Source organism: Diachasmimorpha longicaudata, chromosome 7 (assembly GCF_034640455.1).
Source record: "Diachasmimorpha longicaudata isolate KC_UGA_2023 chromosome 7, iyDiaLong2, whole genome shotgun sequence".
NCBI classification, from domain to species: domain Eukaryota; kingdom Metazoa; phylum Arthropoda; class Insecta; order Hymenoptera; family Braconidae; genus Diachasmimorpha; species Diachasmimorpha longicaudata.
Window position 1 is genome coordinate 879,997 of NC_087231.1, and position 71,320 is coordinate 951,316.

Genomic DNA, 71,320 nt, shown 5'->3' on the forward strand with positions numbered 1-71,320 from the left:
GGAAACCATTTTTTTTTGTATCCATCGGCTGTGCGACAATATGAAAGCCTTGACTGTGGAAATTACACCGGATTGGTGCCCACTCGGCAAATAAACCAATCTAAATTTGAAAATCCAGACGGATTTGAAGTTCTGCGTGATCTTCAAATTTTCAATGAAGGCTCACGCTTTGCATGTCGTAATTCCTCCTGTAGGAAGGAGTGCAAAGTCATCACACAATATTCAAATCAGATATTTGTAGAATTGGAGGTACGTCCAAACCTCACTTACACTTCTGGAAAACCGGGGAAATTGAAAGAATTTCCTACAACATCAATATCAAATAACAATTGCTACAGACTTGCAGAAGTTATTGCTCATCATCCTGGATATTTTCAAGCTTATTGTCTGAGGAATATGGTCCATTGGCAGCTACATGATGATCTGGAGCCAAGAATCATTCCTTGTACTTCATCAACTGTGGTAGCCCCTGAAGCAGTGATTTATGTGCAATGTCTCCACAAAAACGACATCAATGCACATCCTGACTCGACAGATAGTCTAAAGCATTCTGGACATCCAAATGACGTGAAAGAACACCAATTCCCACAGAACGAACTTCAGATGAGACACACATCCAATGATTGCTACGAGAAGCGTAGTGATATCTCACCAATGAATAATCCATCAGAATTTCCAAGAAGAGAACTTACTTGTACAATTCCAATCGAAGACGCTGACACCATTTCTCGTGATAATTGGAGATATAAAGAAAAACGATCTTCCCTGGATACTGATCTGAAAGAGTTTTTTACTACCAACAATTCTGAAGATGACAAATCCAATATCGAATTGGTGAAGTTGCTTCAAAGTGGTGAGTTACTACCTGGCGTCATAATTGAGGAGTTGCTCCACGTTTCCCAAACATCTAGCTTCGATTCAATTCTGGATATTCTGTGGTGCAATGCAATCAATGATGATAGCTATAGATTATTCATTAAATGCCCTACTACTGATAATCGAACGTTGGACTTGATTGTAAAATTAATTAATGAGGAGAATCCTGAATTTGTTTATGAGAACAGAGCACTGATTCTGCGGCCCCGCAGTGAAGTAGGGGTCTGTGGGAGTAAGACCGAAGTCGATTTCGGTGTACAATCAATCCATTTGACAGTATGTGGTACGCCCGTTGATATCTGGAAAACGTGTCTTGATAATGAGCCTACTGAAGAGAGATTATACGAATGTGATGCCTGTGGTAAATATATCAGAAGAATTCCAGCTTTGTCCCCTGATTATAAGAGACCACCACGAAGCTATGATGAGTTGCAAAACGCCCTTCCCTTCTGCAAGAGCCTCAGAAAAGTTTCCTGTCCCAGGAAATCGTGTTGAGGTTCATGTGTGGTGACTACAACAACCAATTTTCATCTGTTCATTGATCTTCCCCAAGGACCTCCACAATCTTCTACTGATGCCAGTCCCAAATCTATCCAACGAGAATTCGATTATCGGTAAGTTGCAATGCTCTTATTGAGGACACAGTGAGAAATGATCGATTTTTAAAAAATTGTCGAAAAATATTAGTTGCTGATCGAAATGATTAATTATGAAAAACTTTAAAGTCATTTATTTCAGCGTATGTTGATCACCCTCAATATACAATAATACTAATAATAATTGGTGGTCTTTATTGAATGATTAATGAACTTTTTTTTATCAATGAAATGTCAACAGATTAGCGGGAATAATTGTGTGACGGAATTTTAAGTCATCCCGTCACCTCCAACTCCGAATAACAACAGGGTATTTATCAGACTAAGAGGGAGAGAGAGAAACTAATAGAGACCACCGAGCTACTTTCAAAATCTGGGAAAAATCCTAATCCAAGCGACTTTAGTATTTCGCGATAAAAATCCATGAAAGCTACCTTTTCGCAATAGAAATGGATTAGAGTTACCTGCTACCTAAATCCGGCGGAATAAACCTCGCAGAAAACCGGAATTAGATCTAACGGGTGATACCTAATGAGTATTATGTTTTAGGGACTTTTGGGCAGGAAGAAAGGCCGCTTCACGGCAAATAAAATGCTGAAAAATAAGAGGATAAACATTAAGATCACGAATTGGTGTAACGTTTGAGATAATAAGTATAAAGTTTTGAGTTAGAGTCAGTATTACTAAGCTGGTACCTGGAGGTCTCTTCACGAAAAATTCGGTTGAGGGCCAGGATAATACCGTGGAATACTCATGGCCAAGATAATGTGCTACCCGGTGTTACCTGCAACCTTTTTTTGGGTTTATCGGTCATGTGAGTACAGAGGTCGAGTTGAAATACTTGCGCTCCCTTGCGCGAGAGTGTTAGGGCTTTCAATTGGAAGGCCGTGGAGACAATCACCCAATTGTTGAAGCGGATCGCCATGTGGGTAAAATTTTTTTGGATTAATTTAGTTACGGTTTGCGTTGCGAAAGTCCTAATTCCTCACCGGAGAGTACCTTTGACAGAAAACACCGCGATTCGAGGCGCGAATAGAGCCAAAAACCACTCGAAAACCCCAGGTAACTAGCGAATTACCGTAAAATTTGAATTAGAGATAATAAAGTAAGAAAAATAATAATAAAGAAAGGAACATACAGTATTTAGGAATTTTGAATATGTCGCGCCCTAGTCCCGCGAAAGATAGTACGCATTGCCACCACCGTGCCAGCGCCGCATGGGCGAATCCGCAAAATTCCCCACCGTGACGCAACAGGTACGAGCGGGGACACGAGGTTCCGCCATTAGAGTCCCTGTTGCACCGTGACACGCTCAACATCGTCTCCGGAAGAACTTCCAAGGAAAATCGTCCTGGAGAATCCCACGTCACCTCAATCAGTGGACTAATCGACCCAACGCGACCCTCCAGAGATGGTAAGTACTAGTGTATATATTACAGTGGTGTTACCGCGGGAAATGAGGGCTGAATCCTCAAGTTAACCTGCGTGGCTCGAAATTGTGTCGCTACCTCACAACAAGGACGCCAACGACAGGACCAGCGATTTGGAGGATCGAGAACCTTCCAAACGTCTGAGAACGCTACCTTAGTTTGTAAGAACCAATGTGTTACTTCAAGACTTGGAAAAATAAAAAGATTTGGTTAAAGGAGGACGAATAAGGTGTCTCGCCAATGCGATTGACGCAGCTACCCTACCTTTTTCTGCTACCTCATCGTGATCGAGCTACCTACTTCCGCCGGTCAGCTATGCTATCTATACTATCTGACATTTTTCCAAACCCCGGCGGTTTTAGGAGAAAATCGCGCTATCTTTTTGTTTCTATTAAGCTCTCTGATAATTTTTAAAAGTGTGGAATTCCAGTTGGGCATGGGAACGCTGTCTTTTTGCTACGCTGATTAAAAATTATGGTTGGAATTCCGACAAGAAAATCAAATAACGATTTAAAATTGGAAAAGCATAAATTGACGAATCCGAAGATTTTCGTTAATTAAAAAACAAGCTACCTAGAATCGGAAATCGTCGCTGTCGAATTTGGGCAGGAAAGCGAGCGATACCGGTGAGTGATACCAATGGCGGTACAAATGGTGCAGTTAATTAATTATCGGCGACTTGAATCAATCGCGCACGTTGAACGTGACCAATTCGTTATTTGAAGTACCAAAATTAGTCTCGAATCCACGAAGAGGTATCGTTATTCGCTCATTCCCATAGTTCATCGTAATTAATCAAATTACTCGACAGCTATTGTAATTCGTTAATAGTTCTCGTTACGGATCAGCTCCGTTCCGAGGGAAATATTAGGATTTAAATTAAGAAATCGTTGCTTTAATGGTTAGCTCTCTTTAACAATATTGCGCTCTCTTCCCGTAATTTCCACAGTCGTATCTAAAAATCTCGAGCACGCGAAATTATGAGATGAATTCGCAAAAATTAGTTAACCCCAAACGGCGCTAGTAATAGGCTCTCGACTAACTCGTAATTACGGAAAATATTCGGAAGCTACCTATCGTTCCGAGGGAATTGATTATTAATATCGCGAGCTACCTATTGTTAAAATGCTTTGATAACTGCCTTCGCCCTGAAAAATCCGGTTAGCTACCTAGCTGGTTCTCTCTCGGTTTCATGCTACCTATACTTCTTCTCTCTCTCTCAGATTCGTGTCTAATCCCAGACTCCTCACCCATGCGACCCGACTAAAGGGGAATATGTTGAGTAAATGCCATAGTTGAATAAATCTGCAAGAGATCCCTTTGGTTATTTAATTCTAAGAAGCCCGGATCTCCTGGACTGGATTGTTGTCATTTTATAGATTAAATTATGAGAATTAAAAATAAATTACTGGTGATTAATCAAGTTCGAATTGACCATTTATCATCCATTATTAGCCTACGCCTGTTCCTTTTCTACAATTAAAGATGAGATCAGCGATTTCGATTCCGATCATGGGTTTTCATTGTTCTTGTTTTTCTCGTCCACGAATCCACCCCTCTCTCCACGACCCACACACTCAGCAACCGCGCAGTTCCGTACCCTCGTAATCCAAATTCCCGAGTATTGTTTTCGAAGTCCGTTTTGTCGGTAGTGGATCTCGAGAAATAATTAGTAATTGTTTGGATTAAAGTCTGGTCTATCTGCGGTTCGTCGATTGCGCGTAGTCAACAATCGGCTGGCGCCTGAAATTATTTAAGAGAGGACTATTGAGCTGCTAATTTTCCCCGAGGTTCCGTTTATGCATTGAGTTTTTGGCGATATGGGTTTGTCGGATTGCGAGAACGAAAGTAATGGTTTGGCCAGGTTTATGGAGAATCGAGTTATTTGGACGTTAGGGTATTGAGTTTTCGCTGAGGCCAAAGAAAAACCGTTACAATTGCTTACACTAAAGGCAGATACGTTGGATATTGTTGGACTCTAGCAAATTGGCGATTATATGATGGCCAATCTACTGCGGTTCAGAATGTATCCGGGGCTGTGCAGATTCAATCAAAAGGTTTTATTTACGATGTCAGGGAATCGCAGCCTGCGAAATCACTTCAATGTATGATTACGCATTAAGCTGTCCAGTGCGTTCGCTGAAGGCAAATAATGGATATTTAAGCTTGAAATTGTAAAAGATCTGTTATGATAAACTACCAAAAAGTTTGCGATGAATCATGAAGAATGTTGAAATCTTACGATTATTTATGAATGTCTCCATCATTATTGAATCACAGAGAATGTTGAGGACTTCTTATTCTTAAGGACAAAATAAAGGACATAGTTCTAACTAATAGACCATGAACCATCAATGACCTGTCTGTCCGCTATTTACTAGATATCACCTTTTTTAACTGAACAGCTGTTTTTATAAAAAATTCGGGATGACCCTCCTTGAATTGAAAATTCATGAGTAGGATAGAACTTCTTTTGGCAAACGAATTCAAATAATGATTGAAGATAAAAATGATTGGCAATAGATGAAAATTAACGTAGTATGAATAACGCAGCACGTGCAGCGTATGTGTTCATGCGCACTCGTCCGTCAGAATAATATTCTTTAATTAAGACCTGATGGAGGGAATTTTTTCACAATTGGCGACTTTACGCCCTGCCACTCCGTGGTCGAACCCAGAAGGTTAATCTCACGCGATGCCCTGTAGGTAACTACGGCAATCGCTGTAAATCAGGGCGACACCAAAGAAGGGGTTTTGGAGGGCCCCTGAACATTTTTTAACTTCCCGATAGGAAGTTATTGGTTTCACCCGGAAAATAAAAAATCGTAATTTTATGAAATGTCGACGTTTCATGACCAGGAGAACACCCCCCGATGATTTTTAGCGTGACGTCTGTGTGTGTGTGTGTGTGCTCACTTTTTTTCGTTCACGCTCCCAGGCGAACGGTAAGCGCGATCGGAATGGGGGTGGTCGCGATCGATAGATGTCATCGAGTACAAGATCGGATGAGTTTGGGAGCGAAATCCCCCCACCCGTTTTTGAGTTTTTCCTAAAATAAGGATTATTTTGATCTTTCAATTTCTTTCGTTCACGCTCCCGTCCAAGCGCGTGATGCGATCGAGGCGGTTATGGTCGCAGTCGATGGCCATTGACTTGGTCAAGATCCCATCAGCACAGGAGTGAAATGCACCCACCCCTTTTCGGGATTTTTGTTGAAAACAATGGAAAGATTGACAACTGACATTATTCGATATATGAAGCCTATATTGAGCTGTCATTCATGCTCCCGCGAAAACGCATAATGCGATCGGAATTGGTTTTGATCATCATCGATAGGTTTTGACTTGGTTCGGATCTGATTAGGTTGGGAGCGAATTCCCTCCACCTCATTTTGAGTTTTTTTTAGAAAAGAAGGGTTAATTTTGGATTTCTTTCGTTCACGCTCCCGCGCAGAGGCGTCCCCCGATTGAATTGATATTTTAAAGTGAAATCCTCTCACCCTTCATAAAACTTATGAACGAGGGTGTCCAAATGTCCAAGTTAATATTTCAGCCTATCGGGGAGTTGGTTACGAGGCTCGTCAAGGACCGAATAAAATAAAAAATCGGGTTACGAATCGTGTTGAGAATTGGTCGGGAAGTTAGTCGTTCGACCCGTAATGGGTTACACCGACTCCAACACAACGCAACAATATTGGGAGCGAGCATAGCGAGCGACCAACAACTCAGACAGATTTTTCATTTTCTTTTTCACTTGAAAATTCCATGGGGTATGGGTTCCGCGGAGGTTGAATGGGGGTTTATAGCCAGACCACAGGCGGTAGTGCGGCGGGGGGCGGGGGGGATGGACGCAAAACTGCAATCTACTTTTCCCACCCTTACCAACTCTTTCCAAAATGATGTCATGCCGTCATAAAATAAAAAATTCGACCCCCATATACACATTTAAATTTCTACCCAATTTTCCCACCCTCATCACATAATTTCCAAGTCGACCGACGGGGTAAATAAAAATGTCTCCACAGGGGCGGCTAAATTGCCTCAGGGGGTGATTCTGAGTCGATCTGAACTATAAAAATCCACCCCATTTTTTCACCCTCAATACCCCATTTCATAGATTGCCGACGGGGTAACAAAAAATGTCTCCATAGGTATATGTGGATCGATTCAGGGGATAATTAGAGGGAGTTGTCAGGTTCAATGAGGGCATTACATCAAAAAATGAAGATGGGAGGGTGAACTGAGTGCACTGGAGAAAAGAAGGAGGGGTTGAGGTTGGGATGAATGTGCCAGGGTGAGAAGGGGGTTGATGGTAGGATTAATTCGTGGAAGAATGTGTGCCCACACGAGCGCATTGCGAGTGCTGCCACATGAGTGCCTGCCTATGGCCGAATAACGATCGGCATTTTTTGTCGCTGACGTATAAAAAACTTCGTTTTACGGACTGTTTTCGAGGCGTTCAGTGGCGTCCATGAAACCTACCCCTTTGGCTTAAAACAGTCCATACGATCGGATATTTGGTACGACTGTGATAACAAGACGGCTTGTTGCTGGCGCGGCGCGTTTCTGAAAAAAAGGATTAATTCGTGCTGGATTTTGTTTTCAATGAGTACGAGTATAGATCTAGTCTTCGGCTAGTCCTGTCAACTTCGTATCCATTGAACGCGAACTATTTCATGCAAAACTCCATTGGATTACTACTATTATCACTTCAGGAGGCAAGGAGTCGGTTTACTGATGAACGCACTGTAGATTATTGCAGTGACCTGATTGAGATCCCTCTTGTATGCTTATAATTTTGCAATGCAATGAGCTATTTGTTTACTGTAATTCAAGTTCATTTTTCACTGCATTGTGTAGTATCGCGAATAGTTATGGGGAAATCCCCATTGTAGAAATAATATTTTAGACAGATGTTTTAAGTATTTTTTTAAGATAGTCTACAGCCATAAGTTTATATGATAGTTTTACCGTAGGTGCTATTTGTAAGGAAACCCCGCAAATAGACATAGATTGGCACAGGAATGCAAGCCCAAAATGACTTAGACGGTCTGTGGGTTTATGAGGCCCACAGATGTGCAGGGGGAGACCGGTGCTGCCAGCGCGGTCCAGAGATGCTGGGACCACGTGACGTGATTAGGCCCCAGTCCAGGGTTGCGAAGAGGGACAGGGTCAGAGTCGTTTTTTGGCGGCGTGCGACGATAGACGCTTTTTTAGACATTAGACGTATGTTCTTAGATAGACGTAGAGTTAGACGTTTTTGTATAAGTGTATATTAAAGAGTGTTTAACAGCGAACATTGAATTAAGAATATAAAATATTATGTTGAGATCATTTGTACCTTTTTACTGAAAATCAACTGAATTATCCGTTAAACAGTAACCCTACATATTTTTGGGGGCTCAACGGGGATACAACGAAAAAGATACAGTCCTTTTAGTGAAAAAGTGCAGCAAGATGTCTGGATCTGCACGTGATCAAAAAAAGAAGCAGCAAGAGGGGTCCCAGCGACAACAAGAAGCTGTCATTTGTGATAAGTTGGAGAAGACGAAGCTTCCTCAACTTGAAGAAGCATTGAGCGATGGGAGGTTGAAAACAACTGGCAACAAGAGCGAGTTGCAGTTGCGATTGAGGACTGCACTGTTGCTTGAACAACAACATGGTGCTTCGAATCGTAAAATCGCCAAGGGTCTTCTAAACGATAGACGAGCCGAATCAGACGTTGATGAGGACGACGAAGACGATGGACCCAGTAGCGAGAGCAGTGACGATGAGTATGAGGAACCACCTACACGAGTTAGACGCAACAGAAGGCAGGAATCCAACCGACGACCTCACAATCACATGCTCACCTTCAGAGACGTAGAAGAGTCAATAGACTCATTCAGTGGAGACGATTGCATCAGTGTTACCCGATGGATCAGTGACTTCAAGGTATTGGCTGAGATGTGCGAATGGAGTGACGTCCAAAAAGTGACATACGCTAAGCGGATGTTGAAAGGTCCAGCGAAGCTGTTTGTCAATTATGAAAAGTTCAGGAAGTGGTCGACGTTAAAAAACGGCTTGAAGGAAGAGTTTGCAGAGATCGTCGACAGTTATAAAACTCACCACGAGCTGTCGAAACACAAAAAGAAGCCAGATGAGTCCTTTCAAGCCGACATTTATAAAATGATGGATATAGCAGCCCAAGGTGACGTGGATGTGCGTTCAGTCAGCCAGTATATCGTGATCGGAATTCCAGATGATCCAGTGAATAAAACTCGTGGCACTCCGGGAGTGCAGGCAGAAGTGAAAACTTGAACTGATGGCGCGTTGGGCACTTTTTTGGGTGAGCATTTTTAGGTGCGCTCGCGACATGCGAAATTGTACATAAAAAATCAAGTTTATCAAAGCAATGTGGGCACTTTTTGAATGGACATGAAGTAGAATAATATAAAAACTATATTCGAAGGAAGTGGTTTTATTTAAATGAGTAAATATTGTAACAGACATGTGGGGATGTCTGTTAGGAACCATCAAAGGCGGGAGGAATACCACCAAATAGAGAAAAGCGTGAGTGAGAGAGAAAAGGGAGAGAATATTTTTATATTAACCGCGTAATATTCCACCCCGGTGGCTAAACCCGATTCGCGTAATTTTCCACCCCGGGGTGGCTATAACCAGAAAATAGGCATTGGTATACCTTATCCTCCACCCTCAGGTGGTTAATTAGTGAGTTGCTCGCTCCTTACCGACCCAAGCACGAGTTTTGTGGGCCCACTAAAGACTATTGTGAAGAAGGGCCAAAATTCGAGCCATCCGATAGTTTTTTTTGGGATTCTCCCTCAGTTAATCCTGCGGGCATTTGACTAAGCCCGGCTGAAATACCGGCGCTCCAATACGCGGATTTTAAGGGGATTAATTAGTTACGTTTTTGATTTTGGGTGGAAGGTCGTGCAAAGCAGGTACAGCCCCTGCCTTTGACGAATTGCCAGGCTGTTTAAGATTTGTATTATCATTTTCAGGTTTCGAATATATATTTTATTAACCCCCTAGATCCCGGAGAATCACCCCGTAGGAAGCGCCAAAACCCTAGAATTACCCGTGAGCAATCACCCGATTAGAACCCGGTCGGTAAAGGGGAGAGCAAGGACCACGGTTAGGCTAGAGAGGGTTAGGCTAGAGAGGGTGACACTACCCGGTGCCCTCGGAAAATTTCGGGAGGACCTCGGGAAATAGGGCGGAGCCTCCCAGTCCTTCCCCCATTCGATCACATCGACGTGATCCATCAGTCAGTCGCGATCTGTGAATCGAAAGGATAGGTCAATAATTAGTGAAAGATAGTTTTGACGAGTGACAATGAAAGGGAAAGGCAGGCGAAGACGCTTGGATTGCATGGTGAGTTAAGGGTTTAATTGTTTAAATTATTCGCTTGGGGCTAACCCCAAAGCGCCTTTCTCCACTTCCGGGTGGTTAATAATAATAAAATAGTGACCATTTTCCCGATGTGTTATACGTCTCCCGTTACTGAATAACGGGTGTTCTCCAGGTTTTACCTGGCCGAAATTCCCTTCATCGGGCCCTTTGACATATTTTGATATATTGTGATATATTTTATGGGGGTGTGGCAAATAAAACGAAGGGTTAAAATGGTTGTTGTGATGCTGCGTGATAATGTGAAGGACAGGGAGAGGTGATTACATCATCCACCCGTTCGATGTCCGGATCGAAATTCCGCCGGAACTTCTAATGGTTCCCGGTCGGCCAGTAATGATGCGAAATCTCTCACATTTTGTGGGAATGTTCGGAGAAGTATTCTCTTAAAATAGGCTGTTGGATTTCGGAAATCCACTCAGCCGTTTTCGAGATATGTTAAAACACCGGTTTACCGGTTAATTCCCCCCTTGGTGTAGTACCATGGGTGGACTCATTGTGTGTTCACGCTTCCGGCGGGATTACGGTGATCCTGTGACGGGTGGAAATGATTAGAAAATTCTGAATTTTTGTGGGAGGACTCTACAAGGGTGTCCCCATTCAATGCATTAAAAATTTCGAGTTTCGCCTCTGCGGATTAGGCGTTTTTCGCAGATTTCCGGAAACGTGATTTCCGGCCTTTGAAAATCTCCCCCACGCGTGGTGGGTTTCGCGTCCGTCTCTCTCGCTCTCTATCTCTCTCTCTCTCGCACACGTTCGGTTACACGATCTTCAGCAATTTCTGGTCCTTTTACGTTATCGGAACTGAGATTTTTTTTTTTGGGAATGTATATTCAGGGAATTATGCCGAGTTAATTGGGAATATGCCCCGAGGTTTTGGTAATAACTTGGGGGTTTGTTAAGAAATATTCAGGGTTATTTCCCTGGTGAAAAATAAAGGGAATTCAAAGGGAATGTTGAGGAAAAGATAGAGTCTGGTAGGTTTTGTAGAATGTTTAGAGATCATTAGGACGACGGAGAATTTGGAAAAATATAAATAATTAAACCATTATTTATGACTTCTTTTTTTAATTATTTTTCTCTCCTTGAACCTTTTATTTTCGTGGCCAATGCCTCTAGTTCCACCTGAAACCCACCCCTCTCTCCATAACCTAGCACACTGAGCGACCCGAGGACCGTTACCTTTCCCCCGAATTTGATTGACTCTTTTTTTTGTTTTTACTATAAGTTTCGATTACGTTTTTCGTTTTCTGGTTAATTTTAGGATTTGATGGCTGAGGGTTTGTACAGCTTCCGGTTTGATACTTCCGGCTCAAAAAGTATCTGGCGCCCATTGATTTGAATTTTTGAGTTGAATTAGATAAAGGGGAAGTAGGGCGAAGGTAATGGGCATTTTCCGACCCCCATAGAAAATGTCACGTTACAAATGGCGCCCAACGTGGGGCACTCACGAGATTATTGGCGCGAAAATTTAAATTTAAATTTAAAAATTGTGTTTTGTTTTGCGTTGAGATAGAATCTCTCCGATTTATTAAAATATATTCATTGAATTAAATCTGCTCAGCAATTATTCCCTTTGATTTTCCTTGCCCGATTTTCGATTTAAGACATTAATTTACCACGTTTTGCGATCACGCGAGGATGTCATCGCGTTGGAATTTTGTTTTTGGGAAAGTATTGTTATTCTACCGCTTTTGTCCTGTGGACAATGATAGTCAATCTGGTTATTTGGGAGAGAGAGAGAACAATAGGCGGATTAACGCGAAGCCAACAATAATATCATCGGTTAGAAGTAATCCGAGACAAATAACATTCCAATTGAGTTAACTCGACTTTTCCCTTAGTGACGACTAAGCGGCTAATTTTTGAATCCTGTAGCTACGATGGCTTGTTACTAGGCGCGACTCACGTGACTTTCCACGTGATTCCCCCCACCTTGACTAATACTCCCACTCTAACAGAGAGGATATTTACCAGTCCCCGACTGGGATCGCCGTTCAGTTCATTTTTCAACTTTGTAATGAGCAGTTCAGTCTCCAACTCAGTGACCAACCCTTTTCGTTTGACTCTAATGACAAACATTTACATTTTTGGGTTATGTTAAATAATAATCCGTATTCGCTGTATGGTTTCGCAAAATTTACCCTGCATCATCAAAGTGCTCTTAATCCACCAATCAAAATTGCCGACTAAAGGAGAACCCAGCGAATTCTCACCCTCCAGATAAGAATAATAATCTATATTATTTTATTTATTAATTTTTTTTCTTTCTCTTCCTTTCTCCGATCTTCGATCGGTTACCTGAATTCTCCAGTTCTTGGACCGGCTGTTGTATTTTTCCGATTTTTGAGTCGGTCAACTAACCTCTCCGATTTTTAATCGGCCAACTAATACATCCGAATTTTAATCGGCTAACTAATCCATCCGATTTCCAATCGGTTAATTAATTCCCCCGATTTTTAATCGGCTAGGCTACCTCTCCGATCGACGGTCGGTCAACTTTAATTTAATTTAACTCTTCCGGTTTAATTGTTTCTTTGGAATTTTCCGATTACCAACGGTCATCCTTATTTTCCGATTTTACCCGGTTATTCCTTTTTATGTCCGATTTCGATCGGTTATTTCCTTTTCCTGATTTTTGGATAAGTTATCCCTCCGATTTACCATCGGTTTAGAGTATAATGGAAGACCAAGGGTCTGATGACCCAACACCCCCTCATGACGAGGATATATCTCCTCTGGGGTGCAAACCCCCATTGGCTCCCAACACCCTCCCAGGTGTTGAGGCTTCCACTTCTGGGTTTCCCAGATCTGGTGTCTCCGGAGTACGAGCTTCAGGAGTAGTGACGGGTGATCAATCCGTCCAAACCGACACCCTTGTTCCCCCCAAGAGAAAATACACCAAGAGGGTTACGGTATCCACCGTGAAACCAAAGGTCAAGGTAACACGATGTGGTTCTTCCCGGAGTAGGACTCAGTCCGGTAGTGAGGACGATGCCAATTCCGGTTCCTCGGTTTCCAGCCGAGGCTCCAGCCAACTGGTACCTCCGGAACACCCGGCAAGGAATGATCCCAGAGAGCATCCCGACGATGAGGCCCTCACTCAGGCTTACGACCGCGTCCGTTTGGGTAACCTTCCCCCTGAAGAAGGTGCCCAACCAGGAATATACTCGGGAGCCTACCAGAGATTCTCGTCCCAACCACCCTGGTGGCCAGGCCAATTCCCAGAGCCCCAAGGCCCCTGTCACCCACCTGGTCCACTCAGGTACCCAGGGTGGTCTCAGCAACGGACCCCCTTTCCGGAGGAACATCACCAATCACAGGGACCATACGGACGTGGACCTGTGTCTACACTCCCAGTCCCTAGGGGACCGAATTCCCCGCAGGGAAACCAAATTCCAGTATCGCGGGATGAAAGCGTCTACCCAACGCGACGTGTCATTCCCGTGGAACAGAGTTTCCACCTCTCAGAAGAAGAGGGTGGCACACACCGTAGAGGAAGGCAAACCTTGAACGCAGCCGCCCTGTTAAACTCCATGAAGAAATGGGGTGCGAGTTTTTCCGGTCTTCCCCAAGAAGATGTGGAACTTTTTCTGTCCAGGGTTGAGGAGGGCCGGCTGTTCCTTCCTATATCAGACGAACTCCTGATAAAGGGAATCCCCTTTCTCCTTTCCGGGTCAGCCTTAACTTGGTACAGAGGTCATCTCCCAGAATTTCGCACCTGGGATCAAGTCCGTGAAACTTTCCGTACTACATTTACGGACCCTGACTATCAGACGGCTATCCGCGAGGAATTAGCCCTCCGTACTCAGGCGGAAGATGAGTCGGTCAACAATTATTTCGCGTGTATCCGAGGATACTATACTCGTATAGTGCCCTCGGTGAGTGAACTGGACCAAGTGGTGCAAACCCACCGAAAACTACTTCCCAATCTACAGGTCGGAGTTACCCTCCGAGACCACATGACGATGGACGAATTAGAGAGGGCCGCCAAACGCCTTGAAAAGATTTACGAGAAGGCAGCTGACAGGCGTCCTCCCCCTAAGCCAGAGCATTCGATTTGCCCTAGTCTAGCTTATCGGCCCTCACGCTCGACACGTCCGTTTACACGCCCCTTTGCACGCCGATCAGGGGTATCTTTCCAACAGACCTCCGCTAGATCGGTTTCCTTCAACGATGAAGATCAAGGGGATTTCGATGAAGAACCCCCAAGGCCTTACGAGGAGGAATATTTTGTCGCTGATGCCGCTCGGGAGTCCGAGCCACTTCCTCCTCGGATTCGAAATAAAAACCCTGCTAAACCCTTAGCTTGGCAATCCACCCTTCCGGCTCGACCACGCTCTCACGACAGGCGTCCTCGTAGTCCGGCTCCTCCCGAGAGGAGGCAATCCGGTTTACCTACTAGTCGTCCGTCCGACCCCCCAGAGGTTCGTTCAGTAGGTAACCCCGATGAGGGTCGTCCACTGCAACAACCCAGCAGGACCAATGTAACCTGCTGGAATTGTAGTGGTATCGGTCATCGACACCGAGAATGTCCGGAACCGAGACGGATTTTCTGTTACGGTTGTCGAAAATCTGGGGTCACCCTCCAGACCTGTCCATTCTGCAACAGTGGTTCGCCGGGAAACGAGCGCCGAGGCGCGTAAAACCGGCTTCCGCTCCTCCCCATTCAGATACTCATAAGCCGGCTTCTCAATCGTGCACCGATCACAGTCTCTCCTCACAACAAGGGTTGAGTGAACAGCCAGCCCTTGTACCTGGACCTTCCCCGGTAGATCTGTCCCACGTAAACTCCGATCCACTTTCCTTAGTGGAACCGGAACCTATGCCTCCGAACGACGTCTATGCATGCTCGACTTCAGACAATACCCCACTAGCATTCCGCATCGATATCACTATCAATGGCCTTCGAGTTCGAGCCCTGGTAGATTCAGGTGCGACTCGATCATTCGCCGGCATGGCTGGTATCCTTCTGTTCGAGAAGGTCAAAATTCCGTTGCAGAATATTCCGGAGAAGAGGGTGATTACGGCCGGTGGCAAGATCGAAATTGTCCAACACTCCGCCGAATGCATAGTAAACCTGGAAGGACGCGACATTCCCCTCAGTGCATTCATAATGCCTTCTTTATCCGAGGATTTCATCATTGGGATGGACTTCCTAATATCCGCAAGAATCGTAATCGATTTCTTTGATCAAACTTGGTGTTACCGGGATGATCCGAGTGATCGATTCCAATTCACGCCGGTAGATCAGGTGCAGCGACTCACCATGTGTTGTGGCTTAAACCTCCTGAAGAAATCCCAGGAACAACAACTTCAGGAATTATTAGATAAGGCCCTTCCGAAGACGGATAACAAATTGGGAGTAACAACTCTCACTTCCCATCACATCAATGTGAACGGACACTCACCGATCCGACAACGGCCTTACCATACGACTCCCGCCATACGGGAAATTATGTGGAAAGAGGTTCAGGAAATGTTAGGAAATGAAATTATCGTCCCCTCGCAAAGCGATTGGTGCAACCCAATCGTGATGGTTAAAAAACCCAACGGGAAGTACCGTTTTTGTATCGACTTTCGGAAAGTGAACGCGATCACTAAGAAAGACGCTTATCCTATTCCTAACATGACTGGTATCCTGGATGAATTACGCCAGGCCCATTATATCACCACCCTGGACCTCAGTCAAGCCTATTTCCAGATTCCTCTGGCTCCCGATTCAAGGGAAATTACCGCGTTCGTGGTCCCTGGCCGCGGCTCCTATCATTTCCTCCGTATGCCATACGGTCTAACTAATGCACCTGCAACATTCCAGCGTCTTCTGGACCGATTGATAGGCCAAGATATGTACCCGAAAGTATTCGTGTACCTCGATGATATCATCATCGTATCCGAGTCATTCGAGGAACACCTCGAGTTACTAGGCAAAGTTCTGGAGCGAATCAAGACCGCTGGTCTTACAATTAATCGTGAAAAGAGTGAATTCTGTTGTTCCCAGGTCAAATACTTGGGTTTCATTGTCAACAGCTCTGGATTGCAGGTAGATCCAGATAAAATCGCCCCTGTATTACAATATCCCCAACCTAGGAATCTAAAACAGTTAAGGCGCTTCCTCGGTATGGCTTCATGGTACCGCAGGTTTATTCCTCAGTTCGCCACCTTAGCGGAACCATTAACTAGGCTGACTCGTAAAAAGCAGCCTTGGGAATGGACAGAGGCCCAGGATCACGCCTTCTCTGCTTTGAAGGTGCATCTAACGTCGTCTCCAACGTTAGCCTGTCCTGACTTCACATTACCGTTTTCCCTACAGACTGACGCCAGTACTGTTGGGCTCGGTGCCGTTATTACCCAGGTGATCGAAGGGGAAGAAAGGGTTATCGCCTACGCTAGTAGAGCGCTCACATCCGCAGAAAAGAAATACACCGTTACGGAACTAGAATGTCTCGCGGTCATTTGGTCTATTGCCAAATTCCGATGTTACCTGGAAGGTTATTCCTTCACGGTAATTACGGACCATAGTAGTTTACGATGGTTACACAACTTACGTAACCCTACCGGTAGGCTTGCTCGTTGGGCCCTTGGCTTACTCGAGTATGACTTCAACATCATCCACCGGAAAGGTGCGCTGCACCACGTCCCCGATGCGTTATCCCGGGCGCCGGAAGGCGAGGGCGCGGACTGCGAAACTATCGAGACTGCCAAGATTTCCACCGATAAGTGGTATGCTCGAAAATTTCGTAACGTAAAACGGGCCCCAGACTTCTACCCCGATTGGAAAATCGAGGATGGGCGACTGTATACGCATCGGCCTTCAGACTTTGTCACTCTGGAGATAGTAGATCTTGACGCGTGGAAGTTGGTACTTCCTCGTGAACTACGCTCACAGGCTATCTCTGAGTGTCATGAGCTTCCCCAAGCGGGTCATTTAGGTGTTGATAAGACCTATCACCGCCTCTACGTCTCCTATTACTGGCCGAACATGTTTCGAGATGTAGTCACCTTTGTCAGTCATTGTGATACGTGTCAACGTTGCAAGGTCGAGAGTGCCTTGCCACGGGGTCACATGGGTCGACGTGTTATCCAGGGCCCCTGGACCACTGTAGCAGCTGACATCGTCGGCTCTATCACCCCGAGTAAAACCGGCTATTCCTACGTACTCGTGTTACAAGATTTGTTCACGAAGTGGGTAGAGATTATTCCGCTCCGGCGAGCCAACGGGAAGGCTATCCGCGAGCAGGTTGAGAAAGTTATCATCTCCCGCTGGGGAACACCTCGTGTGTTGTTCACCGATAATGGAACCGAATTTGTCAACCGAGAAATTCAAGCCCTAGCGACCTATACGGGCTTAAAACACGAAACCTCCCCACCATACCACCCCCAAGCAAATCCCGTCGAAAGGGTCAATCGCGTCCTAAAGATGATGTTACGAGCCTTCATGGATGGAGACCATCGAACTTGGGATGTGCACCTCCATGAATTCCGTTTTGCCTTTAATACAGCGGAACATGGTTCTCTACAAACTACTCCGGCGTTCGCCAACTTCGGTCGGCATCCCCTAGCGGCTGTATCCCTCCGACGCCAACTCGAAGGAGAAGTCGAGATAATCCCAGGCGAACCCCAGGAGTGGGTAACTCGGATGAAGAGGCTGGAGTTCCTCCGTAAGACCCTTGTCCACGCCTTGAGAGAATCGTCCGATCGGCAAGCACATTATTATAATCTCCGTCGACGTGACATGGAATTTAAAGAAGGTGATATCGTCCTGCGACGCTCTCACCCCTTGTCCAATGCAGCTAAACGCTTCTCAGCTACATTGGTTCCTCCTTTTGAAGGACCCTATATTATCCAGAAGAAAGTCTCCAGAGTTCGCTACCGACTCGCTGACTTCAATGGTCTCAGTCAGGGCGAATCATCCATTCAGGATTTAAAACCCTACAGAACGACTGCAACTCGCTAAATTCCGAGTAGAGGTTTCCTCCACGAATTACTTGTGGCCTCCTACATAAACTAGGTTCCAGGGAAGACCTGATCAACCCTGGATACCCTGATTAAGGTTAATCCTCTCCACTATAAAGTGGCTCACTTGTCGGATAAATTCTACGTGTACGCTTTACTTCTAGAATTCACCACCGAGTACACAAGAGACTCCGACGGAAGGGTTACGCACCACCAAGGACCCAGGAAGCGCCTCACCCACAACAGGGTTAGGGACATCTCCAGCTGCGGCAGACCAGTCCCCACCCGGTTCAGAGGAAAGTTTAGGCTTATCCCAGGCCGAGAAGACGCTGATGGCAGCCCTCTGGCCGGAGGGAGTACCTCCGGAGCTCACGGACTTCCAGTTTCCGGAATTGGAGCAGGACCTCAACACCATATCTCCACTAAGGAGCCCCAACTACTCCGAAGTTGAGCCCCTCTCGCCATCCGTCACGGCGACCCTCCACTCTGAAGTGGCTCCTATTGGGGCATCCCTGGACCAGGCCTCATCAGCCAACAAGGCGCAACCCAGGGTCGTATTGGAGGAAATTCCTACAACCCAAGCCCCTCGAATTGAGGATTACTGGGAACCCCTAAATCCCTGGTTACCAGAGTTGTGGGACTTGGAGAAGAGAAAAAAGGGATTCATGTTGGCCCTCCAACAATGCAGCTTGCAGCCCCTCCAGTACATACCCACACTCCGGTATATAATCCCTCCACTCCCAAAACCAGTCGGAGTTCCGAAGGACGATTCCCCAACCCGGGGCGATCAGCAGACCTCAACGGAGAAGATCCACATCCCTCCTTCACCTCCAACCCTAGGACTGCACGAAGACTCGGACAGCTCCTCATCCTCCTCAACCTCCTCGTCCTCTTCACCCTCTTCTGATTCCTCCAGTTCGGGAACTACCCGCTCGGGAACACATACCCACCCCGATCCAGAGCAGGATAAAAATCTGGCCGGTCCCACTGCCGACGACCGAATGGAAGTCGTGGAACTTCCCCACGAGACACCCCAGACGCCCACCCTCGACGTCCTCCAAATAGACTGGCAGGATGACGAGCAAACATCCTTAACAGGGGTAAGTGTGAGGATAGAGCCAAACACCCCTCCCTACACCCAACCAGAATTGGGAGAGGCTACCCCTCCGAGGTCCCCACACGATGGACCTAGGGACACCCAACTCCGGTCTTCCCTCCCACTAGGGGCCCCAGAACAAAAAGAGGTTGGCTCTGGCATCTCCCCCTCCGGGTTACTTCCGCCCAGGATTCCAGGAATGATAGGCACGGGTCGGAATCTGATCACACCCCGGACACCCCTTCCCGAGACCGCCCAAGACAACCACTCCGCCTCCAGGTCGGCCAGGAAACCATCCCCGGCCACTTCGACGGCAGGCCCCAACCAGGGAGGTCGCACAAACGCTCCGAAGAGAAAGAGGATTTGGTGCTTTGACTGTCGTCGACACGGCCATCGACCAACCGAGTGCCCCAACCCCACAGGGGAATGGTTCTGTGGGAAGTGCCCCTTCCGAGTCACAGCGGATCGACCATGTCCAACGCACCAAACTGAGCTCACTAGAGCAACAGCCAGTCGATCCATCCGGAAAACCCCAGGATACCCAGGGTCCCGGAACGACGCACACCCAACGACGGCCTCCAGGGAGCCCCCACCTTCAACTCGGCGTCCCCTGGTCACCAGCAGGGATCGCCCCGTCCAACGTCGACTGGACCGATCCCCATCCCCTAGGCGGGTCCACCTGAATCCGTACTATTCGGACAAGGTAGGGGCCCTACGATATGCCCCTTATTGGGACCAAACTCCAGCAGTGGACCAGTACGAAAGGTACTCACCCGATTCTCCTACCAGGGGAACCACACACCCAGTCCGTGGGCAGCACTGGGATCCTCCAAGGGACTATCCACAGGGGTACCCCTACTACGGAGGTCAGGACTCATCTAGCGAGGACAGGAGGGCCTTTTCAGCGAACCCTCCCAGAGCCATCACCACTCCCTCCACCTCTAGTGGCATCACCCTCCCAGTAGAGACAGTCGCCGCCATCACCGACCTCTTGATGGGCAGATTACCACGGACGAGAGATCACCCAGAAGACCAACCAAAGCCCTCCAAAGCCTGGGGATCCCGATACCCCCCGCGCTAACCGGAGACGGACCTAACTCCGAACAGGCGAGACACCAGTTACGGAACCCCGGACAACACATTCCGTCAGGATAGTTTTCTTTTCATTTCTTTTCTTTTTTTTGTTGTTTTGGTTGCTCGACAGTTTTCCCTGTATTAGGGCATACGCTCGAAAGGAGCACGGAGGCTGGAACTCCAAGGCTAAAATTTTTTTTTGTTTTGTTTCGTTTCATTTTGTTTTTTTGCCCCCTCCTCTTGCGAAGAGCGAAGGAAAACTTTTTTTTTTTTTGGAAATTTTACACTCGCAGAAAGTGCGCTGGGCCAAGAAGTCCTACTAGTATTAATTTCCTTTCTTCTTTGTATTTTTACTCTGGACAAGTAGTCTAGAAACGACAAGACTGAGTCAACCAAACCGCCGTCAAGGCCCACTTATGTTTCTTTTTTTTGATTTTGTGAATAAAATACCATGTAAAAAGTGATCGCTCACATCCATCCACCTAGACCCGATTGATACTCTCAAGTAGCAGGTTCAACCTAAGATCATACCAGGGGAAGCAACCAAGGCCCACCAAGGAGAGGGAGAACTGCTCCACATCAACTCAATAACCGGAAGACATACCCGGATAAGGATCGTCAAAGGAGGGGAGTGTAACAGACATGTGGGGATGTCTGTTAGGAACCATCAAAGGCGGGAGGAATACCACCAAATAGAGAAAAGCGTGAGTGAGAGAGAAAAGGGAGAGAATATTTTTATATTAACCGCGTAATATTCCACCCCGGTGGCTAAACCCGATTCGCGTAATTTTCCACCCCGGGGTGGCTATAACCAGAAAATAGGCATTGGTATACCTTATCCTCCACCCTCAGGTGGTTAATTAGTGAGTTGCTCGCTCCTTACCGACCCAAGCACGAGTTTTGTGGGCCCACTAAAGACTATTGTGAAGAAGGGCCAAAATTCGAGCCATCCGATAGTTTTTTTTGGGATTCTCCCTCAGTTAATCCTGCGGGCATTTGACTAAGCCCGGCTGAAATACCGGCGCTCCAATACGCGGATTTTAAGGGGATTAATTAGTTACGTTTTTGATTTTGGGTGGAAGGTCGTGCAAAGCAGGTACAGCCCCTGCCTTTGACGAATTGCCAGGCTGTTTAAGATTTGTATTATCATTTTCAGGTTTCGAATATATATTTTATTAACCCCCTAGATCCCGGAGAATCACCCCGTAGGAAGCGCCAAAACCCTAGAATTACCCGTGAGCAATCACCCGATTAGAACCCGGTCGGTAAAGGGGAGAGCAAGGACCACGGTTAGGCTAGAGAGGGTTAGGCTAGAGAGGGTGACACTACCCGGTGCCCTCGGAAAATTTCGGGAGGACCTCGGGAAATAGGGCGGAGCCTCCCAGTCCTTCCCCCATTCGATCACATCGACGTGATCCATCAGTCAGTCGCGATCTGTGAATCGAAAGGATAGGTCAATAATTAGTGAAAGATAGTTTTGACGAGTGACAATGAAAGGGAAAGGCAGGCGAAGACGCTTGGATTGCATGGTGAGTTAAGGGTTTAATTGTTTAAATTATTCGCTTGGGGCTAACCCCAAAGCGCCTTTCTCCACTTCCGGGTGGTTAATAATAATAAAATAGTGACCATTTTCCCGATGTGTTATACGTCTCCCGTTACTGAATAACGGGTGTTCTCCAGGTTTTACCTGGCCGAAATTCCCTTCATCGGGCCCTTTGACATATTTTGATATATTGTGATATATTTTATGGGGGTGTGGCAAATAAAACGAAGGGTTAAAATGGTTGTTGTGATGCTGCGTGATAATGTGAAGGACAGGGAGAGGTGATTACATCATCCACCCGTTCGATGTCCGGATCGAAATTCCGCCGGAACTTCTAATGGTTCCCGGTCGGCCAGTAATGATGCGAAATCTCTCACATTTTGTGGGAATGTTCGGAGAAGTATTCTCTTAAAATAGGCTGTTGGATTTCGGAAATCCACTCAGCCGTTTTCGAGATATGTTAAAACACCGGTTTACCGGTTAATTCCCCCCTTGGTGTAGTACCATGGGTGGACTCATTGTGTGTTCACGCTTCCGGCGGGATTACGGTGATCCTGTGACGGGTGGAAATGATTAGAAAATTCTGAATTTTTGTGGGAGGACTCTACAAGGGTGTCCCCATTCAATGCATTAAAAATTTCGAGTTTCGCCTCTGCGGATTAGGCGTTTTTCGCAGATTTCCGGAAACGTGATTTCCGGCCTTTGAAAATCTCCCCCACGCGTGGTGGGTTTCGCGTCCGTCTCTCTCGCTCTCTATCTCTCTCTCTCTCGCACACGTTCGGTTACACGATCTTCAGCAATTTCTGGTCCTTTTACGTTATCGGAACTGAGATTTTTTTTTTTGGGAATGTATATTCAGGGAATTATGCCGAGTTAATTGGGAATATGCCCCGAGGTTTTGGTAATAACTTGGGGGTTTGTTAAGAAATATTCAGGGTTATTTCCCTGGTGAAAAATAAAGGGAATTCAAAGGGAATGTTGAGGAAAAGATAGAGTCTGGTAGGTTTTGTAGAATGTTTAGAGATCATTAGGACGACGGAGAATTTGGAAAAATATAAATAATTAAACCATTATTTATGACTTCTTTTTTTAATTATTTTTCTCTCCTTGAACCTTTTATTTTCGTGGCCAATGCCTCTAGTTCCACCTGAAACCCACCCCTCTCTCCATAACCTAGCACACTGAGCGACCCGAGGACCGTTACCTTTCCCCCGAATTTGATTGACTCTTTTTTTTGTTTTTACTATAAGTTTCGATTACGTTTTTCGTTTTCTGGTTAATTTTAGGATTTGATGGCTGAGGGTTTGTACAGCTTCCGGTTTGATACTTCCGGCTCAAAAAGTATCTGGCGCCCATTGATTTGAATTTTTGAGTTGAATTAGATAAAGGGGAAGTAGGGCGAAGGTAATGGGCATTTTCCGACCCCCATAGAAAATGTCACGTTACAATATTAGTAAATAATAAATATAAAATTTACCTATTCTCATCCATAATTTCAACAACTCTTACATCATCATTATCAGCATTTTCATCACATTCTAAAACTGAAACAATAGGTCTATGGCAACTAAAGTGTGAAATGAACAATTTTAATTTAAATCTATTTATATTTCTTGTGAATACTGCATCGCTAGTAGTTTTGTATTTTTTTGTGCTAAGATTGCGATCATTGGACATCGTTAAATGAAATTCATATAACACCGCATCCATTTTCAAGACAAATCTATAATCAAAAATAAAAATGTAGATTTTTTTAAAACTATAATCGTAGCATATATATTTTTTCCGACCATCCGAGTTCCCGATCGTCGATTCACGTCCCTAGTGAAATTTTCTACTAAATTGAGTATATTTTCGATTTTTCGGGTTTTCCTACTTTTCCGGCTTTCCGATAATTTTTAATTCTTAGCTGAAATGAGCATACTGATGATTTTCCTAATTCCCCAAAATTTCGAGATTTTCTGAAATTTTGTAGAAATTCATCAACTTCAAACTTTAAATGGAGCGCCTTTTTAAACGCTAGCGCCAAACTTGTATTCTTTTAATGTAACTGTTGCTAAAACAGGAAGTTGTTTCCTTAGCGGAATAAAGAAACAGCTCATATATACCTATGCGTATACTAATAGCAGTGATGCCAGACGGGGGCAAAAATCCCACGCGTGGGGGTTTCATGCGCAACTCCCTCGCGCAACTACTGCTGCGGAGTGGGGCAGTGGGAGACGTATGGGTCCCGCATCTGGCATCACTGTAAAATCTCATTTGTCGCGAGTTCACGAGAAAATGCTCACCCACAAAAGTGCCTAACGCGCCATAAGAAGTTTCCACTTCAAAAACAATCTATATAGCCCTAGGACGATTAGGGATCTGAAGGAACGATGTTCCGAGTACGAAACAATGAAGGCCGAGATGAGGTTGAAGACTAAAAGTGTTAAGGTGAATGACAAGAAAAAGTTTGTGAAACTGAGTGCTTCAGTGAGAAGTGAAAATGTTAGAGATTGTTTTAATTGTGGCGAAGACGATCACCTGAGTAGGGAGTGTCATCATAAACATAAAGGACAAAAGTGCTTCAAGTGCCAAGGATTCGGCTACGTCGCAGCAATATGTCCAGCGAAGCCAGACGAGAAGAAAATAGCTTACGCATCCTGTCGGAGACCAAGAGAAAAACAGCTGAAGGACGTGGAGATAGGGAATCGGCAATATTCAGCAGTCATCGACACCGGAAGCGAGCTAAGCTTGTTAAGTAAAAAGACATTTATAAAACTGGGTTCGCCCTCATTAGGGTAAGATACTCAATTTGATGGATTAGGCACGACGAATAATTCGATATTAGGGTCCTTCGAGACGTCCATAATTATTGATAAAGAAAATTGCAACATACAATTTCATGTCGTAAATGTAGTATCGCGAATAATTATGGGGAAATCCCCATAATAGAAATAATAGTATAGACACATTGTTTGAATTATTGTGATGTTCCGGGATGTTTTGGGCCGGATGGGATAGTGGGCGAGGAAGTTCCGGAGATGACGAATAATTGGCACTTGGTGTGATGAATGTCCGATTTATTTCTTTAAATATTATATACACTGTGTGCACTCCGAGGTGTTAAAACTATTCGTTAATTAATAGTGGACTGTCTTTTCCGCCGTGTTTGATTTGCCGATCTAACCCAGTTGGTTATCCGATGGTAGCCAATAATTCCCCGGTGGAATTTCCGTAAGACACACCGTATGTCTATGCCGATTGCTAGCTGATGGCGTACTGACCATCGTAACGATCCCGAGATCGATCGTGACCTCTCGTTATGATGGTCAAAGGTGATTGGCCGAGGTCATCCGGTTGGTCATCCTGATTATTGACCGCGGGATTTTGAACACCAAGTAAGTCTCAATATCCCTATTTCCTTGAAATTTAATTAATAATCAATATTGATGTGAAACATCTATAGGCGCACCCCTAAACTGAATCGTTGGCCTGGCGATACTTGCCGTGGCGAGCATTCGCCAGGCTATACTAAGGTATGCCTATCTATATTCTGTGTAGTAGAGTGTACGGCGTGGCTTCTCACTCAGTTCGACGTTGTTGTTTACTACGGTACACATAACCTGCGTTTTATTTAATTTTTCATTTTAATTTTTGACAATAAAATATGTGTGACAGTGATAACTCAGAAGATCAAAGTGATCAACCTTGTGCAAAGAAAGTGAAACTACACTATGGTATACTACCAAGTCATCAGTAAGTAGATCGTATTTTTCAAGTCTCCATAAATGTAATTATTATATTTTTATATTTAATTAATTATATTCATATTAATCATATTAATAATTTATATAAATTATATTAATATTATCTTCAATTAAGGATTCTTTTATTATTCATGAAGGAATTAATATAGAAAAATTTATTAATAAAATTTATACTTGCAAATCTTTAGTCATATATTGCAATAATTAACTAAGATTTGAGTTCATGAGTATATTGAAGCCACACTTAAATTTTTTTTTTTTGTGTATTTCAATATCATATTGTTTTAAATATTTCAGTTCCCAACAATCATCAGAAGGATCACAAAATATTATTATTGAAACTGGACGTCACCCTGATCAGTTAAACACAAGGCATACTATCAATGTTGTGTCAGACTTTATTAATCGAATAGTACCAGACTATTTTAAACTATTGCATCTATTGGAAATGTGTGTTCTTCACATGTTAAACTACAAGACGGAAGTGAATTAATTATGATTGTAATATACATTTCACCTAATAACAAAATGGATCATCTCATTTCATTTTTACATGAAAGGTTATTTCCTTATAGTCAAACAGGTTCAATAATTCTTAAAGCGAATAAACATAAACTACCATTATTTTTAGCTGCATATTTCAGTGTAAATTTTGCAAGAGCTGAATCAATGCCATTAATGACATTTCTTCAAAAAGAATTTCAATGGCAAATCAATAACGATCCAAAAGAATACTACCAAATATGGAACAACAATAGATGCTGTATTTGTGAGATATCTTGATGGTGTTTCATCCAATACTTTTGTAACGTACTTTAGTTATCATCGACCAATCGTCACAGTAATACCGGCAGAGGAAAAATCGAATATAACTATTATTGAAGCCACAGATGAAAATATTTAAATTGTGGCAACTTGATACTAATATCGAATTTTTATATCATGTAAATAAATGTTTATTAAATAAAGTTACCATTTACTGTAAGAATCTCGTAATACTTCATTTTTTCATTAGGCTATATTTAATTCCTGTAATAATATTATCTTTTATGCATATTACTTGTACACACACGATGTTTTTAACTTTATTTCTCTCTTTCAGGTTTTCATATCCATGCATTAAGGTGCCTCACCAGTATTATAAATTAAATGGCTGAGCGAATGGATTCTTTTGCGTACTTGAAATTTAAATACTTTAAATTTAGTTAGTTATTATATTAAAAAATGTTAAAAACTTATAATAATGTTAAAAATAACAAAAAAAAAACAAAAAATGAATGTCAAAATACTAATGTAAAAAAATGTTGTAAAAACATGAACAAAAACGTACTTTTACACACACGAATACAAACACACACTAAATGACCTAAAAATGAACATAGAAATAGAAAATATTATTATAATAAAATATCGTTGAAAAAAATGACTAAAACTATTGCTGTAAAAAATTATAGACATTGTGACGAGGCAACATAACCCTAGAGTTTATGTTGATTTTTTCCCCTCCGCACGCCCCCTATTTTTTACTAAATATTCATGCACTCAATATATACCGTTGGAGAGCCCCTTTCCTTGGTTCCTTCCCCTTCCCCCGATGCCCTACTGACCGCGCTCGGACAGCGCGAGAAACACCAGTAAGAAGCACCACTGAAGGATGGGATGACGTAGGCCGTCCCCCTCCTTCCCGCGGTCCCCTACTCGCCGCGCTCAGCCACCAACGGAAGAGGATGATGACGTAGCGCGTCCCCCTCCGCCGCAGTCTCCTGTTCACCACGCGCTGCAGGACAATGGGCGCACACGCACGTTGCGTAGTGCGTCACCCCGCCATTCCTCAGCCCCCGAAGATGCCCACAAGCATCGATCGGTGGATCAGGGGAAGGTGAATAACTCACCCCGGAAACGGACGAAATTGAGCCGAGGACCCCGGAATACTTCGAGGAGTTCCTCAAGTGGCCAATTACTCGTCACTCGTCGTTCAGCCGTTAATAGCATCAGTGCGCCCATCATTATTATTATTAAAATAAATCGCGGAAAATCGGTGAAGTGGCCCAGGACGTCCGAGCTGGAAGAAAGGCTCATCCTGAACCAGGAACAATCTCTTGCCCCCCAGGAAGAGGCACAACACCCAGAGGACCCGAATAAGGAGGACAAAACCCCCAGGAACTCGGAAAATCATCGGCCGAGTGAGTACCCTTTCTTTTCCCCTCATCACCCAGCGGCATCATTTCCCCCAATTACGATTCGCGGAACCCCTTCAACGGTGTAGATTCTGATCATTCTTTTTCAAGGGATTAATTATATTATCGTTATATTATTCTTATTATTCTTGACATTGGATCCCTCAATTCTCCCCTTTTTTCTCAAATGTAGAGCCACCCCCTTTTTCTTTGTATTAATTCAAAAGTGGTCCGACAAGTGACCTGCCTGCCCCCCACCCCTGAGATATTCCAAGAAACAGGCATTACTCTAACTATTGTATTATTGAACAAAATATTGTATAATCGCGTAATTAATATTATATTTTTCATTAATTGTATTTTGACTCCCAACATTGTAATTCTATTAATTGATATTTCTAATTAAATATATTTGATATTAGTAGCCTCTGCCCCGTTTTATTTAATAATTGACCCGCCCTCTAATTTAAATAATTAGTAAATTAGGGAAAAGGTCACAACATTTATAAGAAATTGAAATAATTCTACACACAACACACAGAGACACACACACAACAAATGAATAAGATAAATATATATTACCGTAAACAATGGTTCGTAATTTCTTGAATCCTTAACTCACATTCGCACGAAAAGAATAAAACTAATTACAAAATGTACAACATTATTCCATGTATCCGAAAAATATTTGAAAATCCCGCCAATTTCGCCACCTCGAAACTAGCGCCATCTGTCTTACATTTCGATTAAACGGACCAATAGATGGCGGCATGTACTTCATCGATTATTGATGGCAATGTCGTATCAGGCAAATGATTTTCCATTGCCAATCAATAAACAAAATAAGCGGTTAATCTTGTTGCAGTGTCAAATATTTTAGTTTAATTAGATTACAAGAGTGTCTGTTATTGTGTAATGTGTATCACACTTAGTGTGTGTGTTGTGTGAGTGTGTACATGCAGTGATTTTCCTCTCGTTTTGTCTTAACCGCAAAAAACATTTGAATAATTTAGTCGCGGTTGAGAGCTCTCGTGTTTCGTTCTTTTTCATTTGTTATATTTCGTTTAATTTGTTAACTTTCCGATACGTTTGATGGTGTTTATTAATGAGATCATTTTAATTCAATCCGTGAATTTTTTGTTCGGTGGTTTTATTAGGTTAGAATTGTTTTAATTTTTAGGTTAAGTAACTTATTTTATTCATCCAAATTGCAATAAGCTGTGTGCATATTTATTATTGCATTAATAGTATCAGCTCTTTAAGCTGTGTGGAATTATTCCGTTACTTTTAGTTATAAATTCAGCTGTTTGTAGCTGTGTGTAGTGCTATCACTGCATTTGCACTGATCAGTTACTTTGAAGTATATGCAATTGCTTCATTAATTAGTAACTATCAGTAAAATTAATTAATAATAATCAGCTTTCTCGAACTGTATGTAGTGCTATGCTACATTGTTAATCAGCTATTTTAAGCTGTGTGCAATCATTTTATTGTTGCATTACATTAGAATTTGTTAAACAGATTAGTTCTTTTTCATAGAGCAGACCATCTACATATATTCTAGTCATAAGTGGAGCTTCTACGTTTGTAGCAATGTAAAAATCATTTAATAAAATTGACATAAAACTTCTATTTTTGCTATATTGTTATGATGCCTTCCGTTAATCCAGAAATCGTCTTAGCGGAAGGCACTGTAGGGTGGCTTTCTGATGACGAAATTGATTATTTTGCATCTTTATTGCACAATCAATTTGGTTATGAATTCAGGGAATCTTGGAACTTTCAGATGCCTTATCCCATGAATCCTATTGATTCAAATTGAAGTCATATCCATTTAATCCACAGTTTTAGCGGGGACTTCAGCAGCAAAAATGCTTGGAACATGCTAGGTCGTCACTGGATTTGTACTTCGTACCATTCCACAGTTATTTATATTTGGGACTCCTCCAATTTCAGATTTCTCAATGACCACCAAAAAAAATGTTTGCAAATATTGTATCCTCTTCTTTCAGTTGATGATGATCATGTTCACTTTTGTAATGTACAAAATCAAACGAACGCGTTCGATTGTGGAGTCTTCGCAATAGCGTTTGCAGTTTGGATAACCTTTGGGGATGATCCGGAACAAATTACGTATAATACAGCAGAAATGCGTCAATATTTGTTACAGATATTTTTCCAGAGCAGAATATCTCGGTTTCTTGTTATTAATGTAAGACCGTTGTCGTGTAAGAAGTTTAAATTAGATTTTGATCCGCTGGCACAGACAGTAGTAAGTGGGCACGATTGGCGAATTTTATTCCAAGAATTGCCCCCCTGCCCCCCTTTTTCCAGACGTGTCCGAACACGTTTTCCCCATTGTCCTTTGAGGAGGACGTCGCCGCTCTAGGACCCCCTGGGGTGAGGGTCCCCAAAAAATGTCATTGATCGACAGGAAGTGGGTGGTGGGTGGGAGGCAAGGGCCACGTGATTCAAAAGGGGGGGGGTAAGGGTCACGTGATTTAAGGGGGGTGGTAAGGGACACGTGGTTCAAAGGGGGGGGGGCGTGGGAAATGTGGGTATATATGTGGAAATGAAATAAATATATAATACATAATTTATTGAGTAGATAAATCATTTATTCAGAAATTATACTTGTATGAGGGATGGTACATAATATTGGGGATTTAAAAAATAGTGGTAATCAAAATTATTATTATTATTATTAAATTAATGGAAACGGATTATATTTTTTAAAGACCGTTGGTTACATTGCAAACTACCTTTACCAGACAAGATCTGAGAAGGTTTACTTAAATTTCTACGATTACAATTGTGTTTTCGAATAATTTTGTTGAACATTTTCATAACAATGCGATGGTTACGTTTTGTGTCTGAAGTAAATAGTTTATGAAAGGACTGTGAAGACCGATCATTGAACAACCAGTGAAGCACAACAATGCAGTACTGCCCACAAACATTAGGCGATATATCTTGGAGTCTTTTCTGGCTCCATTCATAAACATTGCAATTTCGCTTAAGGCGCTGAGAGATTCGTGTATCGAAGGGTGGCATTCCGAAGCTGTCGAAATAGATTCCTCGCCTATTTGAATCGAGGTAAACGGCAACCCAGTGGCTTCCTGCCTGATTGTGGTTGTCGGTGTTGATGATGATAGCACAGGGTCGGGGCCATGTCCAGGGGACACGGTCGGCAGGGTAGACACCTCCAATGCATGCATCTGTATGCGGTAATACTTCCAGGAGCTCAAACGTATTCATAGAACGACGGGAAGCCGGGAAATTAGCGGGGGTCTCGTTCAGCAGGCTGGATGCAACTAATGCAATCGTATGTTGCGCGCCCATTAAGTAGTCTTCCATCTTCATCCACTGTAGTCGACAATAACCTGTCTTGTGGAATCAATTTCTAGCAAATTGCATATTCGGCGTACAACAAACAATTTACATTCTGCTCTGTTGCTTTATTGAAGCGAACTTCAATGCGAATACTTCCACTTTTCACCAGATTCCAATGGCCAGCGGAACTTGCAGATAAATCAGGGGTCAGATCGAACGCGAACAAGCAAAATCCATCGGAATAGGCCGCACGAGATATGCTATTTCCATGGTCACTGAAATGTGTTCCAGTACCAGCAAATAGTGTGTTGAATGCTTCCACATCTAGGCAGACGCCAGAGGTGAAACTTGGCTGCAGAGGTTTTGTAGGTACTTGACGTCCATCGACATTCAGACATAAAAAGTTTATCCCAAAATTTTGAAAGTTGAAGGGATTCTTCTTTCTCGAGTCGTTGAAACTGGCATTTTCAACAAATCCCAGTATGATTCTTTTAGGCAGCTGTCCCAAAATCGCATTGTCTATTGTCTCTCCCATAATCCCATTATGGAGAACAAAAGATTTGACCTCAACCCGTGTCAAAGGATATTTCGCAGTTGTCTTTGCAAGCGTTTTAGCATGAGCTATCAAAATTCCAGGGCTGAGTTTGACACGACGAACAATCAAGGAGGCTTCTACTATACGCAGCTTATAATTCAGGGCACTATCGTCCATAAGGCAAAAGTCGTCCTTTGCACGGATAAGACGAACGCGTAGCTCTACGCCATTCATCAAAAACTTATCTTGATTGAACACGTCACAATGTAAATGTCCCAGTAGATCAAAAGCTTTTCCACCGTTAGTAAAGGCCTGACGTGAGACTAGCCCATTGTTGTTTCTCGCATCACCCGCCGCTACAACAGTAGAATCCATTGCACCATAGCTATCCGTAGCCCAAAGCGACATTCCAAGATGTGAGGACTTTGCATCTGTACCATAGTTCAGTAATATTTCAATGTATGCTCTATAGGCGTACAGATTATTCGGAGGCGTCACAACTTTTTGGTTGAAATATACATCCACTTGGTTAAACATTGAATGTAAAAAATTATTCACAGGACCAACAGAGTCCTCGAGTACAGCAGAGCCATCGGGTTTCAGGATTCTGGCGCGAACTTTGATCATGGTATGTGCCAAATCAATATATTTTTCTCCATGGCCTGGTACGATGAATTCAATTGGGGCATCGTCCGACAGCGTAGATACAGGATTGTAATAAACAAATTGAGAATTTTCAATACTTGTTTGGGTAGGAGGTATGGTAAATAGGTCCAGCTCCGACTTCACACACTCAGAAGAGTGCGAATGTAGAAACGACATGATAATTAGTTGAAAATACCGTACAAATCACGAGTCTTCCGCTTTGATTTATGTCTCGTTACGTTTTTCACTTTCTTGCTTTTTTTGTTTGCAACGGGTCTCTTCTTTTTATTCTTCCGAGTTTTGGATGTCTTGGCAGATCCGCGGCCAGTGAGCTTATGAGAGGCGAGGCGTTTACGCTTCATCTTATATCCTGAACCACGCATCATGGTCCCAATTTTGTCCTGGGCCCTGCTTTTCAATTTCAATCCAGACTCGGCTAATCGGTCTTCCAGCGCCACCTTTCAAGGCTTGCCATTTGTCACTACATCCCCAACAACGTTAATACCCGCATTGAGAGCTTCGTTACCGACAGCTCTGGCTGCGCTTCCCAGATAGGGCAGAATGCGCCGAAAAAGACCCCCAAGGAAAGCACCAATTCCATGTCCTCATTGATAAGGACTTCCAACAAATACCCTTCCAAAATCATTATATCGATCCACTGTTCCTCCACCAGCTTGATTTGCGTAATATGTAATGTAGGGACTCATTTTGTAGTCAATCAATCCTCTTGAAATGAAGTGTCACGTTCAAAGGACCATACTCGAATGGAATCATATCACCCTCATTGCATCTTATATCTATTTCAATTGTGCGAAATGAATACCTCATCAATGGAATATAATGAAGAGTGGAAAACGTAGTACAGTGTATGGACCCATAGGTATACGTAGAAACGCTGAATGGTACCACTCGTAACAGAGATGACTGCACGTCACCTGTTACGGAGGGTACACAAATATCGCTGTAGATGAACAAATTCGCAGGCAAGCCTCTGGCCAAACTTGCTGGTAAAGATCCTTCACAATACGGCCTGGCGCTTGTGAGGTTGTGCACACGTCTCTCAAACCCCAACATATCGGCTACTTTATCGGAAAAGTCTATTGCATGAACTGTGCTAGTGCAGTTTCTGGTGTTGCAGTGTTTTACAATTTTCACAAAACCTTGTTGAGTCAAATATTCAAATCGGATATGAGCACTCAAAGGCGGAAAAGTATTCATGAACCCCACTAAATGTGTTATATCTTTGAAAACTGCAGTAAGTAGAAAAAATGTTTGTAGTGCGTTCACCTTACTCTTATTGGAGATTGCATTACTAACGAAATTGATTGAAGCATCTTTTCGATCACGTATATGTAAAAAATTGCAAGGAAATTGTATTTCACTCAGACCCACTACCCATTCTCCTTCCAGTTCAACTTGTTTTGGAATCAAGGTTGTGAATTTCGATGCTGTATTATCAGGATGATAGCTCATGCGGCTGTTGCTGGGAAGCACCATATAAAATTCGTTTCTCTTCATTTTTTCCCAATTGCATGCAGTTCTGCAGCAGGTATCCAAGAATCAAACTTATCAGGATATCCTTTCCAATGAACAAGAACCTGCTTATTTTTTCCTTTTCCCTTGGAGCGTATGACACGTTCCACTATGAACTCGTCCTCGTCCGTTGGTTTATTGACAAGCACCAATTCTGGTTCGTAGAAAAATCCCTCAATTGGTTCGTCAGCAAAATCCATCAACTCGTATATCGGCAATGATTGCTTAAAAACAGCTTTCGTTATTTTGAATATTTCTTTACTCCAATTAGTTTCATATCCTTTCTCAAAGGTGCCTTTCGTTCGACTGATGCGTACATAGTCGCCAACTTTATATTTAAAGGATTCTTTACGTGGTTTCTCCGTCTTGAATCGACTTTGTATATTACGCCATACGTATGGTGCATTATCCGTAGTCACAGCCGCAGGCGCCATCTTTATGGAAGAATGTCGCGCATTGTTATAAGACTCGACAATTTGTTTCAAAACATCTGTATACTTATATGTTCGACTATGAGTGAAGTAACGCCACATACGTTCCTTCAATGTCCGATTGAAACGCTCTACAACTGCAGCTTTTATGTCGGGATTACGTGCAACACGAAATTTTATTTTTTTATCAGAAAAAAATTTTTGGACACTGTTGGCCATAAATTCTTTTCCCTTGTCCGTTTGTATAAAAACAGGAACGCGCCCTCCATTTGTATCCATTATACGCTGGAAAGCTTCAAGAACCTGTGATGCTGATTTATCTTTCAATGGTTCTACCCAGGCAAACTTTCTCAAGACATCAATAACTACAAGCAAATATGAAATCACATCATTATATGTTTTTAATGATCTCAATTCAACTAGGTCTGCCTCCCACACATCATCAATGTTGGTTACTGTATAATGAAGACGTGGAAATTTGCGCTTCATGGGTTTATGAAGAGTATAAGTGTTCTGAGCATTAAGCCAATTTTTTATTTCACTTTCAGGTATTTCTTTCTTATGTTTTGACAAAATATTTCGAGCCCCTGTGTATGCCTCAGGCCCTGGAAGGTTAAAATATGTCCTCGAGAGTTTTTCATTGCTCAAAACGGAAGCCATGATGTAACTTTGTCGGTTTTCGCAGTGTAGGGAGAACTAAGCCGGGGTTTTTTCGAGTTTTTACGGGGGCGATGAACAGGACGAGTGCGTGATCTATAGCTTTTCCTTCTTCTACCTTCGTCTACGGAACTCTCGTCCTCTGAAATTTCAGGTTCTCTTCGATTCCTAATGTCTGGCAATGCTGGTGGAGGCTGATGAAACTTGGGATTACCCAGAAACTCCCGACGGGTGTTCAGGCTTTGGAGATAAACGGCAAAATGCTCCCATCCTTTAGATGAATATGTTTTCCGTGCTCTGACAACATCTTGTATGAGATCCACAATATTGTCAACAGGAAATGTCTGTACATCCAAAGTCACTTGTCCTTTTGAATTCCATTTGAGTCTGTTAGCATTCTCAATGGAGTCAATGTATTCTAGTATACCAGCGGCTTTTCGCTGATATACTTTAGGTACAGTAGCAACAATAGCTTTTGGGTCGTATCGTTCAGTGGTTTCAGTTTCGACGTGGGCCTCCGTTTCTAACGCCGGCGTTTTATTTTGTTCGGTATAAAACACATATCGCCTCAGAACGTCGTTATACAGCTTCCATTTTTCATGATCGTCTCTCGGGCTTTTCGAATTTGAAATTTCCAATAGCTCGGTATCTAATCTCCTTGTAACAGTGCCTGGAGTTTGGGCTGATGGCTGATTTTCTTTAGCCAATTCAGTTAAAACATGGTGAGCATCAACATGTGAAGATTTTTTTTTAGACGTTCCACACTGTCCTCTGGTACAAGAATCATTTTACGTGCATGTTCCATCCTTATACAATGGCTGAGATAAGTGCGCTTATCAGAGGACCCAATAGTATCGGTAAAATTGAACCACCTTTCTGATTAATGATTTTTTTCTTGCTATTTAAACTTTGTTTTTTATCGGCGAGTTTTCTCAATAATTTTTTATGTTTGCACAGTTTTTATTTCTCGCAATTTTTCAAAGGAATATTTCCGTGTAACAAATTTAAAGCACACTCGCAAATGCAGCGAATTAAATATTTATTAGCGTGTTGTATTATTACTCGGCGTAGCCTGGGTGGTGCGTAGATGAGTGCGTGTAATAAGGCTGTATTTTTTTCTCCCAGCGACTTGCGAACAGAGCCGCTTTCAGAACGACTTCTCGTTGCCATCACACATGAAAAGGAGGAGGGGTACACTCCGTGATGCCCCTCCTCCTTTTATATTGCGATCCTTCCGCGGAATATAAACATAATGATGGGGATCACTGGGGAATACATTGGTACGAAACCTACAGTTTTCAGGAGTCGATTGTTTCAAATCTAGCAACAAATAGCCATGAGCTGCCGAAGTTGCATCAAAATAGGCTTCTTGCAGAAATTTTGGATCTTCTGGATATATTTGACGAGCCAAATGGGCACTTTGTGCACGATCTCTGGGATTTTTAAATACGACGATGTAATTTGTATTCAATGAAATGTCTCTCTGTGCTTTTCCTTGGTGGAATAAATTTTGAGATAGAAACATTACACTGAGATTTTTATGATGGATTTCTTTTGTAAATAAATCAACTATTACACCATCCGAAGATTCCCGCATCAAATCGTCCACGACAACCAATTTTGGCTTATTATCATCAAAATCTCCAGATCTTGGTAGGCCTTCACGAAATTCGACAAAATTATTATCATAATCCGAATATCCATTCTGCCACCCTGCGTAATAAAAGATCACTTTTTCAATTTGTGTATCGCACATTTGCTTAATTTCCTTCAAAAACCTTTTAACGAAAAATGTTTTTCCACAACCCGTGGGACCACCAATCATTGCAGTAAAGGGATGTTTCCACCTCGTGTCCATATTGCCTTCTGATTAATCATTCCTAAAATCTCATCATTTTATACAATTTTACGATATCCGAAAATATGGATTTGAAAATGCTAGAGAGGGGCGTGACGTAATGCACCTGTATTGGGGTCAAGTGGGCTTGCCTATGACTAGGGCAAGGACAATGCGCGTAGGCGGGGGCAGGTAAAAAAGGCGAAGAAGTGCAGTAGCCCCCCTGTGGCGCCAACAGTAAAACCCCTGACTTTTCCCAATATAGCCCGAATTTTCTCGCACTAACTGCAGTCGTCCAAGGGACATTCACAATGTCGGACCCAAACGATTTAGCGGGGCCCAGTGACCCGTCCGAAGAAAATACTACACCTCCACAGGGAGATTTTGATTGGATAAATAATTTTGATCTTGAGTTATTCGGTGATTTTGCCATTGAAAATAATTTTGATGGAGATTTATTCGAAAATTTTAATTCTGCGCTCTTTGATATTCAATGTGGTGGTGGTGAAAATGTTGTGAGTGACCCTAAGGCTTTGGAAGCTGTTGAAGAGTTTAATCTAGATTTACTAGATCAGCAGAATAGTAAGTATCTAGCTTCATACCTTTTTATAATACCGAGAAAAAATTTTAGGCATAGTTTTTTATTGAAAAATACTAAACCCAATTTCAGATCAACAAAATGGCCGCGAAGAAGAGATTGAAAATCGATTGCCGGCCTTAAGGACAATACGACGATCACGCCAGAGACTTCCACGTTTCAAACTCGACACACATGTGATGGAGTTTGCAATCAACCCTTTACCTGAAAGTCGTGACCCTGCCGACTGGGTTGAAGAAGCTTTTCGTGATGTTTATAATAAAATTATTGAGGCTGGAGGACGTGGTATGAATCGAATGTGTCTTACATTCAATTTTGCAAATATGCAAAGAGACAATGCCTGGATAAGTCCACGTGCGATCAAAGGATATGAGTTTCAAGATCTATGGAATCTTGTCAGCTCTATCGCGCAGAGCGCAAACGGTTTCGGATGTGCCGATAAGTTTTGGATCAAACTTCACGTGGCTGAAGCCCCGGTAGGTCAAGGTTTCCTTGAAAACGCCATGAAAAGAGGGCTTAGTAGAAAATGTATCCTTCAGATTTCGAATGAAGATGGCTTGTGTCTAGCCCGGTCGCTTGTTGTGGCCAAAGCACATGCAGAAAAATTAAAAACCAGAGCTGATAAGGGCAAGATCCACGAGGTATGGCAGGCAATCCGGCAATGCAAGGGAAAAATGCAACGTAAGGAGGCCGAAAGACTAACTCGAAGGGCAGGAGTCATTGCTCCTGACGAAGGCTGTGGTCTACAGGAAGTTGCTCAATATCAGCGATACTTGGCTGAAGAAGGACGCCTTATCAAGGTCTATTCCCTCATGAGAAACGGAAAAGATCACCCTGTGCTCTACGATGGTACACCTGAATTGATTAGCAGAAAGATGGCCGTCCGATATACCTTACCGATTGTGTATTATCCTGAAGAGAACCACTATGAGCCAATCCAAAATTTACCTCCATTCTTTGGCGTGAAGTATTATTGCGAGCATTGTAACAAACCTTACACTACGCAAGGACATGTTTGTGATAGGACTTGTGATAGGTGTTTGAAGAATCCTCCGTGTGACTCTACGATTGTTGATAAAATAGTGTGTGACGATTGTAATCGAGAGTTTCACGAGCAATTGTGCTTCGATCAACATAAGAAACCAGGATCTTTAAGCGGAAATAACCCCACCGTCTGTGACTATATAAAATTGTGTGGCCAATGTAATACGAAAATTGATCATCGCAAAACTCAGAATCATGTGTGCCATAAATATTATTGCAACGTATGTCAAAAGGACGAAGATATTTCTCATCTCTGCTATATGCCCACCTTAAAAAGCAAGAAAAAATTGACTTTGAAACGCGTGGCGTTTGTTTTCTACGACTTTGAAAAGAGACAGGATGAGCTTCTGCAAGGAACTACAGACGTACACATTCCTAATCTTTGCGTTGCCCAAACTGTGTATGATCGTTGTGCAGATATGACCGACGATGACATTGTGAACGCCAACGATAATCACGGAAATCCGTGTGGCGTGTGTAAACATCGGGAAAATGTTTTCGATGGTGAGGATCCTGTGCGAGGATTTGTTGATTACATCACGTCGATGGGTAAGACGTATAAAAAAGTAGTTTGTATTGCACATAACGCGAAAGGCTATGATTCACAATTCGTTTTGAGAGACGTCATGAAACGCATTAACAGTCCAATTAAAGCGATAATTAACGGAACAAACATTATCTTGATGGATTTTGGGGATAATAAATTTATAGACAGTTTAAATTATTTTCCTACCTCATCCAAAAATCCTATCCAACGATTTCTTTTGACGTCACAAGAAATGTGGAACGCTATATAAACTTCCCGTCTTGTTGATACCTAACCAGGAGGCGCTAGTGGCGGCGCTGTTCGGGACTGACCAAGATGGTCAGCTCCCGAGCTTCGACGGCCACTGGTATGAAGATGGCGTGCTGTGGGTGGCATGCGCGGACAGTCGATCAAGAGAGTGGTTGACTACCGTGGTGCCCACCCTGGCACCTTGGGAAGGGGCCTCCCTTATCCTCGTGGATAAGGAAGCGCTCCAGAAGCTGATCAGGGTTACGGCCTTTCTCCCGGGAAAACCCGTGGGAGCGGCTATGGCTCTTGAGAGGCTGAGGATGCAGAACCGGGCCCTCACCACAGGCAAGTGGAGGGTGTGGGACTGCCGGAGCCGGGAGGAGGGGCTCAACATGGTGTTGGGAGTAGACCCCAAGTCCCTAGAGGCCCTGAAGGGTTTGGGGATGGCCCCATTCTACTGCCTCGGCCGGGCTCGTTTCTACGCGACCCAGCGGAGAGCGGTGGGGGGAAAGGCGCCCCAGACGCAGCCGGGCCCAGGGAAAGTGATCGCCGACCAAGGGGGGTCGGTGACCGCAGGGGAGGGGAGAGGGCAGGAGGGAGCGCCAAAGGGTCCGGGTGGACAGGAGAGTGCCCCAGTAACTGCCAGGGAAGGCGCCCGCGAGGGAGGAGGAAAGGAGTGCGAGGAAGGCTCTCTCTTACAGAGGGACCCCCTTGCCCCTGCAAGGCCTCCGCTGAGCGGACGCACCAACGGCCGAAGAGGAAGGCCGCCTCTGGTGAGAGGGGGCGCGGCGGGAACTGGGAGAGGGTCTCAAGGGACCCTCAACTGGGCCCTGCCGGGCTCATCCCACTCAGGGCAGGTTAGGGCGCCACCAGGCGACCCTGCCTAACGGCCCACCAATGGGCAGGGGGACAAGGGGGGAAGGAGCAGAGGGCAATATGCAGGGAGACGGCTTAGGCTCTCTGCTAGTCCACTGCTCCCAGATTAAGTTGCAGCACTGCAAGGCTGCGACTGCCCTGCTGAGTCGCAGCCTAGCAGTAGAGCATACAGACATATGCCTTATGCAAGAGCCCTGGCAACACGGAGGCTCGGTAAAAGGCCTATCTGGAGGCGAGGTGGAGCTATTCTATGCTCAGGGCGACCTGGGCCCCAGGGCCTGCATTGCTGTCAAAAGAGCGTGCGGAGCCAGGGGAATGGCCAACTTCTGCCACAGAGACTTGGTGGCGGTTGTCGTGAGACTTCGGGGGGAGGCCGGTGCGGAGGATATAGTTTTCTGCTCGGCTTACTTCCCACATGACTCGCCGACACCACCACCTACCAAAGAGCTGCGTGATCTGGTGAATCACTGCAGAGCTAGAAAGCTGCCACTCATCATAGGTTGTGACGCAAACGCGCAGAACGTGGTGTGGGGCAGCGAAAGATGTAATGACAGGGGCACTGCTCTCCTGGAATTTATGGCAGACGTGGACCTAGAGATCTTAAACAGGGACTCGAGGCCCACGTTTGTCACTTCTCGCTGTCAATGTATCATTGACGTAACCATGTGCACCCGCCGGCTGGCGAGGTGTTGCAGGGACTGGAGGGTGGACCGGGAGGACACACTCTCTGACCATCGACGCATCAGATTTAGCATAGAGGGCTGTGCCCAACCGCAACAGGACCGCCTGCGCAGAAACCCAAGGGCCACCGACTGGGACTCCTTCGAGAGGAACCTGGAGGAAAGGCTCGGGGTTGGACGCGTTAGGCCCTGCAGGGAGGACCGGTTAGAGGACGAGGTGGAAAGAATCCACGTTGCCCTAACCGAGTCCTTCGAGACGGCATGCCCGGCTAGACGATGCAGGCAAGGAAACAAAGTGCCTTGGTGGAGTCGTGAGTTGGACAGGCTGAGAAGCCAGTCCAGACGACTCGGAAACCGAGCGCACAAATCGAAGAGAGCCGAAGACTGGACTCTGTACAGAAATGTGCAGAGGGAGTACAAGAGGCTCATAAAACGATCAAAGGAGCTCACCTGGAGGACATACTGTGAGGAACTGGAGGCGCTTTCAGGCATCTCCAGGCTTCGCAGGGTCTTCTCCGGGGGCCCTTCACAACGGCTGGGTGGAATCACGCTGGCAAGCGGAGAGACCATCACAGAACCGCGAGAGGTCCTAGAGCATCTGGTTCGCGCGCACTTTCCGGACTCTATTATAGAGCTTCCAGGAGAGTGCCCGGAAGTGGACTGGAAGCGAACAGGAAGCGGCGATCCCGACTGGGAGCTAGCCGCACGAATAGTAACGCTGGACAGGCTGCAATGGGCAGGCTTCGAAATGTACAAGGGTCCAGGTCCGGATGGGATACATCCGGCCCTCTTGCGAAGAGGGGGGTCATTGCTCCTGCGCAGACTGATACCGGCATTCAGGGCCTGCCTAGCATTGGGCTACGCGCCAGGCAGGTGGCGGGAAGTCAGGGTTGTCTTTATCCCCAAACCGAGTAAATGCAGCTACGACAACGCGAAAGCCTACAGACCAATCAGCCTGAGCTCCTTCTTATTGAAGACGCTGGAAAGGCTGGTAGATAGGCACATTAAGGAGGGGGCACTGAGGACTAATCAGATATGCCCCTCACAACATGCTTACCAAGCTGGCAGATCGACTGAGACTGCGCTGCACCACTTGGGGGGTGGAAAGGAAAGGGGGAGGACACCCTTGGCGTCTTCATAAACATCGAAGGGGCCTCCGACAATACCGCCTTTGATACGATAGAGAAAGCTGCGGCAGCGTTTGAGATCGAGAAAACGGTCATCAAATGGATAGCCGCCATGCTCCGAACAAGAGTTGTCCACTACACCCTTGGGGACAGTGCGGTAAGGGCTGCGGCAGGGCGGGGCTGCCCGCAGGGGGGGGTTATCTCTCCTCTGCTATGGCACCACGTTGTTGACGGCCTCCTCACTGGACTCGAGGAACTGCGGGTAAGGACAGTCGCATACGCAGATGATGTGGCACTGCTGGTAACTAGCAGGAACACGAGCACGCATATTACTTGTACACACACGATGTTTCACAACAAGTAATATGCATAAAAGATAATATTATTACAGGAATTAAATATAGCCTAATGAAAAAATGAAGTATTACGAGATTCTTACAGTAAATGGTAACTTTATTTAATAAACATTTATTTACATGATATAAAAATCCGATATTAGTATCAAGTTGCCACAATTTAAATATTTTCATCTGTGGCTTCAATAATAGTTATATTCGATTTTTCCTCTGCCGGTATTACTGTGACGATTGGTCGATGATAACTAAAGTACGTTACAAAAGTATTGGATGAAACACCATCAAGATATCTCACAAATACAGCATCTATTGTTGTTCCATATTTGGTAGTAGATTCTTTTGGATCGCTATTGATTTGCCATTGAAATTCTTTTTGAAGAAATGTCATTAATGGCATTGATTCAGCTCTTGCAAAATTTACATTGAAATATGCAGCTAAAAATAATGGTAGTTTATGTTTATTCGTTTTAAGAATTATTGAACCTGTTTGACTATAAGGAAATAACCTTTCATGTAAAAATGAAATGATCTGATCCATTTTGTTATTAGGTGAAATGTATATTACAATCATAATTAATTCACTTCCGTCTTGTAGTTTAACATGTGAAGAACACATATCTCCAATAGATGCAATAGTTTAAAATAGTCTGGTACTATTCGATTAATAAAGTCTTACACAACATTGATAGTATGCCTTGTGTTTAACTGATCAGGGTGGCGTCCAGTTTCAATAATAATATTTTGTGATCCCTGTGATGATTGTTGGGAACTGGAATATTTAAAACAATATGATATTAAAATACACAAAAAAAAAAAAAATTTTAAGTGTGGCTTCAATATACTCATGAACTCAAATCGTAGTTAATTATTGCAATATATGACTAAAGATTTGCAAATATAAATTTTATTAATAAATTTTTCTATATTAATTCCTTCATGAATAATAAAAGGATACTTAATTGAAGATAATATTAATATAATTTATATAAATTATTAATATGATTAATATGAATATAATTAATTAAATATAAAAATATAATAATTACATTCATGGAGACTTGAAACATACGATCTACTTACTGATGACTTGGTAGTATACCATAGTGTAGTTTCACTTTCTTTGCACAAGGTTGATCGCTTTGATCTTCTGAGTTATCACTGTCACACATATTTTATTGTCAAAAATTAAAATGAAAAATTAAATAAAACGCAGGTTATGTTTACCGTAGTAAACAACAACGTCGAACTGAGTGAGAAAACACACCGTACACTCTACTACACAGAATATAGATAGGTATACCTTAGTATAGCGTGGTGATTGCTCGCCACGGCAAGTATCGCCCCGCCAATGATTCGGTTTAGGAGTGCGCCTATAGATGTTTCACATCAAAAAAATTATTATTGCATTTGGTCTGTCCGTCACGTGTAAAAGTCCATAAGAAATTAAACCAGTTGGCGCAACCTCTAAAAATGTTTTTAAAAATCCGAAAAAATTCACATATGATCCTGATATTTTTACCTATGTGTACCACGAATAGGCAGGGTGAAATTCGATTTCCTTCACTTATGGGCCATCCTAATAAACAAGTCGATATAAGTTCGTCTATCTGTGGGCTATGCAATTCTGCCGGTGGTGCCAGTTATGCTAATGCACTAATTCAATGCATATTTCGGTCCCTCGTAATACGCCAAGTACTGTTGCTCACACCTGAAGGTGAGCACACAGTAATAAATGAATTATTGAAAAAATACATAGAAGGCTCTGAAGTTTTGAATGCAAGTGCACTCATACAATTCGTCCATGATAAATTTTCTCTTGATAACGTGCAGGATCCCGTAATCTTTCTAGAGCGTTTATGTGACAAAGTGCGTGATTTACAACAAAATTTAAAACATGAATTTACTCATCTTGATCGATGTAAAGTGTGTAATTATATGAAAACTTCAAAAGAGAATAATATTGTTTTGAGTTTATCATTTAATAACATCAAAGAACCAGTGTCCTTAGATGATTTGATCAAAAGATCACTGTCATGTTGGTACGACGTTTCACATCATTGTGATAATTGTGGACATTTCACTGATGCTTCACGAAAAACATGCTTAAGTAGTAGCTGTGGGGTACTTATTGTAAAATTGAACATTTTTTCGTTCAATAAAAAGGATGTTAAACGAAAAATCAGCAGTTGGAAACTTAAAGCAGTTCCAACAACTATAGTTAATAACTGTGGTGATTCATATTCCGTCCATAGTGCCGTGTTAGATGGCAAAATCGGAAAAAATGACCACTATATTAGTCTGCTTGTGGATAAGAAAACCGACTGGATAAAAACACACGATACAAACATTGCCAAAATGCGATGGCCGAGAAATTCTAAGGATGTATATCTTTTATTTTTAGAATGGAGCAAATCTAAGTAATAGTAAGACTCTCATTCGATAGTGGCTTGGGTAGTGGAGGTATAAAATCTCTTGCCCATTTTGAAAAAATGCTGGAAACCCACCATAAAACAAAAACAAAACATGTTTTTGTGAAAAAATGCGCCAAACATATATTTCGATGTTGTTCATTTGAAAAACAAAATTGAAAAAAAACTTAAAACAACAATCACTTAAAAAGTGAAGCCACAATTATGGAAATTATGGCCATCTTGAAAAAACCACCACCAGCGTCAACTAGCGTCGCCAATTGCCAATTCGATTTTCAGAAAAAAGTCCACTTGGCGCGCCCGGCATTTTATGTATACTTCAGAAAATAAAAATTGTATGTAAGTGAGTAGTTGATAGATAGATGGGTGTCGAACTTCATTTCTAGATAGCAATAAACAAATTTCGGAGAAAATATTGTGCAATCGCCGAAATTAAGTCAATCGTTGGTGATATAGTTACTCAAAAAACATTCGATTGTAGATTATCCCGATGCAACGGTCCATCGAGGAATCAAGTGGAAATGCTCTTAATCGTGAATACCATATACAGTTGAATCAATTGTGTTGGAATTCCTGGAAGTCGGCAGGTTTCCACCACCACACTTAAGTCCGCTCACCGTCAGGCAAAAGCATAACAACCCAGTTGTTGCCAAGGACGCGCCTCACATTTTTTGGGTGATGGGGCGCAACTTCCTGGACGGCTCCTAGCTATCCTGCATAGGAACGCTGCCCCCACCACCGACCTCGAGGATGACCGAATTCGACCCATCCGATCGATCGGGCGATTCTCTCGTTCACTCGCTTCCGGGCTACTTCAACAGTAACACGTGTTCTAAGTGTCGCTCGGATATCTAATAAAAATTCTTTTTGACCGCTCAAACAAATAATTCTAATTACCAAGTACCGCTCATTATCAGAGTAATAATAACTGACATTATCAAAACTGACGAATTGTGTTTGTTAACGAATAAACGTGACTTATAGTGATACAAGCTGTGTGGGACGTATTTTTTTTGAGGGGCTGCTCGTACCCACCCACCCCGATTCCCTCCGATCCAGGTTCCTCATTAAACAAATTGAGAAGGTTAAACACTCCGGTTGAGTAATGTTGCAATCCACTGATGACTGACCGCTAGTTACCGTTGGTGGCGCTAGTTTTTTCAAGATAACCAGTTTAGCAATCACAGATATATTAAAGTCTGCTCACACATGGACATATGAGGGTATGTATCATTTATGTGTTTCACACTCATTGATCGTACTTGAGCCGACAATTTGCAGAGGGCGTTTTGTTATTTAGCGTTTAGAATGGCAATTTGCTATTCATAAATGTTCCTGGATTCATTAACTTGAGATATCAGGTTCCTCTAACCCTTATGAATTGTGAACGATGTGCTTGGCGTATTGTTTATTACAAGTTTGTTTGTGTAAACAAAAGTAACCATATTTTTTTTGGAAAATAGAATCAGCCAATAAAACGTCAACTTGGCGAAATTTTTTCACAAAAGTTTTTTTGTGATTGTTTTATAGGATAGAGGAATACAGAGGAGACAATGGGAGACCGAGAGAGACCGAGAGAGGCGGAGAGAGACAGAGAGAGACAGAGACAGAGAGAGAGAGAGAGACAGAGAGTGACAGAGAAACAAAGAGAGCCAGAGAGAACGGAGAGCGGCAGAAAGCTAATGATCAAGACAGACAGAGAGAGACGGAGAGAGCCAGAGAGAGACAGAGAGAGACGGAGAGAGGCGGAGAGAGACAGAGAGAGAGACAGAGAGTAAGAGAGAGGCAGAGAGAGACAGAGCGAGACAGAGAGAGGCAAGGAGAGACAGAGAGGGACAGAAAGAGACAGAGAGAGACAGAGAGAGACGGAGAGAGAGAGAGAGAGACAGAGAGAGACGGAGAGAGGCGGAGAGAGAGAGACAGAGAGAGACGGAGAGAGGCGGAGAGAGGCGGAGAGAGACAGAGAGAGGCAAGGAGAGACAGAGAGGGACAGAAAGAGACAGAGAGAAACGGAGAGAGGAGGAAAATGATCGAGAAATAAAGAGAGCCAGAGAGGCACAGAGAGAGACAGAGAGAGGCAAGGAGAGACAGAGAGGGAGAGAAAGAGACAGAGACGGAGAGAGACAGAAAGAGACAGAGAGGGACAGAGAGAGGCAGATAGAGACAGAGAGAGGTAGAGAGAGACAGGGGGACAGAGACAGAGACCGGGAGAGACAGAGAGAGACAGAGAGACGCAGAGAGAGACAGAGTGAGATAGAGAGACCGAGAGAGACAGAGACAGACAGTGAGGGACAGAGAGAGGCAGAGAGAGGCAGAGAGAGACTAAGAGAGACTAAGAGAGACAGAGTGAGATGGAGAGAGACAGAGACAGACAGAGAAACAAAGAGAGCCAGAGAGAACGGAGAGCGGCAGAAAGCTAATGATCAAGACAGACAGAGAGAGACGGAGAGAGACAGAGAGAGACAGAGAGAGACGGAGAGAGGCGGAGAGAGACAGAGAGAGACAGAGGGAGACAGAGAGAGGCAAGGAGAGACAGAGAGGGACAGAAAGAGACAGAGAGGGACAGAAAGAGACAGAGAGAGACAGAGACAAGTAGAGAGAAACAGCGAGAGATAGAGAGAGACAGAGAGTGACAGAGAGACACCGAGAAAGACAGAGAAAGTCAGAGAGGGACAGGGAAAGGCAAGGAGAGACAGAGAGGGACAGAAAGAGACAGAGACGGAGAGAGACAGAAAGAGACAGAGAGGGACAGAGAGAGGCAGATAGAGGCAGAGAGAGGTAGAGAGAGACAGGGAGACAGAGACCGGGAGAGAGAGAGAGAGACAGAGAGAGGCAGAGAGAGACAGAGTGAGATAGAGAGACCGAGAGAGACAGAGACAGACAGAGAGGGACAGAGAGAGGCAGAGTGAGGCAGTGAGAGACAAAGAGAGACAGAGAGAGGCAGAGAGAGACAGAGAGAGGCTGAGAGAGACGGAGAGAGACCGAGAGAGGCGGAGAGAGACAGAGAGAAATAGAGAGAAACAGCGAGAGATAGAGGGAGACATGGAGTGACAGAGAGACACCGAGAAAGACAGAGAAAGTCAGAGAAGGCCAGAGAGAGGTAGAGAGAGGTGGAGAGAGACAGAGAGATACAGAGAGAGGAAGAGAGAGAGACAGAGAGAGACAGAGAGAGACAGAGGGGGACAGAGAGAGGCAAGGAGAGACAGAGAGGGACAGAAAGAGACAGAGAGAGACAGAGACAGATAGAGTGAAAGAGAGACAGAGGGCGACAGAGAGAGGCAAGGAGAGACAGATAGGGACAGAGAGAAGTAGAGAGAGACAGAGAGAAATAGAGAGAAACAGCGAGAGATAGAGGGAGACAGAGAGTGACAGAGAGATACCGAGAAAGACAGAGAAAGACAGAGAAGGCCAGAGAGAGGCAGAGAGAGGTGGAGAGAGAGACAGAACGAGACAGAGAGAAACGGAGAGAGGAAGAAAGTGATAGAGAAACAAAGAGAGCCAGAGAGAACGGAGAGCGGCAGAAAGCTAATGATCAAGACAGACAGAGAGAGACGGAGAGAGACAGAGAAAGACGGAGAGAGACAGAGAGAGACAGAGAGAGGCAGATAGAGGCAGAAAGAGGCAGAGAGAGAGAAAGAGAGAGAGAAAGAGAGACAAAGAGAAGCAGGGAGAGACAGAGAGAGACAGAGAGAGACAGAGAGAGGCAAGGAGAGACAGAGAGGGACAGAAAGAGAGAGAGAGAGACAGAGAGAAGTAGAGAGAAACAGCGAGAGATAGACAGAGACGGAGACAGACAGAGAGAGAGAGAGACAGAGAGAGATGGAGAGAGACAGAGAGAGACAGAGAGAGACGTAGAGAGGCGGAGAGAGACAGAGAGAGACAGAGGGAGACAGAGAGAGGCAAGGAGAGACAGAGAGGGACAGAAAGAGGCAGAGAGGGACAGAAAGAGACAGAGAGAGACAGAGAAAAGTAGAGTGAGACAGAGAGAGGCAGAGAGATGCAGAGAGAGAAAAAGAGAGAGAGAAAGAGAGACAGAGAGAGGCAGAGAGAGACAGAGAGAGACAGAGAGACACAGAGGGAGACAGAGAGCGGCAAGGAGAGACAGAGAGGGACAGAAAGAGAGAGAGAGGGACAGAGAGAAGTAGAGAGAAACAGCGAGAGATGGAGAGAGACAGAGAGTGACAGAGAGACACCGAGAAAGACAGAGAAAGTCCGAGCGGGACAGAGAGGGACAGAGAGGGACAGAGAGAGGCAGATAGACAGAGACGGAGACAGACAGAGAGAGAGAGAGACGGAGAGAGCCAGAGAGAGACGGAGAGAGACCGAGAGGGACAGAGAGAGACAGAGGGAGACAGAGAGAGGCAAGGAGAGACAGAGAGGGACAGAAAGAGACAGAGAGAGACAGAGAGGGACAGAAAGAGACAGAGAGAGACAGAGACAAGTAGAGAGAAACAGCGAGAGATAGAGAGAGACAGAGAGTGACAGAGAGACACCGAGAAAGACAGAGAAAGTCAAAGAGGGACAGAGAGAGACAGAGATAGACAGAAAGAGACAGAGAGAGACAGATAGAGAGAGACGGAGAGAGGGAGAGAGAGACAGGAGGGTAGAGACAGACACCGGGAGAGACAGAGAGAGACAGAGAGAAGTAGAGAGAAACAGGGAGAGATAGAGAGAGACAGAGAGGGACAGAGAGAGGCAGATAGAGAGAGACGGAGAGCGGCAGAAAGCTAATGATCAAGACAGACAGAGAGAGACGGAGAAAGATAGAGAGAGACAGAGAGAGACGGAGAGAGGCGGAGAGAGACAGAGAGAGACAGAGGGAGACAGAGAGTGGCAAGGGGAGACAGAGAGGGACAGAAAGAGGCAGAGAGGGACAGAAAGAGACAGAGAGAGACAGAGAGAAGTAGAGAGAGACAGAGAGAGGCAGATAGAGGGAGAGAGAGGCAGAGAGAGAGAAAGAGAGAGAGAAAGAGAGACAGAGAGAGGCAGAGAGAGACAGAGAGAGACAGAGAGAGACAGAGAGAGACAGAGAGACACAGAGAGAAGCAAGGAGAGATAGAGAGGGACACAAGGAGACAGAGAGAGACAGAGAAAAGTAGAGAGAAACAGCGAGAGATAGAGAGAGATAGAGAGGGACAGAGAGGGGCAGATAGAGAGAGACGGAGAGAGGGAGAGAGAGACAGAGAGAGACGGAGAGAGGCGGAATACAGAGAGAGACAGAGAGAGGCAAGGAGAGACAGAGAGGGACAGAAAGAGACAGAGAGAGACAGAGAGGGAGAGAAAGAGACAGAGAGAGACAGAGAGAAGTAGAGAGAAACAGCGAGAGATAGAGAGAGACAGAGAGTGACAGAGAGACACCGAGAAAGACAGAGAAAGTCAGAGAGGGACAGAGAGAGACAGAGATAGACAGATAGAGAGAGACGGAGAGAGGGAGAGAGAGACAGGAGGGTAGAGACAGAGACCGGGAGAGACAGAGAGAGACAGAGAGAAGTAGAGAGAAACAGGGAGAGATAGAGAGAGACAGAGAGGGACAGAGAGAGGCAGATAGAGAGAGACGGCGAGAGGGAGAGAGAGACAGAGAGAGACAGAGAGAGACAGAGGGAGACAGAGAGAGACAGATAGAGACAGAGAGAGACAGAGAGAGACAGAGAGTTAGAGAGAGGCAGGAACAGACAGGGAGAGACAGAGAGAGGCAAGGAGAGACAGAGAGGGACAGAGACGGAAAGAGACAGAAAGAGACAGAGACGGAGAGAGACAGAGAGAGACGGAGAGAGCCAGAGAGAGACAGAGAGAGACGGAGAGAGGCGGAGAGAGACAGAGAGAGACAGAGGGAGACAGAGAGAGGCAAGGAGAGACAGAGAGGGACAGAAAGAGAGAGAGAGGGACAGAGAGAAGTAGAGAGAAACAGCGAGAGATGGAGAGAGACAGAGAGTGACAGAGAGACACCGAGAAAGACAGAGAAAGTCCGAGCGGGACAGAGAGGGACAGAGAGAGGCAGATAGACAGAGACGGAGACAGACAGAGAGAGAGAGACGGAAAGAGCCAGAGAGAGACGGAGAGAGACCGAGGGAGGCGGAGAGAGACAGAGAGAGACAGAGACAGGGAGAGAGAGGCAAGGAGAGACAGAGAGGGACAGAAAGAGACAGAGACGGAGAGAGACAGAAAGAGACATAGAGGGACAGAGAGAGGCAGATAGAGAGAGAAGGAGACAGACAGAGAGAGACGGAGAGAGACCGAGAGAGGCGGAGAGAGACAGAGAGAGACAGAGACAGAGAGAGAGAGACAGAGAGTGACAGAGAGAGACAGAGAAACAAAGAGAGCCAGAGAGAACGGAGAGCGGCAGAAAGCTAATGATCAACACAGACAGAGAGAGACGGAGAGAGACAGAGAGAGACAGAGAGAGACGGAGAGAGGCGGAGAGAGACAGAGAGAGACAGAGGGAGACAGAGAGAGGCAAGGAGAGACAGAGAGGGACAGAAAGAGGCAGAGAGGGACAGAAAGAGACAGAGAGAGACAGAGAGAAGTAGAGAGGGACAGAGAGAGGCAGATAGAGAGAGACGGAGAGCGGCAGAAAGCTAATGATCAAGACAGACAGAGAGAGACGGAGAAAGACAGAGAGAGTTAGAGAGAGACGGAGAGAGGCGGAGAGAGACAGAGAGAGACAGAGGGAGACAGAGAGAGGCAAGGGGAGACAGAGAGGGACAGAAAGAGGCAGAGAGGGACAGAAAGAGACAGAGAGAGACAGAGAGAAGTAGAGAGAGACAGAGAGAGGCAGATAGAAGGAGAGAGAGGCAGAGAGAGAGAAAGAGAGACAGAGAGAGGCAGAGAGAGACAGAGAGAGACAGAGAGAGACAGAGAGACACAGAGACAGGCAAGGAGAGATGGAGAGGGACACAAGGAGACAGAGAGAGACAGAGAAAAGTAGAGAGAAACAGCGAGAGATAGAGAGAGATAGAGAGGGAGAGAGAGGGGCAGATAGAGAGAGACGGAGAGAGGGAGAGAGAGACAGAGAGAGACGGAGAGAGGCGGAGAGAGACAGAGAGAGACAGAGGGAGACAGAGAGAGGCAAGGAGAGACAGAGAGGGACAGAAAGAGACAGAGAGAGACAGAGAGAAGTAGAGAGAAACAGCGAGAGATGGAGAGAGACAGAGAGGGACAGAGAGACACCGAGGAAGACAGAGAAAGACAGAGAAAGTCAGAGCGGGACAGAGAGGGACAGAGAGAGGCAGATAGACAGAGACGGAGGCAGACAGAGAGAGAGAGAGACAGAGAGGGACGGAGAGTTACAGAGAGGCAAGGAGAGACAGAGGGACAGAAAGAGAGAGAGAGAGAGACAGAGAGAAGTAGAGAGAAACAGCGAGAGATAGAGAGAGACAGAGAGGGACAGAGAGAGGGTGATAGAGAGAGACGGAGAGAGGGAGAGAGAGACAGAGAGAGATAGAGAAACAAAGAGAGCCAGAGAGAACGGAGAGCAGCAGAAAGCTAATGATCAAGACAGACAGAGAGGGACAGAGAGAGGCAGAGTGAGGCAGTGAGAGACAAAGAGAGACAGAGAGAGACGGAGAGAGACCGATAGAGGCGGAGAGAGACAGAGAGAGACAGAGAGAGAGAGGCAAGGAGAGACAGAGAGGGACAGAAAGAGACAGAGACGGAGAGAGACAGAAAGAGACATAGAGGGACAGAGAGAGGCAGATAGAGAGAGAAGGAGACAGACAGAGAGAGAGACGGAGAGAGACCGAGAGAGGCGGAGAGAGACAGAGAGAGACAGAGACAGAGAGAGAGAGACAGAGAGTGACAGAGAGAGACAGAGAAACAAAGAGAGCCAGAGAGAACGGAGAGCGGCAGAAAGCGAATGATCAAGACAGACAGAGAGAGACGGAGGGAGACAGAGAGAGACAGAGAGAGACGGAGAGAGGCGGAGAGAGACAGAGAGAGACAGAGGGAGACAGAGAGAGGCAAGGAGAGACAGAGAGGGACAGAAAGAGGCAGAGAGGGACAGAAAGAGACAGAGAGAGACAGAGAGAAGTAGAGAGGGACAGAGAGAGGCAGATAGAGAGAGACGGAGAGCGGCAGAAAGCTAATGATCAAGACAGACAGAGAGAGACGGAGAAAGACAGAGAGAGACAGAGAGAGACGGAGAGAGGCGGAGAGAGACAGAGGGAGACAGAGAGTGGCAAGGGGAGACAGAGAGGGACAGAAAGAGGCAGAGAAGGACAGAAAGAGACAGAGAGAGACAGAGAGAAGTAGAGAGAGACAGAGAGAGGCAGATAGAGGGAGAGAGAGGCAGAGAGAGAGAAAGAGAGAGACAGAGAGAGGCAGAGAGAGACCGAGAGAGACAGAGAGAGACAGAGAGACACAGAGAGAGGCAAGGAGAGATAGAGAGGGACACAAGGAGACAGAGAGAGACAGAGAAAAGTAGAGAGAAACAGCGAGAGATAGAGAGAGATAGAGAGGGACAGAGAGGGGCAGATAGAGAGAGACGGAGAGAGGGAGAGAGAGACAGAGAGAGGCAAGGAGAGACAGAGAGGGACAGAAAGAGACAGAGAGAGACAGAGAGGGAGAGAAAGAGACAGAGAGAGACAGAGAGAAGTAGAGAGAAACAGCGAGAGATAGAGAGAGACAGAGAGTGACAGAGAGACACCGAGAAAGACAGAGAAAGTCAGAGAGGGACAGAGAGAGACAGAGATAGGCAGAAAGAGACAGAGAGAGACAGATAGAGAGAGACGGAGAGAGGGAGAGAGAGACAGGAGGGTAGAGACAGAGACCGGGAGAGAGAGAGAGAGAGACAGAGAGAAGTAGAGAGAAACAGCGAGAGATAGACAGAGACGGAGACAGACAGAGAGAGAGACAGAGAGAGATGGAGAGAGACAGAGAGAGACAGAAAGAGACGTAGAGAGGCGGAGAGAGACAGAGAGAGACAGAGGGAGACAGAGAGAGGCAAGGAGAGACAGAGAGGGACAGAAAGAGGCAGAGAGGGACAGAAAGAGACAGAGAGAGACAGAGAAAAGTAGAGTGAGACAGAGAGAGGCAGAGAGATGCAGAGAGAGAAAAAGAGAGAGAGAAAGAGAGACAGAGAGAGGCAGAGAGAGACAGAGAGAGACAGAGAGACACAGAGGGGGACAGAGAGCGGCAAGGAGAGACAGAGAGGGACAGAAAGAGAGAGAGAGGGACAGAGAGAAGTAGAGAGAAACAGCGAGAGATGGAGAGAGACAGAGAGTGACAGAGAGACACCGAGAAAGACAGAGAAAGTCCGAGCGGGACAGAGAGGGACAGAGAGGGACAGAGAGAGGCAGATAGACAGAGACGGAGACAGACAGAGAGAGAGAGAGAGACGGAGAGAGCCAGAGAGAGACGGAGAGAGACCGAGAGGGACAGAGAGAGACAGAGGGAGACAGAGAGAGGCAAGGAGAGACAGAGAGGGACAGAAAGAGACAGAGAGAGACAGAGAGGGACAGAAAGAGACAGAGAGAGACAGAGACAAGTAGAGAGAAACAGCGAGAGATAGAGAGAGACAGAGAGTGACAGAGAGACACCGAGAAAGACAGAGAAAGTCAAAGAGGGACAGAGAGAGACAGAGATAGACAGAAAGAGACAGAGAGAGACAGATAGAGAGAGAGACAGATAGAGAGAGACGGAGAGAGGGAGAGAGAGACAGGAGGGTAGAGACAGAGACCGGGAGAGACAGAGAGAGACAGAGAGAAGTAGAGAGAAACAGGGAGAGATAGAGAGAGACAGAGAGGGACAGAGAGAGGCAGATAGAGAGAGACGGCGAGAGGGAGAGAGAGACAGAGAGAGACAGAGAGAGACAGAGAGTTAGAGAGAGGCAGGGACAGACAGAGAGAGACAGAGAGAGGCAACGAGAGACAGAGAGGGACAGAGACGGAGAGAGACAGAGAGAGACGGAGAGAGCCAGAGAGAGACAGAGAGAGACGGAGAGAGGCGGAGAGAGACAGAGAGAGACAGAGAGAGACAGAGGGAGACAGAGAGAGGCAAGGAGAGACAGAGAGAGACGGAGGGAGGCGGAGAGAGACAGAGAGAGACAGAGAGAGACAGAGGGAGACAGAGAGAGGCAAGGAGAGACAGAGAGGGACAGAAAGAGAGAGAGAGAGACAGAGAGAAGTAGAGACAAACAGCGAGAGATAGAGAGAGACAGAGAGGGACAGAGAGAGACGGAGAGAGGCGGAGAGAGACAGAGCGAGACAGAGGGAGACAGAGAGAGGCAAGGAGAGACAGAGAGGGACAGAAAGAGAGAGAGAGAGAGACAGAGAGAAGTAGAGAGAAACAGCGAGAGATGGAGAGAGACAGAGAGTGACAGAGAGACACAGAGAGAGACAGAGAGAGGCAAGGAGAGACAGAGAGGGACAGAAGGAGACAGAGAGAGACAGAGAAAAGTAGAGAGAAACAGCGAGAGATAGAGAGAGATAGAGAGGGAGAGAGAGGGGCAGATAGAGAGAGACGGAGAGAGAGAGAGAGACAGAGAGAGACGGAGAGAGGCTGAGAGAGACAGAGAGAGAGACGGAGAGAGACCGAGAGAGGCGGAGAGAGACAGAGAGAGACAGAGAAAGAGAGAGAGAGGCAAGGAGAGACAGAGAGGGACAGAAAGAGACAGAGACGGAGAGAGACAGAAAGAGACATAGAGGGACAGAGAGAGGCAGATAGAGAGAGAAGGAGACAGACAGAGAGTGACAGAGAGAGACAGAGAAACAAAGAGAGCCAGAGAGAACGGAGAGCGGCAGAAAGCTAATGATCAAGACAGACAGAGAGAGACGGAGAGAGACAGAGAGAGACAGAGAGAGACGGAGAGAGGCGGAGAGAGACAGAGAGAGACGGAGAGAGGCGGAGAGAGACAGAGACAGACAGAGAGAGACAGAGAGAGACGGAGAGAGGCGGAGAGAGACAGAGTGAGACAGAGGGAGACAGAGAGAGGCAAGGAGAGACAGAGAGGGACAGAAAGAGAGAGAGAGAGACAGAGAGAAGTAGAGAGAAACAGCGAGAGATGGAGAGAGACAGAGAGGGACAGAGAGACACCGAGGAAGACAGAGAAAGACAGAGAAAGTCAGTGCGGGACAGAGAGGGACAGAGAGAGGCAGATGGACAGAGACGGAGACAGACAGAGAGAGAGAGAGACAGAGAGAGACGGAGAGAGACAGAGAGGCAAGGAGAGACAGAGGGACAGAAAGAGAGAGAGAGAGACAGAGAGAAGTAGAGAGAAACAGCGAGAGATAGAGAGAGACAGAGAGGGACAGAGAGAGGGTGATAGAGAGAGACGGAGAGAGGGAGAGAGAGACAGAGAGAGATAGAGAAACAAAGAGAGCCAGAGAGAACGGAGAGCGGCAGAAAGCTAATGATCAAGACAGACAGAGAGGGACAGAGAGAGGCAGAGTGAGGCAGTGAGAGACAAAGAGAGACAGAGAGAGACGGAGAGAGACCGATAGAGGCGGAGAGAGACAGAGAGAGACAGAGACAGAGAGAGAGAGGCAAGGAGAGACAGAGAGGGACAGAAAGAGACAGAGACGGAGAGAGACAGAAAGAGACATAGAGGGACAGAGAGAGGCAGATAGAGAGAGAAGGAGACAGACAGAGAGAGAGAGACGGAGAGAGACCGAGAGAGGCGGAGAGAGACAGAGAGAGACAGAGACAGAGAGAGAGAGAGACAAAGAGTGACAGAGAGAAGTAGAGAGGGACAGAGAGAGGCAGATAGAGAGAGACGGAGAGCGGCAGAAAGCTAATGATCAAGACAGACAGAGAGAGACCGAGAAAGATAGAGAGAGACAGAGAGAGACGGAGAGAGGCGGAGAGAGACAGAGAGAGACAGAGGGAGACAGAGAGTGGCAAGGGGCGACAGAGAGGGACAGAAAGAGGCAGAGAGGGACAGAAAGAGACAGAGAGAGACAGAGAGAAGTAGAGAGAGACAGAGAGAGGCAGATAGAGGGAGAGAGAGGCAGAGAGAGAGAAAGAGAGAGAGAAAGAGAGACAGAGAGAGGCAGAGAGAGACAGAGAGAGACAGAGAGAGACAGAGAGACACAGAGAGAGGCAAGGAGAGATAGAGAGGGACACAAGGAGACAGAGAGAGACAGAGAAAAGTAGAGAGAAACAGCGAGAGATAGAGAGAGATAGAGAGGGACAGAGAGGGGCAGATAGAGAGAGACGGAGAGAGGGAGCGAGAGACGGAGAGAGACGGAGAGAGGCGGAATACAGAGAGAGACAGAGAGAGGCAAGGAGAGACAGAGAGGGACAGAAAGAGACAGAGAGAGACAGAGAGGGAGAGAAAGAGACAGAGAGAGACAGAGAGAAGTAGAGAGAAACAGCGAGAGATAGAGAGAGACAGAGAGTGACAGAGAGAGACAGAGATAGACAGAAAGAGACAGAGAGAGACAGATAGAGAGAGACGGAGAGAGGGAGAGAGAGACAGGAGGGTAGAGACAGAGACCGGGAGAGACAGAGAGAGACAGAGAGAAGTAAAGAGAAACAGGGAGAGATAGAGAGAGACAGAGAGGGACAGAGAGAGGCAGATAGAGAGAGACGGCGAGAGGGAGAGAGAGACAGAGAGAGACAGAGAGAGACAGAGGGAGACAGAGAGAGACAGATAGAGACAGAGAGAGACAGAGAGAGACAGAGAGTTAGAGAGAGGCAGGGACAGACAGAGAGAGACAGAGAGAGGCAACGAGAGACAGAGAGGGACAGAGACGGAGAGAGACAGAGAGAGACGGAGAGAGCCAGAGAGAGACAGAGAGAGACGGAGAGAGGCGGAGAGAGACAGAGAGAGACAGAGAGAGACAGAGGGAGACAGAGAGAGGCAAGGAGAGACAGAGAGGGACAGAAAGAGAGAGAGAGGGACAGAGAGAAGTAGAGAGAAACAGCGAGAGATGGAGAGAGACAGAGAGTGACAGAGAGACACCGAGAAAGACAGAGAAAGTCCGAGCGGGACAGAGAGGGACAGAGAGAGGCAGATAGACAGAGACGGAGACAGACCGAGAGAGAGAGACAGAGAGAGACGGAGAGAGACAGAGAGAGACAGAGAGAGACGGAGAGAGGCGGAGAGAGACAGAGAGAGACAGAGAGAGACAGAGGGAAACAGAGAGAGGCAAGGAGAGACAGAGAGGGACAGAAAGAGAGAGAGAGAGACAGAGAGGGACAGAAAGAGAGAGAGAGAGACAGAGAGAAGTAGAGACAAACAGCGAGAGATAGAGAGAGACAGAGAGGGACAGAGAGAGACGGAGAGAGGCGGAGAGAGACAGAGCGAGACAGAGGGAGACAGAGAGAGGCAAGGAGAGACAGAGAGGGACAGAAAGAGAGAGAGAGAGACAGAGAGAAGTAGAGAGAAACAGCGAGAGATGGAGAGAGACAGAGAGTGACAGAGAGACACAGAGAGAGACAGAGAGAGGCAAGGAGAGACAGAGAGGGACAGAATGAGACAGAGAGAGACAGAGAAAAGTAGAGAGAAACAGCGAGAGATAGAGAGAGATAGAGAGGGAGAGAGAGGGGCAGATAGAGAGAGACGGAGAGAGAGAGAGAGAAAGAGAGATACGGAGAGAGGCTGAGAGAGACAGAGAGAGAGACGGAGAGAGACCGAGAGAGGCGGAGAGAGACAGAGAGAGACAGAGAAAGAGAGAGAGAGGCAAGGAGAGACAGAGAGGGACAGAAAGAGGCAGAGAGGGACAGAAAGAGACAGAGAGAGACAGAGAAAAGTAGAGTGAGACAGAGAGAGGCAGAGAGATGCAGAGAGAGAAAAAGAGAGAGAGAAAGAGAGACAGAGAGAGGCAGAGAGAGACAGAGAGAGACAGAGAGACACAGAGGGAGACAGAGAGCGGCAAGGAGAGACAGAGAGGGACAGAAAGAGAGAGAGAGGGACAGAGAGAAGTAGAGAGAAACAGCGAGAGATGGAGAGAGACAGAGAGTGACAGAGAGACACCGAGAAAGACAGAGAAAGTCCGAGCGGGACAGAGAGGGACAGAGAGGGACAGAGAGAGGCAGATAGACAGAGACGGAGACAGACAGAGAGAGAGAGAGACGGAGAGAGCCAGAGAGAGACGGAGAGAGACCGAGAGGGACAGAGGGAGACAGAGGGAGACAGAGAGAGGCAAGGAGAGACAGAGAGGGACAGAAAGAGACAGAGAGAGACAGAGAGGGACAGAAAGAGACAGAGAGAGACAGAGACAAGTAGAGAGAAACAGCGAGAGATAGAGAGAGACAGAGAGTGACAGAGAGACACCGAGAAAGACAGAGAAAGTCAAAGAGGGACAGAGAGAGACAGAGATAGACAGAAAGAGACAGAGAGAGACAGATAGAGAGAGAGACAGATAGAGAGAGTCGGAGAGAGGGAGAGAGAGACAGGAGGGTAGAGACAGAGACCGGGAGAGACAGAGAGAGACAGAGAGAAGTAGAGAGAAACAGGGAGAGATAGAGAGAGACAGAGAGGGACAGAGAGAGGCAGATAGAGAGAGACGGCGAGAGGGAGAGAGAGACAGAGAGAGACAGAGAGAGACAGAGAGTTAGAGAGAGGCAGGGACAGACAGAGAGAGACAGAGAGAGGCAACGAGAGACAGAGAGGGACAGAGACGGAGAGAGACAGAGAGAGACGGAGAGAGCCAGAGAGAGACAGAGAGAGACGGAGAGAGGCGGAGAGAGACAGAGAGAGACAGAGAGAGACAGAGGGAGACAGAGAGAGGCAAGGAGAGACAGAGAGGGACAGAAAGAGAGAGAGAGGGACAGAGAGAAGTAGAGAGAAACAGCGAGAGATGGAGAGAGACAGAGAGTGACAGAGAGACACCGAGAAAGACAGAGAAAGTCCGAGCGGGACAGAGAGGGACAGAGAGAGGCAGATAGACAGAGACGGAGACAGACCGAGAGAGAGAGAGAGACAGAGAGAGACGGAGAGAGACAGAGAGAGACAGAGAGAGACGGAGAGAGGCGGAGAGAGACAGAGAGAGACAGAGAGAGACAGAGGGAGACAGAGAGAGGCAAGGAGAGACAGAGAGGGACAGAAAGAGAGAGAGAGAGACAGAGAGAAGTAGAGACAAACAGCGAGAGATAGAGAGAGACAGAGAGGGACAGAGAGAGACGGAGAGAGGCGGAGAGAGACAGAGCGAGACAGAGGGAGACAGAGAGAGGCAAGGAGAGACAGAGAGGGACAGAAAGAGAGAGAGAGAGACAGAGAGAAGTAGAGAGAAACAGCGAGAGATGGAGAGAGACAGAGAGTGCCAGAGAGACACAGAGAGAGACAGAGAGAGGCAAGGAGAGACAGAGAGGGACAGAAGGAGACAGAGAGAGACAGAGAAAAGTAGAGAGAAACAGCGAGAGATAGAGAGAGATAGAGAGGGAGAGAGAGGGGCAGATAGAGAGAGACGGAGAGAGAGAGAGAGAGACAGAGAGAGACGGAGAGAGGCTGAGAGAGACAGAGAGAGAGACGGAGAGAGACCGAGAGAGGCGGAGAGAGACAGAGAGAGACAGAGAAAGAGAGAGAGAGGCAAGGAGAGACAGAGAGGGACAGAAAGAGACAGAGACGGAGAGAGACAGAAAGAGACATAGAGGGACAGAGAGAGGCAGATAGAGAGAGATGGAGACAGACAGAGAGTGACAGAGAGAGACAGAGAAACAAAGAGAGCCAGAGAGAACGGAGAGCGGCAGAAAGCTAATGATCAAGACAGACAGAGAGAGACGGAGAGAGACAGAGAGAGACAGAGAGAGACGGAGAGAGGCGGAGAGAGACAGAGAGAGACGGAGAGAGGCGGAGAGAGACAGAGACAGACAGAGAGAGACAGAGAGAGACGGAGAGAGGCGGAGAGAGACAGAGAGAGACAGAGGGAGACAGAGAGAGGCAAGGAGAGACAGAGAGGGACAGAAAGGGAGAGAGAGAGAGACAGAGAGAAGTAGAGAGAAACAGCGAGAGATGGAGAGAGACAGAGAGTGACAGAGAGACACCGAGAAAGACAGAGAAAGTCCGAGCGGGACAGAGAGGGACAGAGAGAGGCAGATAGACAGAGACGGAGACAGACCGAGAGAGAGAGAGACAGAGAGAGACGGAGAGAGACAGAGAGAGACAGAGAGAGACGGAGAGAGGCGGAGAGAGACAGAGAGAGACAGAGAGAGACAGAGGGTGACAGAGAGAGGCAAGGAGAGACAGAGAGGGACAGAAAGAGAGAGAGAGAGACAGAGAGAAGTAGAGACAAACAGCGAGAGATAGAGAGAGACAGAGAGGGACAGAGAGAGACGGAGAGAGGCGGAGAGAGACAGAGCGAGACAGAGGGAGACAGAGAGAGGCAAGGAGAGACAGAGAGGGACAGAAAGAGAGAGAGAGAGAGACAGAGAGAAGTAGAGAGAAACAGCGAGAGATGGAGAGAGACAGAGAGTGACAGAGAGAGGCAAGGAGAGACAGAGAGGGACAGAAGGAGACAGAGAGAGACAGAGAAAAGTAGAGAGAAACAGCGAGAGATAGAGAGAGATAGAGAGGGAGAGAGAGGGGCAGATAGAGAGAGACGGAGAGAGAGAGAGAGAGACAGAGAGAGACGGAGAGAGGCTGAGAGAGACAGAGAGAGAGACGGAGAGAGACCGAGAGAGGCGGAGAGAGACAGAGAGAGACAGAGAAAGAGAGAGAGAGGCAAGGAGAGACAGAGAGGGACAGAAAGAGACAGAGACGGAGAGAGACAGAAAGAGACATAGAGGGACAGAGAGAGGCAGATAGAGAGAGATGGAGACAGACAGAGAGTGACAGAGAGAGACAGAGAAACAAAGAGAGCCAGAGAGAACGGAGAGCGGCAGAAAGCTAATGATCAAGACAGACAGAGAGAGACGGAGAGAGACAGAGAGAGACAGAGAGAGACGGAGAGAGGCGGAGAGAGACAGAGAGAGACGGAGAGAGGCGGAGAGAGACAGAGACAGACAGAGAGAGACAGAGAGAGACGGAGAGAGGCGGAGAGAGACAGAGAGAGACAGAGGGAGACAGAGAGAGGCAAGGAGAGACAGAGAGGGACAGAAAGGGAGAGAGAGAGAGACAGAGAGAAGTAGAGAGAAACAGCGAGAGATGGAGAGAGACAGAGAGGGACAGAGAGACACCGAGGAAGACAGAGAAAGACAGAGAAAGTCAGAGCGGGACAGAGAGGGACAGAGAGAGGCAGATAGACAGAGACGGAGACAGACAGAGAGAGAGAGAGACAGAGAGAGACGGAGAGAGACAGAGAGGCAAGGAGAGACAGAGGGACAGAAAGAGAGAGAGAGAGACAGAGAGAAGTAGAGAGAAACAGCGAGAGATAGAGAGAGACAGAGAGGGACAGAGAGAGGGTGATAGAGAGAGACGGAGAGAGGGAGAGAGAGACAGAGAGAGATAGAGAAACAAAGAGAGCCAGAGAGAACGGAGAGCGGCAGAAAGCTAATGATCAAGACAGACAGAGAGGGACAGAGAGAGGCAGAGTGAGGCAGTGAGAGACAAAGAGAGACAGAGAGAGACGGAGAGAGACCGATAGAGGCGGAGAGAGACAGAGAGAGACAGAGACAGAGAGAGAGAGGCAAGGAGAGACAGAGAGGGACAGAAAGAGACAGAGACGGAGAGAAAGAGACAGAGAGAAGTAGAGAGAGACAGAGAGAGGCAGATAGAGGGAGAGAGAGGCTGAGAGAGAGAAAGAGAGAGAGAAAGAGAGACAGAGAGAGGCAGAGAGAGACAGAGAGAGACAGATAGAGAGAGACGGAGAGAGGGAGAGAGAGACAGGAGGGTAGAGACAGAGACCGGGAGAGACAGAGAGAGACAGAGAGAAGTAGAGAGAAACAGGGAGAGATAGAGAGAGACAGAGAGGGACAGAGAGAGGCAGATAGAGAGCGACGGCGAGAGGGAGAGAGAGACAGAGAGAGACAGAGAGAGACAGAGAGACACAGAGAGAGGCAAGGAGAGATAGAGAGGGACACAAGGAGACAGAGAGAGACAGAGAAAAGTAGAGAGAAACAGCGAGAGATAGAGAGAGATAGAGAGGGACAGAGAGGGGCAGATAGAGAGAGACGGAGAGAGGGAGAGAGAGACAGAGAGAGACGGAGAGAGGCGGAATACAGAGAGAGACAGAGAGAGGCAAGGAGAGACAGAGAGGGACAGAAAGAGACAGAGAGAGACAGAGAGGGAGAGAAAGAGACAGAGAGAGACAGAGAGAAGTAGAGAGAAACAGCGAGAGATAGAGAGAGACAGAGAGTGACAGAGAGACACCGAGAAAGACAGAGAAAGTCAGAGAGGGACAGAGAGAGACAGAGATAGACAGAAAGAGACAGAGAGAGACAGATAGAGAGAGACGGAGAGAGGGAGAGAGAGACAGGAGGGTAGAGACAGAGACCGGGAGAGACAGAGAGAGACAGAGAGAAGTAGAGAGAAACAGGGAGAGATAGAGAGAGACAGAGAGGGACAGAGAGAGGCAGATAGAGAGCGACGGCGAGAGGGAGAGAGAGACAGAGAGAGACAGAGAGAGACAGAGAGTTAGAGAGAGGCAGGGACAGACAGAGAGAGACAGAGAGAGGCAACGAGAGACAGAGAGGGACAGAGACGGAGAGAGACAGAGAGAGACGGAGAGAGCCAGAGAGAGACAGAGAGAGACGGAGAGAGGCGGAGAGAGACAGAGAGAGACAGAGAGAGACAGCGGGAGACAGAGAGAGGCAAGGGGAGACAGAGAGGGACAGAAAGAGGCAGAGAGGGACAGAAAGAGACAGAGAGAGACAGAGAGAAGTAGAGAGAGACAGAGAGAGGCAGATAGAGGGAGAGAGAGGCAGAGAGAGAGAAAGAGAGACAGAGAGAGGCAGAGAGAGACAGAGAGAGACAGAGAGAGACAGAGAGACACAGAGACAGGCGAGGAGAGATGGAGACGGACACAAGGAGACAGAGAGAGGCGGAGAGAGACAGAGAGAGACAGAGGGAGACAGAGAGAGGCAAGGAGAGACAGAGAGGGACAGAAAGAGACAGAGAGAGACAGAGACAAGTAGAGAGAAACAGGGAGAGATAGAGAGAGACAGAGAGGGACAGAGAGAGGCAGATAGAGAGAGACGGCGAGAGGGAGAGAGATACAGAGAGAGAGGGAGAGAGACAGAGGGAGACAAAGAGAGACAGATAGAGACAGAGAGAGACAGAGAGTTAGAGAGAGGCAGGGACAGACAGAGAGAGACAGAGAGAGGCAAGGAGAGACAGAGAGGGACAGAGACGGAGAGAGACAGAAAGAGACAGAGACGGAGAGAGACAGAGAGAGACGGAGAGAGCCAGAGAGAGACAGAGAGAGACGGAGAGAGGCGGAGAGAGACAGAGAGAGACAGAGGGAGACAGAGAGAGGCAAGGAGAGACAGAGAGGGACAGAAAGAGAAAGAGAGGGACAGAGAGAAGTGGAGAGAAACAGCGAGAGATGGAGAGAGACAGAGAGTGACAGAGAGACACCGAGAAAGACAGAGAAAGTCCGAGCGGGACAGAGAGGGACAGAGAGAGGCAGATAGACAGAGACGGAGACAGACAGAGAGAGAGAGAGACAGAGAGAGACAGAGAGAGACGGAGAGAGACAGAGAGAGACAGAGAGAGACGGAGAGAGGCGGAGAGAGACAGAGAGAGACAGAGAGAGACAGAGGGAGACAGAGAGAGGCAAGGAGAGACAGAGAGGGACAGAAAGAGACAGAGACGGAGAGAGACAGAAAGAGACATAGAGGGACAGAGAGAGGCAGATAGAGAGAGAAGGAGACAGACAGAGAGTGACAGAGAGAGACAGAGAAACAAAGAGAGCCAGAGAGAACGGAGAGCGGCAGAAAGCTAATGATCAAGACAGACAGAGAGAGACGGAGAGAGACAGAGAGAGACAGAGAGAGACGGAGAGAGGCGGAGAGAGACAGAGAGAGACGGAGAGAGGCGGAGAGAGACAGAGACAGACAGAGAGAGACAGAGAGAGACGGAGAGAGGCGGAGAGAGACAGAGAGAGACAGAGGGAGACAGAGAGAGGCAAGGAGAGACAGAGAGGGACAGAAAGAGAGAGAGAGAGACAGAGAGAAGTAGAGAGAAACAGCGAGAGATGGAGAGAGACAGAGAGGGACAGAGAGACACCGAGGAAGACAGAGAAAGACAGAGAAAGTCAGTGCGGGACAGAGAGGGACAGAGAGAGGCAGATAGACAGAGACGGAGACAGACAGAGAGAGAGAGAGAGACAGAGAGAGACGGAGAGAGACAGAGAGGCAAGGAGAGACAGAGGGACAGAAAGAGAGAGAGAGAGACAGAGAGAAGTAGAGAGAAACAGCGAGAGACAGAGAGAGACAGAGAGGGAGAGAAAGAGACAGAGAGAGACAGAGAGAAGTAGAGAGAAACAGCGAGAGAGAGAGAGAGACAGAGAGTGACAGAGAGACACCGAGAAAGACAGAGAAAGTCAGAGAGGGACAGAGAGAGACAGAGATAGACAGAAAGAGACAGAAAGAGACAGATAGAGAGAGACGGAGAGAGGGAGAGAGAGACAGGAGGGTAGAGACAGAGACCGGGAGAGACAGAGAGAGACAGAGAGAAGTAGAGAGAAACAGGGAGAGATAGAGAGAGACAGAGAGGGACAGAGAGAGGCAGATAGAGAGAGACGGCGAGAGGGAGAGAGAGACAGAGAGAGACAGAGAGAGACAGAGGGAGACAGAGAGAGACAGATAGAGACAGAGAGAGACAGAGAGAGACAGAGAGTTAGAGAGAGGCAGGGACAGACAGAGAGAGACAGAGAGAGGCAACGAGAGACAGAGAGGGACAGAGACGGAGAGAGACAGAGAGAGACGGAGAGAGCCAGAGAGAGACAGAGAGAGACGGAGAGAGGCGGAGAGAGACAGAGAGAGACAGAGAGAGACAGAGGGAGACAGAGAGAGGCAAGGAGAGACAGAGAGGGACAGAAAGAGAGAGAGAGGGACAGAGAGAAGTAGAGAGAAACAGCGAGAGATGGAGAGAGACAGAGAGTGACAGAGAGACACCGAGAAAGACAGAGAAAGTCCGAGCGGGACAGAGAGGGACAGAGAGAGGCAGATAGACAGAGACGGAGACAGACCGAGAGAGAGAGAGACAGAGAGCAACGGAGAGAGACAGAGAGAGACAGAGAGAGACGGAGAGAGGCGGAGAGAGACAGAGAGAGACAGAGAGAGACAGAGGGAGACAGAGAGAGGCAAGGAGAGACAGAGAGGGACAGAAAGAGAGAGAGAGAGACAGAGAGGGACAGAAAGAGAGAGAGAGAGACAGAGAGAAGTAGAGACAAACAGCGAGAGATAGAGAGAGACAGAGAGGGACAGAGAGAGACGGAGAGAGGCGGAGAGAGACAGAGCGAGACAGAGGGAGACAGAGAGAGGCAAGGAGAGACAGAGAGGGACAGAAAGAGAGAGAGAGACAGAGAGAAGTAGAGAGAAACAGCGAGAGATGGAGAGAGACAGAGAGTGACAGAGAGACACAGAGAGAGACAGAGAGAGGCAAGGAGAGACAGAGAGGGACAGAAGGAGACAGAGAGAGACAGAGAAAAGTAGAGAGAAACAGCGAGAGATAGAGAGAGATAGAGAGGGAGAGAGAGGGGCAGATAGAGAGAGACGGAGAGAGAGAGAGAGAGAGAGAGAGAGAGACAGAGAGAGACGGAGAGAGGCTGAGAGAGACAGAGAGAGAGACGGAGAGAGACCGAGAGAGGCGGAGAGAGACAGAGAGAGACAGAGAAAGAGAGAGAGAGAGGCAAGGAGAGACAGAGAGGGACAGAAAGAGGCAGAGAGGGACAGAAAGAGACAGAGAGAGACAGAGAAAAGTAGAGTGAGACAGAGAGAGGCAGAGAGATGCAGAGAGAGAAAAAGAGAGAGAGAAAGAGAGACAGAGAGAGGCAGAGAGAGACAGAGAGAGACAGAGAGACACAGAGGGAGACAGAGAGCGGCAAGGAGAGACAGAGAGGGACAGAAAGAGAGAGAGAGGGGCAGAGAGAAGTAGAGAGAAACAGCGAGAGATGGAGAGAGACAGAGAGTGACAGAGAGACACCGAGAAAGACAGAGAAAGTCCGAGCGGGACAGAGAGGGACAGAGAGGGACAGAGAGAGGCAGATAGACAGAGACGGAGACAGACAGAGAGAGAGAGAGACGGAGAGAGCCAGAGAGAGACGGAGAGAGACCGAGAGGGACAGAGAGAGACAGAGGGAGACAGAGAGAGGCAAGGAGAGACAGAGAGGGACAGAAAGAGACAGAGAGAGACAGAGAGGGACAGAAAGAGACAGAGAGAGACAGAGACAAGTAGAGAGAAACAGCGAGAGATAGAGAGAGACAGAGAGTGACAGAGAGACACCGAGAAAGACAGAGAAAGTCAGAGAGGGACAGAGAGAGACAGAGATAGACAGAAAGAGACAGAGAGAGACAGATAGAGAGAGACGGAGAGAGGGAGAGAGAGACAGGAGGGTAGAGACAGAGACCGGGAGAGACAGAGAGAGACAGAGAGAAGTAGAGAGAAACAGGGAGAGATAGAGAGAGACAGAGAGGGACAGAGAGAGGCAGATAGAGAGAGACGGCGAGAGGGAGAGAGAGACAGAGAGAGACAGAGAGAGACAGAGGGAGACAGAGAGAGACAGATAGAGACAGAGAGAGACAGAGAGAGACAGAGAGTTAGAGAGAGGCAGGGACAGACAGAGAGAGACAGAGAGAGGCAACGAGAGACAGAGAGGGACAGAGACGGAGAGAGACAGAGAGAGACGGAGAGAGCCAGAGAGAGACAGAGAGAGACGGAGAGAGGCGGAGAGAGACAGAGAGAGACAGAGAGAGACAGAGGGAGACAGAGAGAGGCAAGGAGAGACAGAGAGGGACAGAAAGAGAGAGAGAGGGACAGAGAGAAGTAGAGAGAAACAGCGAGAGATGGAGAGAGACAGAGAGTGACAGAGAGACACCGAGAAAGACAGAGAAAGTCCGAGCGGGACAGAGAGGGACAGAGAGAGGCAGATAGACAGAGACGGAGACAGACCGAGAGAGAGAGAGAGACAGAGAGAGACGGAGAGAGACAGAGAGAGACAGAGAGAGACGGAGAGAGGCGGAGAGAGACAGAGAGAGACAGAGAGAGACAGAGGGAGACAGAGAGAGGCAAGGAGAGACAGAGAGGGACAGAAAGAGAGAGAGAGAGAGACAGAGAGAAGTAGAGACAAACAGCGAGAGATAGAGAGAGACAGAGAGGGACAGAGAGAGACGGAGAGAGGCGGAGAGAGACAGAGCGAGACAGAGGGAGACAGAGAGACACAGAGAGAGACAGAGAGAGGCAAGGAGCGACAGAGAGGGACAGAAGGAGACAGAGAGAGACAGAGAAAAGTAGAGAGAAACAGCGAGAGATAGAGAGAGATAGAGAGGGAGAGAGAGGGGCAGATAGAGAGAGACGGAGAGAGAGAGAGAGAGAGAGAGAGACAGAGAGAGACGGAGGGAGGCTGAGAGAGAGACGGAGAGAGACCGAGAGAGGCGGAGAGAGACAGAGAGAGACAGAGAAAGAGAGAGAGAGGCAAGGAGAGACAGAGAGGGACAGAAAGAGACAGAGACGGAGAGAGACAGAAAGAGACATAGAGGGACAGAGAGAGGCAGATAGAGAGAGAAGGAGACAGACAGAGAGGGACAGAGAGAGACAGAGGAACAAAGAGAGCCAGAGAGAACGGAGAGCGGCAGAAAGCTAATGATCAAGACAGACAGAGAGAGACGGAGAGAGACAGAGAGAGACAGAGAGAGACAGAGAGAGACGGAGAGAGGCGGAGAGAGACAGAGAGAGACGGAGAGAGGCGGAGAGAGCCAGAGACAGACAGAGAGAGACAGAGAGAGACGGAGAGAGGCGGAGAGAGACAGAGAGAGACAGAGGGAGACAGAGAGAGGCAAGGAGAGACAGAGAGGGACAGAAAGAGAGAGAGAGAGACAGAGAGAAGTAGAGAGAAACAGCGAGAGATGGAGAGAGACAGAGAGGGACAGAGAGACACCGAGGAAGACAGAGAAAGACAGAGAAAGTCAGAGCGGGACAGAGAGGGACAGAGAGAGGCAGATAGACAGAGACGGAGACAGACAGAGAGAGAGAGAGACAGAGAGAGACGGAGAGAGACAGAGAGGCAAGGAGAGACAGAGGGACAGAAAGAGAGAGAGAGAGACAGAGAGAAGTAGAGAGAAACAGCGAGAGATAGAGAGAGACAGAGAGGGACAGAGAGAGGGTGATAGAGAGAGACGGAGAGAGGGAGAGAGAGACAGAGAGAGATAGGGAAACAAAGAGAGCCAGAGAGAACGGAGAGCGGCAGAAAGCTAATGATCAAGACAGACAGAGAGGGACAGAGAGAGGCAGATAGAGAGAGACGGAGAGAGGGAGAGAGAGACAGGAGGGTAGAGACAGAGACCGGGAGAGACAGAGAGAGACAGAGAGAAGTAGAGAGAAACAGGGAGAGATAGAGAGAGACAGAGAGGGACAGAGAGAGGCAGATAGAGACAGACGGCGAGAGGGAGAGAGAGACAGAGAGAGACAGAGAGAGACAGAGGGAGACAGAGAGAGACAGGGACAGACAGAGAGAGACAGAGAGAGGCAACGAGAGACAGAGAGGGACAGAGACGGAGAGAGACAGAGAGAGACGGAGAGAGCCAGAGAGAGACAGAGAGAGACGGAGAGAGGCGGAGAGAGACAGAGAGAGACAGAGAGAGACAGAGGGACACAGAGAGAGGCAAGGAGAGACAGAGAGGGACAGAAAGAGAGAGAGAGAGACAGAGAGAAGTGAAGAGAAACAGCGAGAGATGGAGAGAGAAAGAGAAGGACAGAGAGACACCGAGGAAGACAGAGAAAGACAGAGAAAGTCAGAGCGGGACAGAGAGGGACAGAGAGAGGCAGATAGACAGAGACGGAGACAGACAGAGAGAGAGAGAGACAGAGAGAGACGGAGAGAGACAGAGAGGCAAGGAGAGACAGAGGGACAGAAAGAGAGAGAGAGAGACAGAGAGAAGTAGAGAGAAACAGCGAGAGATAGAGAGAGACAGAGAGGGACAGAGAGAGGGTGATAGAGAGAGACGGAGAGAGGGAGAGAGAGACAGAGAGAGATAGAGAAACAAAGAGAGCCAGAGAGAACGGAGAGCGGCAGAAAGCTAATGATCAAGACAGACAGAGAGGGACAGAGAGAGGCAGAGTGAGGCAGTGAGAGACAAAGAGAGACAGAGAGAGACGGAGAGAGACCGATAGAGGCGGAGAGAGACAGAGAGAGACAGAGACAGAGAGAGAGAGGCAAGGAGAGACAGAGAGGGACAGAAAGAGACAGAGACGGAGAGAGACAGAAAGAGACATAGAGGGACAGAGATAGGCAGATAGAGAGAGAAGGAGACAGACAGAGAGAGAGACGGAGAGAGACCGAGAGAGGCGGAGAGAGACAGAGAGAGACAGAGACAGAGAGAGAGAGACAAAGAGTGACAGAGAGAAGTAGAGAGGGACAGAGAGAGGCAGATAGAGAGAGACGGAGAGCGGCAGAAAGCTAATGATCAAGACAGACAGAGAGAGACCGAGAAAGATAGAGAGAGACAGAGAGAGACGGAGAGAGGCGGAGAGAGACAGAGAGAGACAGAGGGAGACAGAGAGTGGCAAGGGGCGACAGAGAGGGACAGAAAGAGGCAGAGAGGGACAGAAAGAGACAGAGAGAAGTAGAGAGAGACAGAGGGAGGCAGATAGAGGGAGAGAGAGGCAGAGAGAGAGAAAGAGAGAGAGAAAGAGAGACAGAGAGAGGCAGAGAGAGACAGAGAGAGACAGAGAGAGACAGAGAGACACAGAGAGAGGCAAGGAGAGATAGAGAGGGACACAAGGAGACAGAGAGAGACAGAGAAAAGTAGAGAGAAACAGCGAGAGATAGAGAGAGATAGAGAGGGACAGAGAGGGGCAGATAGAGAGAGACGGAGAGAGGGAGAGAGAGACAGAGAGAGACGGAGAGAGGCGGAATACAGAGAGAGACAGAGAGAGGCAAGGAGAGACAGAGAGGGACAGAAAGAGACAGAGAGAGACAGAGAGGGAGAGAAAGAGACAGAGAGAGACAGAGAGAAGTAGAGAGAAACAGCGAGAGATAGAGAGAGACAGAGAGTGACAGAGAGACACCGAGAAAGACAGAGAAAGTCAGAGAGGGACAGAGAGAGACAGAGATAGACAGAGAGAGACAGAGAGAGACAGATAGAGAGAGACGGAGAGAGGGAGAGAGAGACAGGAGGGTAGAGACAGAGACCGGGAGAGACAGAGAGAGACAGAGAGAAGTAGAGAGAAACAGGGAGAGATAGAGAGAGACAGAGAGGGACAGAGAGAGGAAGATAGAGAGCGACGGCGAGAGGGAGAGAGAGACAGAGAGAGACAGAGAGAGACAGAGAGTTAGAGAGAGGCAGGGACAGACAGAGAGAGACAGAGAGAGGCAACGAGAGACAGAGAGGGACAGAGACGGAGAGAGACAGAGAGAGACGGAGAGAGCCAGAGAGAGACAGAGAGAGACGGAGAGAGGCGGAGAGAGACAGAGAGAGACAGAGAGAGACAGCGGGAGACAGAGAGAGGCAAGGGGAGACAGAGAGGGACAGAAAGAGGCAGAGAGGGACAGAAAGAGACAGAGAGAGACAGAGAGAAGTAG

At 46.6% G+C, this 71,320-nt stretch overlaps 3 protein-coding genes across 4 annotated transcripts; 2 read left to right on the forward strand and 1 right to left on the reverse strand.

The window, feature by feature from the left end:
* The first annotated feature begins 24,264 nt into the window (after positions 1-24,264).
* On the forward strand, positions 24,265-29,532 carry LOC135164262 (uncharacterized). Of its 2 annotated transcripts, XM_064124445.1 has the most exons (3): positions 24,265-24,723; positions 25,113-25,363; positions 26,835-29,532. In XM_064124445.1, exons 1-2 carry the CDS (start codon positions 24,378-24,380, stop codon positions 25,136-25,138), a joined length of 372 nt encoding a protein of 123 aa, XP_063980515.1. In that variant the 5' UTR covers positions 24,265-24,377; the 3' UTR covers positions 25,139-25,363; positions 26,835-29,532. The 2 variants fall into 2 exon arrangements, with proteins under 2 accessions (XP_063980515.1, XP_063980514.1); XM_064124444.1 differs by having other exon boundaries at positions 24,265-25,363.
* Positions 29,533-31,268: 1,736 nt separating this feature from the next.
* Positions 31,269-32,404, reverse strand: LOC135164766 (uncharacterized protein F54H12.2-like). Its single transcript, XM_064125422.1, has 3 exons — positions 31,847-32,404; positions 31,537-31,741; positions 31,269-31,312 (listed from the first exon to the last, which is right to left on the reverse strand). Exons 1-3 carry the CDS (start codon positions 32,402-32,404, stop codon positions 31,269-31,271), a joined length of 807 nt encoding a protein of 268 aa, XP_063981492.1.
* Positions 32,405-43,902: 11,498 nt separating this feature from the next.
* LOC135164767 (uncharacterized) lies at positions 43,903-44,791 on the forward strand. Its single transcript, XM_064125423.1, has 4 exons — positions 43,903-44,050; positions 44,093-44,457; positions 44,500-44,718; positions 44,780-44,791. Exons 1-4 carry the CDS (start codon positions 43,903-43,905, stop codon positions 44,789-44,791), a joined length of 744 nt encoding a protein of 247 aa, XP_063981493.1.
* The last annotated feature ends 26,529 nt before the right edge of the window (positions 44,792-71,320 follow it).

Bases quoted from the DNA above. Each gene is read 5' to 3' on its own strand.
- LOC135164262 (XM_064124444.1), top strand. From the start codon at position 24,378: ATGAAGGCCGAGATGAGGTTGAAGACTAAAAGTGTTAAGGTGAATGAC.
- LOC135164766 (XM_064125422.1), bottom strand. From the start codon at position 32,404: ATGATCAAAGTTCGCGCCAGAATCCTGAAACCCGATGGCTCTGCTGTA. The intron at 31,742-31,846 runs GCAAAGACAACT...ATTTTGGGACAG, and splicing joins TAGCTCATGCTAAAACGCTT to CTGCCTAAAAGAATCATACT. The intron at 31,313-31,536 runs GTACTGGAACAC...GCAATTTGCTAG, and splicing joins ATTCAACACACTATTTGCTG to AAATTGATTCCACAAGACAG.
- LOC135164767 (XM_064125423.1), top strand. From the start codon at position 43,903: ATGGGCCATCCTAATAAACAAGTCGATATAAGTTCGTCTATCTGTGGG. The intron at 44,051-44,092 runs GTGAGCACACAG...AAAAATACATAG, and splicing joins ACTGTTGCTCACACCTGAAG to AAGGCTCTGAAGTTTTGAAT. The intron at 44,458-44,499 runs GTACTTATTGTA...TTCAATAAAAAG, and splicing joins GCTTAAGTAGTAGCTGTGGG to GATGTTAAACGAAAAATCAG.